The sequence below is a fragment of the Schistocerca cancellata genome, chromosome 2 (genome assembly GCF_023864275.1).
Source record: "Schistocerca cancellata isolate TAMUIC-IGC-003103 chromosome 2, iqSchCanc2.1, whole genome shotgun sequence".
Lineage (NCBI taxonomy): Eukaryota > Metazoa > Arthropoda > Insecta > Orthoptera > Acrididae > Schistocerca > Schistocerca cancellata.
The window spans coordinates 746,521,858-746,593,946 of NC_064627.1; positions in this window are offsets into that span (position 1 = coordinate 746,521,858).

Consider the following 72,089-nt stretch of genomic DNA (forward strand, 5'->3'; position numbering starts at 1 on the left):
GTCTTCGCAGCATATTTCAGTGCCCTGAAACACAACCCATTTCGTCAGTATCATATCATTTTCGGTACGTTACTAGAGGCTGTACTTGACAAGTTAAAACAATGTAGAGATCTGAAACTTAGTTCCAGGCACATTTCGCAGACAGTGAGCTACCAATCGCGCCATCCGAGCACGCGTTTCTTATCCGTTCAGGCTTTTCATTCCGCATTTTAAAGGAGCACCTTCCATTTTGCCGTCTTCTGAGATGGCCACAGTACTCATAATCATCTCTAAACGGCAATACTGACCTCAGACTTTAATTGCCAGGGACAGCAAAATTTGAAAGGAAGGAAAGATATTTTCATTTTAACAGACGTTTGACATCGAGTTCATTAGAGGCGGTGACTCACGTGAACAAGAATGGGGCATAAAATCGACCCTGGTCCTTTTCAAAAATCGGCCTTCGCCTTGCTGCTCAGGAAAGAATGAAAACGATTGGAGGTCAGTTTAACGCGCGCTGACATCGAGATGGATAAGAGACGAAGTAGCTCGCCTTTGTCAATGATGTAAGGACGAAATCGGCCTTGGTCTAGTGAAGGAAACGCTCTAGCGTTTGCCAGAAGTGGTTTTCTTAAGGTTTAAGGAAACCAGGGAAAATTTAAATCATGGTGCTCAGACAGGTCATTATATATTTTCGTTAAATTATCCGCGTTTTTTGTCAGTCTGTCAGTCAGTCTCGGCGCTTCAGTGTGGAACCGCGCTGCTGCTACGGTCGCATGTTCGAATCCTGCCTCGGGAATTGATGTGTGTGATGTCCTTCGGTTAGTTAGGTTTAAGTAGTTTTAAGTCCAGGGGTCTGATGACCTCAGATGTTAAGTCTCACTGTGGTTAGATCCATTTGAACCATTTGCAGTCCATACCTGACGAGCAGAAATCATTTTACAACAGTATCTGCCAGTGAATAGCGAAAGATGGACAAGATAAAGATGAAACATACCCACCATTGAGAATTTGAAGAAAGCCTGGAATAAAATTTTGGACACAGAAGAAAATTTACGAGGTATGATTGAAAATGACGAACAGAACGATACGTCCGAAATTCTCGGTATGCTAAAAGAAATAGATTGCCACGAATGTGATGAAGAAGACGTTCATGAATGGATGAATATCGATGATACAGATCCAGGACACCAAATCATGCAGGACAGCGAGATTGTAAACGTCCTCACTGATAAAGATGACGCCGCCAGCATCTCATCAATCAATGCTCCAGAAAGTGAAGATGAAAGTAGCTTCTGAGGCGTTTACTTGTTTAGATACTGCCTTGCGATGGTTTGAAGCCCAAGATGAAAGTGACCAGTTTCAGATATCTCGTAAGCGTGTAGGCTTGCTTAGACAGACCAAAATAAAGGATTTTTTTAAACATTAATTTTGTATACTGTGTGTATTTTTCATGTAAAATGCGTATGTAATATGAATATATTTTTGTTTAATAAACTGTGCCACATACTATATATTCCTACTGAAGTTTCCTTTGTGTGTTACTTTGTTATACTAAAAGAGATGCCTTCCGAGACCAGTCCGCAACAGCAAACGAGTACAAGGCAGGGGTGTCCAGTATCCTGTTTTCAGCATAACGTAACTTTTATGGCATGTTTCTGAGCGCCAGCGCTGCGTTAGACCACAGACGTTCATACGATACCGATACTCGATTCGTCACACTAATCAGAGATTCATACCCCAATAATGTTTTTGCTGTCTGATGGTGACTATAGCCTCAAGAGTGAACCCTTGGACAAACTTCAGACGTTTGGATACTTCTTTTGGCAAATAAACATGTACAGTTCGATTATCTGAACAAACCAGTTTTCCGAACACCCATTTCCCCATTTACTTCGGATAATCGACGCTCTACTGCATTAATGCTACTTCAATTAAACACAAGTATACAGCACCACTCCTCATGAACGAAAGTAAAACAGCGTCTGCAATGTGCCGCTTTTCCCAGAGTCAAACTCTGAAGTGTGACGTTCTGAAAAACGTACCAATAATTCACCATGGAGGAATTCTACAGTTTATAAGATTCTGACATTAGACCCAGGAATGTCTGACACGAAGTGTTAAAATGTAGTTCCCATGTACGAACAGCACTTCATAAGACAAATAACGAAAAACGTTGGGGAGTCCTGCTTGAAAAGTATGGATTTTTGGAATGCCCATGCAGAGAAATTATGAGGAGAGCTTGTAACAGCGTAGCAGAGGTCGCACGCTTGTTACAGTAGCCAGTGAAAGCGCGGCAGATGTTTACAAGGACGTGCTCACTGTTTGCTTGTTGCCTGCCTTCCGAGACCAGTCCGCAACAGCAAACGAGTACAAGGCAGGGGTGTCCAGTATCCTGTTTTCAGCATAACGTAATTTTTATGGCAAGTTTCTGAGCGCCAGCGCTGTGTTAGACCACAGACGTTCATACGATACCAATACTCGATTCGTCACACTAATCAGAGATTCATACCCCAAGAATGCTTTTGCTGTCTGATGGTGACTATAGCCTCAAGAGTGAACCCTTGGACAAACTTCAGACATTTGGATACTCTTGATGACCAACAGTGAAGCGACAAGTAACACCAAAAGATCTCCAAAGGCACGGTGTCACTGCTCTCGCTCTCCTCTGCCCTCGACAAATATGAGAAGCAAAAATAAAATTCTTGCATTCACATCGTACGTCTCAGAGTAGTCAACAAGACTGTGGTTGGTTGGTTGGTTTGGGGAAGGAGACCAGACAGCGTGGTCGTCGGTCTCATCGGATTAGGGAAGGATTGGGAAGGAAGTCGGCCGTGCCCTTTCAGAGAACAAGGCTGTGAAGAAGTGAGTTAAAATCTCAGTACTTGCTATTCGGACGAAGTGTCGTAAGACCCATTGACCCCATCGAGTGGAGAAGTATCCAACTCAATGCACATACCGACTAATTAAGTATGAAACGCCAGGTGGTTGGGTTCCAGTACGCTTTTTTATAATTTGTTTATGAAAAGTCGTGACGGAAGGAGCTCCAAATCGAATAGATAGAGCGCTACTGAATTTACTGGTGCCTACTGTTGTGGGTAAGGATGTTGTGATCACTTGGAGTCAGCAGCGAGTAAATCAAACTCAACACTTTAAAAAAATCAAACAAATGTATCAATACTCCATATGTGACAGATTTTCTAAATCAGTATCTGCGTTGAGATCTATCAAAGTTTATTTTCTGTCATGTGATCGAGCCGCCTCCCTCACTAATAGGTAACCACATCCGCAGCTCCTATGGGTACACTTTTCTTAGTTGATGCCGTTTCGTCTAGGCTTTCAGATATACAGCATCATTTGATGTCTGATGTGACACTGGCGTTTGAACGTTTACGGACTGTTTGTTTATTCTTAACTTCCAGCACAAGCAAAAATGTGTTTCTGGCGCACTACCAATATGGCTGCCGTCGGTGATGCAACCATACCCCCAGTCAAAACTAAAATATAGTACTATCTGAGATAACACGCAGCAGTAGCTGTCAGACCAACCAGCACCAGTCGCTCCGATCTTCTCACATACTCTGCCCTCAGCTGAGGTTGTTTCTTTTGCAGTTATGGCTTGTGATGTCATTGTTATGGCGTCAATCAAGCACACATGCTAATTAGAAAATATGAAGATGGCATCTGTTCTTTAGGACATGTCCGAAAGAACAGACGCCATCTTCATATCGTTTAAGGCTAACCGGCTGATGACCTTCTTCAGTGCGGATGCACACGATTTGCCCGTTCTCTTACGCGACTCCGTTGATTGTCTGCCGCGAGTAATGGGTATAATGGCAGGGGCACTACGAATGTAGTGTGTGTGTTATAAGTTGAGAAAGTGGGTGTCACGGGGAACGTGCCAGCGATAAATCCCTGCAGTCGCGCTATCTTCTGTGCCCTCGGTGGCTCAGATGTTTCTGCCATGTAAGCAGGAGATCCCCGTTTCGAGTCCCAGTCGGGGCACACACTTTCAACTGTCACCGTTGATGTATATCAACGCCCATCAGTAGCTAATGGTATTGATTTCATTGTAATTTAATTAGAAAATGTCCTTTAGGTCAAACTATCTGTTATACAAATTCAGATTACGCTGAAGATCAATATTAAACACCATTCAGTGGGTCGAAATAAAATTTTGGGAACTTCGCAGATTGCTGGTTCTGTTCCTATGTAAATCATGTTTACAATACACTGATTCACTGGGTTGACATAAAGCTGAAAAGGCTATGTTTCAGAATGGAAATTTAACAGATTGTCGTTTTAATTTTTATCTGATGACTGCGTTTGACTAGGAGGATACAGTTCTGAAATCAGATCTTGTCAAGCAGTTTTGAGGGTTATCGATGTAACACTGTATGTGTTTTCATTGATTGGTACGAGGGCTGTTTCATATTGATTTACACTTTATTTTTTCTCATCATTCATGGTCCGCCACTTGACTCATCACTACAGTTGCAAGGTATAGTAATTTGGTCTAATTGTAGGTGACAGTACAATCAGTAGAAGTGAAACCCTTGTTCAGTACAGCCTGTTTTCCCAACTGCTGTCATTACGTGGACGAACAGCATCGGATGTGATCATCAAGCACAGCACTGGACTACATGGTTGCGTGGAAGAAGGGTACAAACACTGCGGACCTTCAACAGGCGATTGGAGGCAGGGTGTGGAGAATGTGCAGCATCACGAAAAGTGTTCTTGCAACAGCCAACAGCCGCGCGGGGTAGCCGTGTGGTCTAAGGCGCCTCCACGGTTCGCGCGGCTCACCCCGTCGGAGGTTCTGTAAGTAGGCTGTTTATGTTTTCTTATTGGCAACGTTACGTAGCGCTCTATATGAAAATCACTGGCTGTGCTGTATGCAGTCTGTGGCTAGTTTGCATTGTTGTCTGCCATTGTAGTGTTGGGCAGCGGCAGCTGGATGTGAACAGCGCGTAGCGTTGCGCAGTTGGAGGTGAGCCGCCAGCAGTGGTGGATGTGGGGAGAGAGATGGCGGAGTTTTGTAATTTGTCATGAACTGCTATATATATTATGACTATTAAGGTAAATACATTGTTTGTTCTCTATTAATATCTTTCATTTGCTAACTATCCCTATCAGTAGTTAGTGCCTTCCGTAGTTTGAATCTTTTATTTAGCTGGCAGTAGTGGCGCTCGCTGTATTGCAGTAGTTCGAGTAATGAAGATTTTTGTGAGGTAAGTGATTTCTGAAAGGTATAGTTTAATGTTACTCAGGGCCATTCTTTTGCAGGGATCTTTGATAGTCAGATTGCGTTGCGCTAAAAACATTGTGTGTCAGTTTAAGCACAGTCTTGTATAAATTGTTCTAAGGGGACGTTACAGTTCGAGTCCTCCCTCTGGCATAGGTGTGTGTGTTATCCTTAAGTTAAGTTAGTTTAAGTTAGATTAAATAGTGTATAGGCCAAGGAACCGATGATTCCATCAGTTTGGTCCCATAGAAACTTACAACAAATTTAAAAAAAAAAAATTCTTGCAACAGGACAACGCTCGTCCCTTTATGAGTCAGAAAAGCATGGGTGCCATCGCTGAAATGGGGTTCCAGGTACTGCCGCATCCAACGTACTGTCCAGATTTAGCCCCGTTAACTTCTGCAGGCCCTCGTCAAACCACTTTCCTGGAGTCGGTCGCACACATCGCAGTAAAGCTGCTCGCATTTCGTGGAAGTCTGCGAAATGATGTCCGCGCAGAGGTTCCTCCATAGCCCCTAATAGGTGCTAATCAGAAGGGACCCATTTCAGGAGACTGCGGTGGATGTGTCATTAACACGAATCATATTTCATCTACTTCTACATTCATACTCCGCAAGCCACCTGACGGTGTGGCAGAGGGTACTTTGAGTACCTCTATCGGTTCTCCCTCCTATTCCAGTCTCGTACTGTTCGTGGAAAGAAAGATTGTCGGTATGCCTTTGTGTCGGCTCTAATCTCTCTGATTTTATCCTCATGGTCTCTTCGCGAGATATACGTAGGAGGGAGCAATATACTGCTTGACTCCTCGGTGCGCCGGCCTGTGTGGCCGAGCGGTTCTAGGCGCTTCACCGCTAAGGTCGCAAGTTCGAATCCTGTGTCGGGCATGGATGTGTGTGATGTCCTTAGGTTAGTTAGGTTTAAATAGTTCTAAGCTCTAGGGGACTGATGACCTCAGATGTTAAGTCCCATAGTGCTCAGAGCCATTTGAACCTTTTTTTTTTTTTGATTCCTCGGTGAAGGTATGTTCTCCAAACTTCAGCGATGGTAGCCATGGTTTTCCGACTCGTATGGAGACGAGCACTGTCTTGTTGCAAGAGCACTTTTCGTGACGGTGCACGCTATCCACACACTGCCACGAATCACCTGTGAAAATACGCAGTGTTTACGCCGTTGTTCCTTAGAAACAACGTCTTCAGGCGCTGTCCTTGGTGATCGCATCCCGTGTTGTCCGCTCACGTAACGACAGCAGTTGGAAAAACGGGCTGTACCGAACATGGTTTACACTTACAGTGATTATCCTACGACCTACAGTTAGAACAAAGTGCTACACACTTGCAGCTGTAATGATGAGTTAGATGGTGCACATGAATGATGGTAAAAATTGATATGTAAATCAATGTGGAACGCCGCTCGTATTATTTAATAACATCCTCATTTAGATGAAACTAGGTATATGAATCGAGGTGTTTTGACGTCGCACTTAGATTCAACTATCTTATCTGGTTCAAAAGTGTCAAGAAAATAGGTTAAGCTGTGCTCTCTTATATCAGACGCGATGGAACCTAAACCTATAATGTAACTGCGAATAGGAGGTGCTGTCGACCTCCGGTAAATGCTAGTAATGGTGGACATAATTTATAGCAAGGAAACGAAAAACGAATACTTGAATCACATGATATCGGCTTACGTAGCTGGTGTTGGGTAGGGATGCATAATTTAAAGTAATTATTTGATGTAGCCGAAACCTTTTGTTCAGCTACTTCAGAACCATGTTCTGTTACTCCGCCATACACCGTAAGGTGGCTTGAATATTATATTTAGACGTGCGGACTTGGCAAAAAGAAGAGACATCATGCAGATGTTTTTCGTCTTGCAAACATCCCCATCTGTTGACTCAGGGATCGAGACATGGCTGCACGATCCGTTACAGCCATGCGGATAAGATGGCTGTCATCTCGACTGCTAGTGATACGAGGCCGTTGGGATCCAGCACGGCGTTCCGTATTACCCTCCTGAACCCACCGATTCCATATTCTGCTAACAGTCATTGAATCTCGACCAACGCGAGCAGCAATGTCGCGATACGATAAACCGCAATCGTGATAGGCTACAATCCGACCTTTATCAAAGTCGGAAACGTGATGGCAGGCATTTCTCCTGCTTACACGAGGCATCACAACAACGTTTTAATAGGCAACGCCGGTCAACTGCTGTTTGTCTATGAGAAATCGTTTGGAAACTTTCGTCATGTCAGCACGTTGTAGGTGTCGCGACCGGCGCCAACCTTGTGTGATGCTCTGAAAAGCGAATCATTTGCATATCACAGCATCTTCTTCCTGTCGGTTAAATTTTGCGTTTGTAGCACGTCATCTTCGTGGTGTAGCAATTTTAATGGCCAGTAGTGTATATGCGCCTTGACGGCAAATAATGATACCTTCAGTGCGCATGCACTCTTCGCTCGACCTCTTGCGGAAATCAGGTAAGGCTGCAAGCAGGAGACACTACGTTTGTAGTGGGCGACATATGGTAATTTGGTTTGGAGGGGAAGCGCGCAGGGATAGTCGAAGTGGTTAGGACGACAGTTCGCGATAAGCGGGAAATTCAGGTTCGAGTCTCGGACCGCTACTAATTTTCACTTGTACTTCAGTATCCGACTGCAACTGATGTCAGAATTTCGCTTTCGTCTTGCACGTTATAGACGTAGCTGAGCAGATAGTGCGCCGTTGCGAAGCGCAGGCGACGTAGCTCCGAGGCGCAGCAGCGGTCTGCACGTCAGCAGAGGCGGGGGCGGGCTTCGGTCGCGGAGAGGCTGGTCGTGGCAGCGGAGGTGAAGGTCGCGGCGCGCCGCAACGCAACCGTTAGCGGGCCGCCTGCCGGCTCTAAATGCGGAAACAATTGGGCAGCGTGAGTGTGAGTGTGAGCGTGTCTATCTGGGTCACTGACCCGCGTCCGCTGCCGCCGCGTCGGGCAGTCCGGAGCACCGCGCCGCCCCGGGGCAGTCGAGCTGCCCAACACATTTCGCAGCCGCGCTGAGGCGACCCTCTACTCTCAGTTCTGCGCCCTATCCCCACCCCCACCCACAGCTTCTGCCGCGAGAACAAACAAGCGGGGTGGGCTGCCGTTACGTACGGCTACAACGCACCATTTCACGAAGCACGTCTGTAATGCTCCTAAAATGGTTCAAATGACTCTCAGCACTATGGGACTTAACTTCTGAGGTCATCAGTTCTCTAGAACTTAGAACTACTTAAACCTAACTAACCTAAACGCCCATGCCCGAGGCAGGATTCGAACCTGCGACCTTAGCGGTGGAGCGTTTCTAGATTGTAGCGCCTAGAACCGCTCCGCCACTCCGACCGGCTATAATGCTCCTACTGCAGTACACTATGTAGCGCAGGATACATGGTGCATCAATATTATTTCCCACTTCATGTTCCAGGAGGCATTCGGCATGTCTCCCCACCCTCTACCAGCGATTTCCCGAAGTCGTTTAAGACGAATGCCGGGACGGTTCTTTTGAAATGGCACGGGCGATTTTCTAGCCCTCCTCCTTACCCAGTCCCAGGTTGTGTTCCATCTCTGATCACCTCGTTGTCGACGGGATATTAATCACTAATCTTCCTTCCTCCAGTCGCCTCCCTTTCCCCCCTTACAGGCTAAAATTTTCCCAGCTGTACAGTCATAATCACGACACATCTAGTTCGAAATATTTATTGCTTTGACTGAATTTTCCGTCGTTGCTTGGCTCAAAAATGGTTGAAATGGCTCTAAGCACTATGGGACTTAACATGTAGGCGCTACAGTCTGGAACCGTGCTGCTGCTACGGTCGCAGGTTCGAATCCTGCCTCGGGCATGGATGTGAGTGATGTCCTTACGTTAGTTAGGTTTAAGTAGTTCTAAGTTCTAGGGGACTGATGACCTCAGAAGTTGAGTCCCATAGTGCAGAGCCATTTGAACATAACATCTGAGGTCATATGTTCCCTAGACTTAGAACTACTTAAGCCTAACTAACCTAAGGACATCACACACATCCATGCCCGAGGCAGAATTCGAAACTGCGACCGTAGCAGCCACGCAGCGCCGGACTGAAGCGCCTAGAACCGCTCGGCCACACCGGCTGGCCCGGTGCTTGGGAAAACATAATAATATCACAAAGGGAAACACTTCCTTATGTTCTGCAAAATTAGAACTACTTGGTCACGATCCAGCTTTCGGCTTCTTAGCCCATCTTTAGGTGATAACTGAATGTCGCAAACACAGATAAAAATTATGTACTACTTACACATAATACTTATACAGAAGGTAAAAAAATGGCAAAATTTTTAACACGCTTGTTTCAGTAGCCATCCTCCGCAGCAAGCACAGAAATACTTGTTTTGTAAATAAAACTGCCTTTTCTTGCCGAAGCTTGTATCCTCCTCTTTGGTTTGTTTAGGAAACACGTAATGAAGTTACAATATTTGCGTTGTTAAAAGCTGAGTTCGAAAAAATAGCTATACCGAGTGGCAAAAGAATAATAGTACATCACAAAAAGGGAGAAACATTTGAACAGTGTGAAAGAGTTCGAAATACAAGTTTTACTTATGTGTCGGTAATAAAATGGTAGTGCGACCTCCAGACAGATGAGAGGAAACGCAGATCACAGAAAACCATCCCATTGATGATGCTTAGAGCAAGAAAATGGCGAAACGCGCCAGCAGAAAATTAATTAAGCTGCAGCAAGAAACGGCGATTTTATTTACAAAACAAAATTTTCACTTAAGAAAACATTACAATAATTATTAACTCAAAAAGGGATGAATAAAGTTTTTGCGTGGACATTCATTTAACAAATGATGAGAAATAAGATGAATTTACAGTTTTAATCTAGTGTTTCTGACGAAAACTTGATTCAACAAAGAGGAAAATGGAAACTGAGTCTGATCACTTAATACTATGCTCCGTCATGTGTTTGTTGATTTCCAGTATTCCTAGCTGGGTCATCTATCTGCATCTATCAAAACGTTAAACTCTAGCAACTACAGAACTGCATTTTATAATACCAGTAACATATCAAAATTTTATTCCGTAGTAAAGACAAACTGCAACACTTGTCACAGAGTAGTGTACATAAAATCACTTGCAAGCGATATGAAAAAGTGTGTATTGGTCAGTCAGGCAGAGCTGTAGCAACCAGACTATGTAAACACGAGAGAAGCTGGTGATTAAGGAAGAAAGATTTCACTTTTGCTAATCATCTTTTAGCATAAAACCATACATATGATGTAGAATGTGAAGTTTTACATTCTGTCAATAAAAGCAGAAAGATAACCCTACTGTAAATACTGGAAATAAAGAAACAGATGACACAGAATGCCAACATACTACTAAATAATCAACCTCAATTTCCATTTTCCCCTTTGTTAATAAAGTTTTCATTGCAAATACTGGATTCAAACTTTAAATTTATCTTAACTCTCGTCATTAGTTTAACATATCTATACATAAAAATTTTGTTTATCCATTTTAGTTAATGTGATTATTGAAATGTTTTCCTATGTAAACGCTTTGTCATTTTTGTACCTTCTGTACAAATAATATCTCTGTACGTCGCACGTCATGTTTATCTGTTTTTGAGACCTTCAGTTGTCACCTGTAGATAGTCTAAGAAGCGGAAAGCCGGTTCGTTATCAAATAACTATTACTTAGCAGAAGATCAGGAAGTGTTTTCATTTTCAATATTATTTATTTATTGTCTCGTCTAAGTCACTTGCTACCTCGTAATGTTTAGAAGGAACCTCTCCATGATGTTCGCCACATTTCTCGTGATGTATAGCGTTTTTCAGCCATCCAGTTATGCTATAGCCCTGACTCTCTCTGTGGATTTGAAACGAGACGATGATCTCAGAATGATTCTGTTTAAACAGCAACATCTAATCGAAAATGGTTCAAATGGCTCTGAGCACTATGGGACTTAACTTCTGAGGTCATCAGTCCCCTAGAACTTAGAACTACTTAAACCTAACTAACCTAAGGACATCACACACACCCATGCCCGAGGCAGGATTCGAACCTGCGACTGTAGCGGTCGCGCGGTTCCAGACTGTAGCCCCTAGAACCGCTAGGCCACCCCGGCCGGCATCTAATCGAAATATGCTCCCACTTTCCGTCTCCGGTCCTGTCACTGGTACGAGTTAAACAAGTTTTACAATGTTTGACAAACAGAATTTTGATAGTGTATGTCGACAATAGATTGAATGACAGCAAATATATTGTGAGTCCTGTCATTTGACATTTCTTCACTACAGCTCAATAGATGACGTAGACGAAGTATGGGTAGTATGGAGTACCGTTTACTTTTGTGGTTACATCAACAATTTTAATCATTCTTACCTATTAATCGTACTTAATCAATTTCAAATATTTAGCAATAAGTATTTGTATTTCTTTTAGCAAAACTGCAAAAAATTACACCCAGAGAAAAGTTTTAAAAATTATTGTACTTGAAGGCTAATATGGAATAGGGTTGTAAAAATGCAAGTAATCATGAAAAACTGGGGAAAAGTCTTGTATGCACGCTAAATACTGTTCTTAGATTGCTCTTCTTTCAAACTCTTAAAAGAATTGCTTATTAGTAACAGAAAAAATGATTTAATAACTGATCTATTAATATTATTAACTTCAAAACAAACTCTTAGAACAATTATTTGTTAATGTAGTATAGATGATTAGTTTTATATTCAAATATATATGTATAAGTCACAAATCTAATCTTCATTCTCAACAGCTGCATATTCAAGGTGGATTTTATGGAATAACAAGTATTTTGAATTGCCCGACATGCCATCTTGGACTTCACAACATAACAACAGAACCAACTGTTTGTTAAAATTCATGGTGAAAGCTTCGGCCGTCGTTATTTTGCACAATTCGCTACTAATTTCGGTCAAATGACCATTATCAGGCTAAGCCTAAAACGAATAAATCAAATCATAAGAGAGTAAACAGCTTGCAGGGAAATATAAGTTTAAATGGTATATCACTTACTGGCATAAACGGCAGGAAAGTTATAACATACATAATTTGAACAAAAAGAATTTGCTCTTTTGAGCCCACAATAGTTTTCGTAAGACGCAAAGTCCACATCAACAGCTAGTAACACACTGACAGATGTAATTAGGCCAAACATTCAAGAATACAGTCAAAGACAACGCTATGTCAGAGGTAAAAATATAGTACATGCCAGCAATAGTAGCATCACTTTACTAAGGGGTACGTTATAATCTTTGGTTCCGTGAAAACATTGTACATTAGTGAGCTAGATGGTGAAACTACGCATATACAAACGTAATTCATCAAGAAATGCCACACTGTCGACCTCTGTAATCTAAGACACATTGTAATTTCCGAAAATAAATCGGCTTAAACCATAGAAAAACCGTTTATTGACATCAGTGCATCAGGTAAAACCACATTGGCGAAATTTTGTATGTTACAAAACATCGTAATTGCCGAAAAATAAGTCTGCTAGGACGCATTACTGGGCTAGGATGTTGCTATGTTAACAGATAAAAACCAAAATAGCATATACTAGCATGTAAACATCAGCCCACAAAATGATGCATCGTAAAATTTCATGTAGAGTGTGAATAACAAAACGCCAACCTCACACAGCATCCTACACCAAAAATATTGTACAGTAACACACATTCCTGTTGGTCATAGAGATTAAAACTTTATCACACTTTTAATTTCGCATACCCATACATTCCTGCTGTACGGCAGATTCTGTTTTTTTTTTTTTTTTAATGAGTGTGGGTATAAAACATGGTATAGAGAAAGCAGGGGTAAACATTGTTAATATTCCTTAAAATTTTTTTAGATGTATATTTTTTTCTCAAAATTACAGACCACCTCTAGGATCTGCCATCCGAGACCTAACCAAATAAAACCATACAAGTCATACGAAACCAGGGGGTGTGCTGGGTCGGGAATGGATCTGAGGGCTCATGCTTAACCATCAGAAAACTGGATGTGAAATAGAAAACAAAAAATTACCATAGGACCTATGCCACTCAGTCAGAAGCGGGAAAAATGTGTGTCACATATACAATCCTAAAAATATCTAACTTGACACATCTTTTGAAACAACATATATAACCGATATCTGTCATGTCTAAGAAATAAATCATAAAATATTACCGACAGGAATTCATCAAAATGTTGCATTTAATATTTAAATATTTGTTACCAGGAAATATTCTGTTTCCATAGAAGTTTATAAACCTATATTAGAAATCACATTATATATTCAAAAAGTTAAAACATAGTTTTGCTTAAAGAGTGTAAAACAAGGCTAATATGAGCATATATATACTTAAAATTTATGTTCAATATTGGAGTCCAAAAAGAGAAGCCACGATCTCCAAACGTCTCCACAATTACAGTGAAACTATCCAATCTGTCCGTAATTACAAAACCTTCACATAGAATAAACTTCTCATAACTAACATTATCAAACCATATCAGAAGTGGTTTGGTACATTAGAGACCATACTACAATATTACAGAAGAATCTACAGCATGCCCTACATGAACTTTATATTTGCATTGTCACTCTTTTGGAGGTACTAGATGGGGGAGGCATCAACACTAAACAGTAATTCACTTACGATAATGAAAAATAATTGTAAAAGCGTAGAATTTATAAAAACATACATGGTAAAATCTAGAAATGACTGGCAAGTATTTACAAAAACCTATATTCGATAAAGATGCCAACTGTATCGGTATGCAAAAGTCGACTAATACGTAACGATATATTACTATTTTATTTTATAAATTATATACGAGGTTCGTTGAATAACTAATGCCCGACACTTTTTTCTCAGAACATATTTATTGTTAATAGTATTTGGTGACAATATACATCAACATGTTTTTTCCACGTCCTATTTTTCTACGTAGCCTCCATTGCGTTCTATAGCTATACGCCAACGTTGTGGAAGAGCATGTATTCCCTGCTAGTAAAAGCTCATGTCCTGGAGGCGTAGCCAAGTTTTCACTGCGTGACTGACACTCCCGTCATCTTCAGTGGATTCCCCGTAGAGAATCCTTAAGCGGCCCTAAGAGATGGAAGTCCGAAGGTGCCAGGTCTGGACTGTAGGTTGGATGAGGCATTGATGTCCAACCCAATTTGGCGATGCGCTCCCGGGTTCTCAGACTTGTGTGTGGGCGTGCATTATCATGTTGCATTTCTGCTGCCAACTGTCGAGTTGTGATGCGCCGGTCGGCACGAATGATGGCATCCGCACGATTCAGCCATGTCTGGAACAGTGGCTGTGACAGGAGGTCCCGAGCGTTGGTGATCATGGAGCTATGTTTTTGCATTTCCTCGGGCTGTAACTTTCTTAACCCATCGTCCAACTGTACTCCTACGAACTGGAGCACCGCCATACATTGCACACAAACGTTTATGGATGTTCGCCACGGTTTCTTTTTCTGCATAGAGGAATTCAATAACAGCACGCTGCTTGTAACGTGAGTCGTATGTAGACGCCATTTTGACGCTGTACTACGGCTCTGCCATCTGCCAGAACGGTTCGCAACTTCACCGGCGCACAGAAAAAACATCAAATGTGAAGCACCAGTAAGGACATCGGTCTGTATATATTAATGGCTTTTTTAAAAAATATGTGGGGCATTACTTACCAAACGACCCTCGTAGTTTTAATTGTTACTACACATTTTCAATAATTCTTGCGTAGTTTTTAAAACTTATCGTCGAACTGCGGAAACAATTTTTGTGTGCCGTAACTCACACGATGTTTGGAGACGGATGGACTCGCTACAGACCATCACGGGAACATTTTGAAGTAGATAATGCGTCTCCTGCTAAGGAACACAACTCAATGGATGAGAAATCACGGTATTCCTTATCGCCTGACTAATCCATAACAGCGGAAATGCATGTATTTTTTTCTGCACTTATACTGTAGGCCTAAATATCTAAGCTTAGTTTTTTATGTCGTATTATGTACAATATTTATACATACATTTTGTTGTGCATTAACTTCAAATGGTTCAAATGGCTCTGAGCACTATGGGACTTAACATCTGTGGTCATCAGTCCCCTAGAACCTAGAACTACTTAAACCTAACTAACCTAAGGACATCACACACATCCATGCCCGAGGCAGGATTCGAACCTGCGACCGTAGCGGTCACGCAGTTCCAGACTGAAGCGCCTAGAACCGCACGGCCACACTGGTCGGCGTGCATTAACTATGGTAATTTAAGGTATACTTGAAAGTGGCCTGGATGTGAATTCCGAAACCAGTGCACTCAAATAAAATACGTATCAGCAACTGGATCCACATTTCCTGAGCTGAATAGACAGTTGCGGGATAACGGTACTTCCAAATACACTCCTGGAAATTGAAATAAGAACACCGTGAATTCATTGTCCCAGGAAGGGGAAACTTTATTGACACATTCCTGGGGTCAGATATATCACATGATCACACTGACAGAACCACAGGCACATAGACACAGGCAACAAAGCATGCACAATGTCGGCACTAGTACAGTGTATATCCACCTCTCGCAGCAATGCAGGCTGCTATTCTCCCATGGAGACGATCGTAGAGATGCTGGATGTAGTCCTGTGGAACGGCTTGCCATGCCATTTCCACCTGGCGCCTCAGTTGGACCAGCGTTCGTGCTGGACGTGCAGACCGCGTGAGACGACGCTTCATCCAGTCCCAAACATGCTCAATGGGGGACAGATCCGGAGATCTTGCTGGCCAGGGTAGTTGACTTACACCTTCTAGAGCACGTTGGGTGGCACGGGACACATGCGGACGTGCATTGTCCTGTTGGAACAGCAAGTTCCCTTGCCGGTCTAGGAATGGTAGAACGATGGTTTCGATGACGGTTTGGATGTACCGTGCACTATTCAGTGTCCCCTCGACGATCACCAGTGGTGTACGGCCAGTGTAGGAGATCGCTCCCCACACCATGATGCCGGGTGTTGGCCCTGTGTGCCTCGGTCGTATGCAGTCCTGATTGTGGCGCTCACCTGCACGGCGCCAAACACGCATACGACCATCATTGGCACCAAGGCAGAAGCGACTCTCATCGCTGAAGACGACACGTCTCCATTCGTCCCTCCATTCACGCCTGTCGCGACACCACTGGAGGCGGGCTGCACGATGTTGGGGCGTGAGCGGAAGACGGCCTAACGGTGTGCGGGACCGTAGCCCAGCTTCATGGAGACGGTTGCGAATGGTCCTCGCCGATACCCCAGGAGCAACAGTGTCCCTAATTTGCTGGGAAGTGGCGGTGCGGTCCCCTACGGCACTGCGTAGGATCCTACGGTCTTGGCGTGCATCCGTGCGTCGCTGCGGTCCGGTCCCAGGTCGACGGGCACGTGCACCTTCCGCCGACCATTGGCGACAACATCGATGTACTGTGGAGACCTCACGCCCCACGTGTTGAGCAATTCGGCGGTACGTCCACCCGGCCTCCCGCATGCCCACTATACGCCCTCGCTCAAAGTCCGTCAACTGCACATACGGTTCACTTCCACGCTGTCGCGGCATGCTACCAGTGTTAAAGACTGCGATGGAGCTCCGTATGCCACGGCAAACTGGCTGACACTGACGGCGGCGGTGCACAAATGCTGCGCAGCTAGCGCCATTCGACGGCCAACACCGCGGTTCCTGGTGTGTCCGCTGTGCCGTGCGTGTGATCATTGCTTGTACAGCCCTCTCGCAGTGTCCGGAGCAAGTATGGTGGGTCTGCCACACCGGTGTCAATGCGTTCTTTTTTCCATTTCCAGGAGTGTATAACAAACTAGTAACGTTTTTAGTACTGTATATTTAGTGGTGTTGAAAGGCGAATGGAAGGGCTAAAAACACACATTAACCATTATCAGTAGAAAAAGGTCACTAAAACTAATTAAGACACAGGGATTGGACAAAAATATGGAAACACCGCGAGAAATGAATGCATGACCATAAACGCACATGCTAGCCAAGCCTGCAGGCTGCGCCGCTCTATTTGACCACCAACAACACCTGTGCAATATTCTTATTACGTTGCAAGTATCAATCTGGCCAGAACAGTGTTATGTGTAGTTGTGGGTTCATTATGTCGGAGCAGAGGAATTCGAATGTGGCCAAATTGTCGGTGCTCGTATGTTGGCTGCTTTCGTAGCCACAGCAGCGTAAGTTTTTGGTGCTTCGAGAGGCTCAATATCGAAAATTTATACCGCATACAGGAAATCGGGAAAATATCTTCACAAGTGACGAAATTGTGTCTAGCGTGACCGTGACAGACGGTCATTGAAGAGGATTATGACGAAAAATAAGAGGACGGCAGCTGCAAAAGTCGCAAGAAAACTGAATTTCAAACACGCAAACCCTGTTAGCACCAAAACAACACAAAGGGGGCTCCAGAAACAGGGTATTGCCCTGCAAGTTGGAATTCCAAAACCATTCATCAGTGATGCAAATACTCGTGATACGAAAATGTGGTCCCGAAGCCATAAAACCTGCACTATGGAGCAATGGAATAATGTCATTTTTCATCGGATGAGTCACGTTTCACAACGATTCCAACTTCAGGCCGTATTTACGTCCCAAGAGTGAAACATTGCGCGGCTTCGGTTCCAAAATCTTCAAAAGTGTGTGAAATCTTATGGGACTGCTAAGGTCATCAGTACCTAAGCTTACACACTACTTAATCTAAATTATCCTAAGGACAAACACACAAACCCATGCCCGACGGAGGACTCGAACCTCCGCCGGGATCAGCCGCACAGTCCATGACTGCAGCGCTTAAGACCGCTCGGCTAATCCCGCGCGGCCGCGGCTTCGGTGATGATGAGAGTGGCCATTCGTGGTATTCCATGAATCACACGGTTACTCTGCAACGTCGCATTACTGCTAAGGTTATGTGAGCATTTTGGGTAATTGGGTCCATCCCATGGTACATTGTGTGTTCCCCCCTGTTGATGCTACGTTCCAAAACGACAAGCCCCACGTTTACTTACGTTCAGGATTGGTTTTGTGAGCTCGAGGATGAATTGTTGCATCCCTCTTGGCCACCACAGTCACCACATCTCTGTATTGGCGCAAATGGCTCTGAGCACTATGAGACTTCAATTCTAAGGTCATCAGCCCCTAGAACGTAGAACTACTTAAAACTAACTAACCTAAGGACATCACACACATCCATGCCAGAGGCAGGGTCACATATCACTCCAACTGCCCAGCCGCCCTACACCTTTAGAGAGCCTGTACCGGCTTGAACAGTCACCTTCTGATATGCAGAGTCCACGGATTCATGAGGTTGTCCCCATCGCCGTACACGTCCATCCGCTCGATACAGTCTTAAACAAGATTCGTCTCTCCGGCCGAAGTGGCCGTGCGGTTAAAGGCGCTGCAGTCTGGAACCGCAAGACCGCTACGGTCGCAGGTTCGAATTCTGCCTCGGGCATGGATGTTTGTGATGTCCTTAGGTTAGTTAGGTTTAACTAGTTCTAAGTTCTAGGGGACTAATGACCTAGGCAGTTGAGTCCCATAGTGCTCAGTGCCATTTTTTGAAGATTTGTCTGACCCGGTAACATGTTTCCGGTCATCAACAGTCCAATGTTGGTGTTGACGCCTCCAGGCGAGGCGTAAAGCTTTGTATCGTGCAGTCCTCTAGGATAAACGAGTGGGCCTTCGCCTCCGAAAGCACATATCGATGATGTTTCGTTGCATGGTACGCACGCTGATACTTGTTGAGGGCCCAGCATTGAAATCTGCAGTAATTTGCGGAAGGGTTGCACTTTCGTCGCTTTGAACGACTCTCTTCAGTCGTCGTTGGTCCCATTCTTGCAGGATCTTCCTCCCGCCGCAGTGATGTCGGAGATCTGATGTTTCACCGGATTCCTAATATTTAAGCTACACTCGTGAAATGGTCATACTGGAAAATCCACATTTCATCTCTACTTCGGACATGCTGTGTCCCATAGCTTGCGCGCCGACTATAATACCACGTTCAAACTCACTCAGATCTTGATAATCTGCCATTGTAGCACCAGTAACCGATCTAACAGCTGCGCCAGACGTTTGTTGTCTTCATCTACATCTACATCTACATTTATACTCCGCAAGCCACCCAAAGGTGTGTGGTGGAGGGCACTTTACGTGCCACTGTCATTACCTCCCTTTCCTGTTCCAGTCGCGTATGGTTCGCGGGAAGAACGACTGTCTGAAAGCCTCTGTGCGCGCTCTAATCTCTCTAATTTTACATTCGTGATCTCCTCGGGAGGTATAAGTAGGGGGAAGCAATATATTCGATACCTCATCCAGAAACGCACCCTCTCGAAACCTGGCGAGCAAGCTACACCGCGATGCAGAGCGCCTCTCTTGCAGAGTCTGCCACTTGAGTTTGTTAAACATCTCCGTAACGCTATCACGGTTACCAAATAACCCTGTGACGAAACGCGCCGCTCTTCTTTGGATCTTCTCTATCTCCTCCGTCAACCCGATCTGGTACGGATCCCACACAGATGAGCAATACTCAAGTATAGGTCGAACGAGTGTTTTGTAAGCCACCTCCTTTGTTGATGGACTACACTTTCTAAGGACTCTCCCAATGAATCTCAACCTGGTACCCGCCTTACCAACAATTAATTTTATATGATCATTCCACTTCAAATCGTTCCGCACGCATACTCCCAGATACTTTACAGAAGTAACTGCTACCAGTTTTTGTTCCGCTATCATATAATCATACAATAAAGGATCCTTCTTTCTATGTATTCGCAATACATTACATTTGTCTATGTTAAGGGTCAGTTGCCACTCGCTGCACCAAGTGCCTATCCGCTGCAGATCTTCCTGCATTTCGCTACAATTTTCTAATGCTGCAACTTCTCTGTATACTACATCATCATCCGCGAAAAGCCGCATGGAACTTCCGACACTATCTACTAGGTCATTTATATATATTGTGAAAAGCAATGGTCCCATAACACTCCCCTGTGGCACGCCAGAGGTTACTTTACTGTCTGTAGACGTCTCTCCGTTGATAACAACATGCTGTGTTCTGTTTGCTAAAAATTCTTCAATCCAGCCACACAGCTGGTCTGATATTCCGTAGGCTCTTACTTTGTTTATCAGGCGACAGTGCGGAACTGTATCGAACGCCTTCCGGAAGTCAAGAAAAATAGCATCTACCTGGGAGCCTGTATCTAATATTTTCTGGGTCTCATGAACAAATAAAGCGAGTTGGGTCTCACACGATCGCTGTTTCCGGAATCCATGTTGATTCCTACATAGTAGATTCTGAGTTTCCAAAAACGACATGATACTCGAGCAAAAAACATGTTCTAAAATTCTACAACAGATCGACGTCAGAGATATAGGTCTATAGTTTTGCGCATCTGCTCGACGACCCTTCTTGAAGACTGGGACTACCTGTGCTCTTTTCCAATCATTTGGAACCTTCCGTTCCTCTAGAGACTTGCGGTACACGGCTGTTAGAAGGGGGGCAAGTTCTTTCGCGTACTCTGTGTAGAATCGAATTGGTATCCCGTCAGGTCCAGTGGACTTTCCTCTGTTGAGTGATTGCAGTTGCTTTTCTATTCTTTGGACACTTATTTCGATGTCAACCATTTTTTCGTTTGTGCGAGGATTTAGAGAAGGAACTGCAGTGCGGTCTTCCTCTTTGAAACAGCTTTGGAAAAAGGTGTTTAGTATTTCAGCTTTACGCTTGTCATCCTCTGTTTCAATGCTATCATCATCCCGGAGTGTCTGGACATGCTGTTGCAAGCCACTTACTGATTTAACGTAAGACCAGAACTTCCTAGGATTTTCTGTCAAGTCGGTACCTAGTATTTTACTTTCGAATTCACTGAACGCTTCACGCATAGCCCTCCTTACGCTAACTTTGACATCGTTTAGCTTCTGTTTGTCTGAGAGGTTTTGGCTGCGTTTAAACTTGGGGTGAAGCTCTTTGCTTTCGCAGTAGTTTCCTAACTTTGTTGTTGTACCACGGTGGGTTTTTCCCGTCCCTCACAGTTTTACTCGGCACGTACCTTCTAAAACGCATTTTACGATTGCCTTGAACTTTTTCCATAAACACTCAACATTGTCAGTGTCGGAACAGAAATTTTCGTTTTGATCTGTTAGGTAGTCTGAAATCTGCCTTCTATTACTCTTGCTAAACAGATAAACCTTCCTCCCTTTTTTTTATATTCCTATTAACTTCCATATTCAGGTATGCTGCAACGGCCTTATGATCACTGATTCCCTGTTCTGCACTTACAGAGTCGAAAAGTTCGGGTCTGTTTGTTATCAGTAGGTCCAAGATGTTATCTCCACGAGTCGGTTCTCTGTTTAATTGCTCGAGGTAATTTTCGGATAGTGCACTCAGTATTATGTAGGCGTTGCCGACCGCAGCGCTGTTTTCTGTCTCTTTACATATCTCTGTATTTGCATACGCATGCCTATCCCAGTTTCTTTGGGGTTTCAGTGCAATTGGGGTCATTTGTTAATATCCCTGAAATCGCAGAACCAGTCCGTGTTTTCTTCACTGACGAGGCGTGGTTTCAGCTGAGTGGATACGTGAATAGTGAGGAAACGATAATTTGGTGAAAAATCCACTTGTCTTTCAAGAAGACACCTTGCACTGTCAGACAATTGGTGTGCGGAGTGCAGTATCGCGTCGTCGAATAGTGGTTTCTACTTTTATTTGAACAGTGTTGTGAATCGAGATGCCATCACACAGTTATTTCGCATTTTGAAGCGGCTGAACGTTATGCTTGGTTGCAGTAGAACACATCTAGTGAAAAACTTAATTTGTCAAGCGAAAATTTTGGTGATAGAATCATTACTAATGTTCAAATGGTTGAAATGGCTCTGAGCACTATGGGACTAACTTCTGAGGTGATCAGTCCCCTAGAACTTAGAACTACTTAAACCTAACTAACCTAAGGACAACACACACATCCATGCCCGAGGCAGGATTCGAACCTGCGACCGTAGCGGTCGCGCGGTTCCAGACTGTAGCGCCTAGAACCGCTCGGCCACATTTCTAAGGGATTATGGCCTCCATGTTCTCCCGATTTAACGTTTCCACACTTTTTTTCTGTAGAGTTGTCTTTAAGAGGACTATAAAAGCAGGTCGCATACACTGAAGGAACTCGGAAGAATAACATAACAACATCAGTGTTTACGTGCTGAGGATAATACCCTCAAACAATGAAAAACGATTTCGTGCACGCGTTACTGAATGGAAAACATTTTGAACATAATGTTATAAACCGTGTGTGTGTGAGTTTTTTTTATTAATGAAAACATCGTATTTTGGATGAAACAATTTACCTGTATCGAGGTGTATCGACCTCGTGCATCGACTGTGTTACATCAATCCCTATGGAATGTCTTTCAATGAAACTGACGAACACTAAGGTTTTATTTTATTCTTTTTTTCCTTTTTTTTAATTGTCTTTCGGCCGGAAAGTCACACTGCGACCTTTCAGTGTCTTACAGATATTCTATAGTTTTACAGGATAAGGGTAAATTTATTTAAAAATTTCATAATGAGGTTTAAAATGAATATATCAGTTTGATGAAGAGCTGATGTATTAGTTGGAAATGTTGGTGAAATCTTGGAAAAGTAAGTTAAACAGTGCTGCCGTACCAGGTTTTTCGGGATTAGTCCATGGGAGCCATCCCACGAAAACCAATTATGTCACTACGAATATGAGGTGATTCTGACGTGCAATAGCCCGCATCTCGTGGTCGTGCGGTAGCGTTCTCGCTTCCCACGCCCGGGTTACCGGGTTCGATTCTCGGCGGGGTCAGGGATTTTCTCTGCCTCGTGATGGCTGGGTGTTGTGTGCTGTCCTTAGGTTAGTTAGGTTTAAGTAGTTCTAAGTTCTAGGGGACTGATGACCATCGATGTTAAGTCCCATAGTGCTCAGAGCCATTTGAACCATTTTGACGTGCAATAAATGTTAATAATGGCGGGGATAATTTCTTAAAAGCATAAACTTGAACCACACGAGTAAAGCTGATAAAGGAAACATATTATATTTATTATATATTTACTTATTAAGTAAAAATATCGATGTGGAGAGAGACGGATAATTTCAAGCAATTTTATGTAGTAACCGAAATTGTCTGTTATGTTATATGATAGCCAACGTTTATCATGCGAAGATTTAGGTTGTGATGAAAAAAGGGCCCTCCTTGTAAAGCAGTCTACTAGGTGCGCATCATCGAATGTCTACAATCGACCTTCGATTTACCAAAAGAGAGGAAAATTGAATAAAATTATATTTCACCGCTTGACAAATGTTTCCCATGGATTTCCCAAATCACTTAAAGGGAGAATACTTGGATGAATCTTTCGAGCAAAGTACGTCCGGTTTACTCATCCTCTCTTGTCTAGTTGAGCTATTACTTTCGTCTCCGAGTGACTACAGAGTCGATGGGAAATGCAGCAGTAACCTTGCGCTCTTGTTACAGGCGTGTTGTAGCAGACTGTTCGCCAACGACCGCATCGGGTACAGTTGGTTCCCTGACACGGGAGCTGTCTGGTATTGAGAGCAGACAAGACAAACAGCGGCGCGCTCGCAGCCGCAGTCACGTCCGGTGCTGTCTGCGCTGCGCTGGGTTGCGCAAGCGGGGTCTGCAGTGAAACTTGTGCGAAGCTGCTGACACGCCTCGGCGAGGCGGCATTCCTGCCCGTCTGGCGCGAGGTGACCGGCCCGCCGCATCCTCCAAACCCCGATAAGCTGTTCGCCGGTTTCGCACGTACACGCCTGTATACCCGCGCCGGCGAAACATTGCACTTGACAGTTCGCTTTTCGTCAAGTTAGGTTGGCTATACTGTAACAGCGATGTTGCAACAGCAGCCTCTATACACACAGCAGGCGATACACTTTTCCGTCCCGTCTCGTAAATGCAAGCGATTGAGCAATTACAGAGTATTAGACTTGGCCACTGTTTCTATGTTTCGATACAGTGTATCGATACGTGGAACTGTTTCAGTGTTTCGGAACGGCTGTGGTTCACTGTTTCGAAACTGTGGTGTTTCATTCCGCCCCTGTCTCAGGCTGTTTCAGTCCACCTGTGCTTGGAACGGGCTAATTGTATCGAAACAGTGATGTTTCATTCCGCTCTGTGTCGGACGAGATTCGGGCTCGACACAGGTACTGAAACACAACATACCACTTCGTGAAACACTTTCAAGAGTGTCGAAATCTTTTTGACAAGCAGTAGCATGAAGCTTAAGATATCCGAAAATAAAGCTTCGTTTCTAGCTGACTATCCTATTCCGAAATGGCGTAACATCTGCTTTATAAACACTAACCAAACAATAAAACAACACATACTATTCACATTCTAAATAATAAATATGTGAAAATCATTCAGTTAAATTAAACTTTTTTATAACATACGCTTCTCTGTTCATGTACAGTAATCATATTAAGAAACCTAAGTAAGCCTACAACATTTTGAATAAAAAAAGGCGTAGAGTGACAGTTATTAGACAAAGATATAAATTTGATGTAGGTATAATTGCAAGCAATCTGTTTGACATATCACTGATAGTGTAATGGTGAACGGGAAGGGCTGGGAAGCATGGTGAATTTATAGTAACGGTTCGAAACACCTTGAAAAACAAAATTTTTTTCTGTTATATTTTGTTATTTATTCGAATTATTTGGCATAATTTGTAAGTCTATAGTCACTGTGCCTATTATCCACAATGATTCCCTTTATGTGCATGGAAATTATCAGGATGGGTATATTACCCATACTAACGGAATGTGGGAATCCCAGTAGCATATCCGCTGTTTCTGCAGTTTGCTCCCACCTCCAGTTCCGTTCGTGGTGGTTCTTCTGTCTTCAGCTATGGCTGTCCTCAGCCAATTGAAAAGTATGAAAATGGCACGACATGAAAGCAGCGCATTTGCTGCATGAAATACAAAACTGCCAAGACGCCTAAGTGATAGTTTCATACTTTCTGCGATATGATTAGCGCTCTCGAACCTCATTTGTGTTTATATGGACAAACTTATACAGTAGACATTCAAGATGATAAAATGTGTAGGTTTATTAAATTACAAAACACAAACTGTTTCACCGTTTCGAAACAGCGTATCGAAACATTACATTGTACTGTTTCATTTGTTTCGAAACAGTTACGTGTGTCAGTTTGCCCATCTCTACAGAATATATAAAAACTCGTTTTTAGTTATACTTCAATGACAAGAAGTAAACGACCGTATAATAATGCACGTAAAAGCATAACAATGCATACCCTTTCGATAACGGAGTAAAGAAATACAGAAAACTAGCATCTGACGACTGGTACTTTAAATTCAATACTGTTCATAGTTTACAAAATAAATAATAGCCGAGATTGCAATAAATAACCAATATTAGTAATTTTTCACTCACCAATTTACAGCGACAATGGCGCAATTCCATCCAGCTCGCCATCGTCACTGTTGTCCGATTCATCGCCAAAACCGTCTTCATCGTCGTCATCAGCAAGACAAATCATTAACTGTTCATGGCCACTGATAATGCCTTCTATTGTCCTGTGCTGCTCGTATAAGCTTCTCGAAGTGGTCAACTTTTTTTCCTCCATGAGGCTGCATCCACAGTCACAAGAGCTTCACGCAACAGCTTTTCCACCTCTGTTATTGTAAAGGACTTGTTGTTGTTCCTTACGTACATTTTTACATCACTCCATACAAACTCAATAGGGTTGAAATGGCAGTGATATGGTGGCAGCCTTATTGCACTGTGACCCTGCTCTTTGGCAATTTCGTCTACTACATATCTAGGTGTCGTAGGTTTATTTTCTTTAACAAGAGAATATAATAGAACCTTTGTCATACTCATATCCGCTGCAATATCGCGAGCCTGTAACCACTGCACCATAACTTCTTTCCGATCATTTGTGGTTGGGGCTTTGTTCAGTATCACCGAATAATATGGAGCATTGTCCATTACAATTGTTGTAGGGACAGGAAATTGTTTTAAAAGGTTCCTGAACCGCTCAACAAATCGTGTGCGATCCATATCTTCATGGTAATCACCAGTCTTTTTTGATCTAAAAATTAAAAGTGCGTCGGGGACAAAACCACTGGAGGAGCCTGCATGGACCACAATTAATCTAGCTCCTCTTCCCGTCGGCTCATGGCCGCTACTGCTGGGTGTGTTTCCCGGCATTAACCCACGTTTCGTCTAGCCAAATTATGGAATGAATGTCTCTGTCCACAATTTTGTGCAAGAAAATGCTTCGAGCGGTAACAATATGTACCCTTTCTAACAGTACTTTGCGTCCGTCTAGCATTTTGTAACGGAAACCCATATTTTTAGCACATTTTTTTGTGATGTTTTACCACCGCTGAAGAGTTCACTTTCTTTTAAAGAGACTAATAACTTAGCTACAGTTGGATACTCTTTTCTGCAGTAGTAAACATAAACATGCCTGCGAATTGCATCAGTCTGGAAAGAATCTAAATCTGTGATAGGACTAGGCTGCTTTTTCTTCTTTCGCGGGGTCGTTAAAAATGTATTATTTGATCTAGACAGCTCGGAATCATTATGGCTCACTTCAGTATCTTTTAAGTTTTGTAGAAATACTGTTGTGTCTAGACAAGACAGCCTAGACACAATGAGAGGAAGCCGAAAGGCACGCGCTTAAACTCACGCAGGCTGGTGTGAGGTCTGAAACAGGATACGTAATGAATGCTATAAAGAAAAGTACGTAGCTTCTGGAATACTTAACTTTAATCCACATTTGTAGAACATCGCTCTTGATGATACATTAATAGAATCTCAATATAAATTGAATACGGCGCCTTGCTAGGTCGTAACAAATGTAGCTGAAGGCTATGCTAACTATCGTCTCGGCAAATGAGAGCGTAATTCTCAGTGAACCATGGCTAGCAACGTCGGCTGTACAACTGGGGCGAGTGCTAGTACGTCTCTCTAGACCTGCCGTGTGGTGGCGCTCGGTCTGCAATTACTGACAGTGGCGACACGTGGGTCCGTCGTATACTAGCGGACCGCGGCCGATTTAAAAGCTACCACCTAGCAAGTGTGGTGTCTGGCGGTGACACCACAAATACTCCCTGACTTACTACGGTTCTTGCACTAATTCCAAGAGTTTTCGACGTACGTTCCACCACTTTATCGGCAGGAATTGATGGCTGTCCATGAATGCTTACGTAGTTTTTCTCCTGTTCGTATAACTCACAAGTTCTGTGTAGTAACTCCAGTGCCTGGCTGTTTAGCGGCACCCCTCGACGCAAAGGATTGTCTCTAGGTGAACGAAGTCTTTTCGGTGGCATTTTCCACGTATGTAAACTTACAACGATCTAGAACACAGTACAACGAAAACACGAGGTAAACAACATACAATTCACGTTGTTTACACATTCACTAAACAAAGCCGGCAACGCGGGAACTTTGACGTCACAGCGCGTGAGTAACCACAGTGCCCACTGCGCTGTGATTGGCTGGCGCCCCACGCTGAACGCCTAGCGCCTCTCGTTCTTCACTTTTTACACTGTTACGTTGTCAACTTCAAACGCAAACGTCAAGCGCAATGTTTCAGCGGCCCAGGTATAGGCAAAGTTAATGGGACGGAATTTATGTCAGCGTATGACGGCTTGCTGTTTTCGATAAGTATACGAGACAAGATTAACTACAGTAATGTCCTTTTTATACATGCCGCAAAGAAACAGACTGATAATGCTGAAAGGCAAACTTACATTGTAATATACTGAGGCGAGAAAAGTCACGGAATACTACCTAGCCGTGGCGGATAGCCACGCGGCCTTAGGCGCCTTGCCACGGTTCGCGCGGCTACCCCTGTCGGAGATTCGAGTCCTCTATCGGGAATGGGTGTGTGTGCTGTCCTTAGCGTAAGTTAATTTAAGTTAGATTAAGGAGTGTGTAAGCCTGGGGACCGATGACCTCAGCAGTTTGGTCCCATAAGAACTTACCACAAATTTCCAAATTTTTTTCGAATACTTCCTAATATCGTGACGGATTCCTGTCGCCTGGTGCAGTGCGGAAAATCAACGTGGCGAGCCAACAAGTGGTTGGGAGTCTCCTGCACAAACACTGAGGCTTGCTGCCTCTATAGCCGTCCGTAATTTGCGAAAGTGTTGCCAGTACAGCACTTCGTGCACGAACCGACCTCTCTATTATGTTCCGCAAATGTTTCATGAGATTCATGTCGGGCGATCAGGGTAGTAAAATCATTTCGTTCGCTCGAATTGTCAAGGATGTTCTTTAAATCAATAACGAACAATTGCGGCCAGCCGGCCGCGGTGGTCTAGCGGTTCTAGGCGCTCAGTCCGGAACCGCGCGACTACTACGGTCGCAGGTTCGAATCCTGCCCGAGCATGGATGTGTGTGACGCCCTTAGGTTAGTTAGGTATAAGTATTTCTAAGTTCTAGGGGACTGATGACCATAGATGTTAAGTCCCATAGTGCTCAGAGCCATTTGAACCATTTTCTTGAACTGCGGCCAGGTGACACGGCGCATTGTCATCCATACTCCATCATTGTTAGGCTGCAAATGGTCTCCAAGTAGCCGAATACAACCTTTTGGTAAACATTTTTGGAAAGCAGTGATCAATTAATTGTTATATTTTGACTAAAGTTCAGTCTTGATCACTCATGTATGTTTTAATGATATAGGTAACCGGTTTCGGTTCTTTCTACAGAACCATCATCAGACCCTTAGGATGGTAGGCGTAGCAGCGAGGAGAGCTCCGCCGACCATCCTAAGGGAGCCATGGGTCTGATGATGGTTCTGTAGAAAGAACCGAAACCGGTTACCTATATCATTAAAACATACATGAGTGATCAAGACTGAACTTTAGTCAAAATATACCGAATACAACCATTTCCAGTCAATGATCGGTTCAGTTGGATCAGAGGACCAAGTCAACTCCACTTAAACACACCTTACGCTGTTATGAAACCACCACCAGCTTTCACAATGCCTTATTGACAACGTGAGTCCATGGGCTCGTGGGGTCTGCTCCATACTCGAACTCTATCGTCAGCTCTTGCCAGCGGAAGTCGGGACACATCTGACCTGTCCGCGGTTTGCCATCCGTCTAGCGTCCAACCGATACGGGCACGAGCCCAGGAGAGGCGCTGCATGCGATGTCGTGCTGTTAGCGAAAGCACTCGCATTTGCTGCCGTAGCACATTTTCGGCGCGCTGTCCAAACGGACACGTTCGCCATACGGTTGGTTGGTTGGTTGGTTTGGAAGGAGACCAGACAGCGTGGTCATCGGTCTCATCGGATTAGGGAAGGACGGGGAAGGAAGTCGGCCGTGCCCTTTCAGAGGAACCACCCCGGCATTTGACTGGAGTGATTTAGGGAAATCACGGAAAACCTAAATCAGGATGGCCGGACGCGGGATTGAACCGTCGTCCTCCCGAATGCGAGTCCAGTGTCTAACCACTGCGCCACCCCGCTCGGTTTCGCCATACGTCCCACATTGATTTCTGCGGTCATTTCACGCAGTGTTGCTTGTCTATTGGCATTGACAATTCTACGCAAAACATTGCTTCTCTCGGTCGTAAAGTGAGGCCGTCGGCCACTGGGTTGTCAGTAGTGAGAGGTAATGCCTTAAGTTTGGTACTGTCGGCACACTCTTGATTCTGTGGATCTCGCAATACTTAATTACCGAACGATGTCCGAAACTGAATGTTCCATGCGCCTAGCTGCAAGTACCATTCCGTGTTCAGAGTATGTTAATTCTCGTCGTGCGGCCATAATCACGTCGGAAACCTTTTCGTGTGAATCACCCTTAGTAAAAATAATAGCTCTGCCATGCACTGCCATTTAATACCTTATGTACACAATACTATCGCCATCTGTATATGTGCATATCGCTTTACCATGACTTTTGTCACCTCAGTGTATTTCTAGATTTAGAGAAAGGCTTTGACAATGATGACTGGAGAATATATCGTGAAATTTTGAAGGTGGTAGGAACAAAATACAGGCAGCTAAAGGTTACTCACTATTCGTACAGAAATCGCACTGCAGTTCTAAGAGATGTTGAGATAAAGGGAAGGAGGGAATGAGACAAGGTAGAGCCTATCAATTCCGAATTGACTATACCGACCTGTTAAAATTGTAGCAGTGCGTTCTGGATTTGTCTGATAATTTCTGTTATGACTAGCTGACATGGGTTCCTAACAGTGTAGCAGTTCTCTAGAATTGTTCCCACTGCAGTTCGTACGCATATTTCTTTACAGGTGCCCCACAACGTTAAGCCCAGAATGATGCGTTGATTTTCTCTTTTCACTTTACTCTTACTTTAGACTAATAATTTCACAGGAGGACAACACTTTATTGTAAGACTGTGAACCATCTAATTATTACACAGGGGCCAGTGTCTAACATGGGCAAGGACCGACAGCAACCATGTTCGGAGACGAAACACCGAATCATTCCGACGTCTCTTGCATGAGATAAATACAAGTGTATTACAATGAGCGACCTTTAGTCTCAGAGTCTCTGTCTGCTATGAGCAAAGACAAATTAATAACAGAACACATTACGAGTTCGGTCATTATGTCTTTCACAATAATTTGCTGACTTCGCTGGATCCAGTCAGTAACAAATTATACAATAATAAAAAATTATGTAATCATCCTCACTCGGAGTAGGCAGATTTAAAATAATTACAAATATTCCAAACAGATACAGCATTTAATTAAAAAATGGTTCAGATGGCTCTGAGCACTATGGGACTTCACTTCTGATGTCAACAGTCCCCTAGAACTTAGAACTACTTAAACCCAACTAACCTAAGGACATCACACACATCCATGCCCAAGGCAGGATTCGAACCTGCAACTGTAGCGGTCGTGCGGTTCCACAGTGTAGCGCCTAGAACCGCTCGGTCACCCAGGCCGGCAACATTTAATTACTATAAGCTGTCAAATACAGGTGTATCAATAAGAATCATCCGATTTTGCACGTCTATATTTCTGAAACTAAGCCGGCCGGAGTGGCCGAGCGGTTCTAGGCGCTACTGACTGGAACCGTCCGACCGCTACGGTCGCAGGTTCGAATCCTGCCTCGGGCATGGATGTGTGTGATGTCCTTAGGTTAGTTAGGTTTAAGCAGTTCTAAGTTCTAGGGGACTGATGACCTCAGAAGTTAAGTCCTATAGTGCTCAGAGCCATTTGAACCGTCTGAAACTAATAAACATATGCAATGAATTTTGATGAATAGGAAACTCAGAAAGTTTTTTTTCATACATTTTCGTAGGCGTTCAGTACGCCCCCCTTGAGATGCACGGCATATGTCAATGCGGTATTCATATTGTTCCAACACTGCAGCGAGCATGTCTTGAGTTCCAGCTTCCACAGCTGCTGTTGTGCGTTGTCTCAGTTCATTCGTTATTGCTGGTAACGGAAGTACATAAACAGAGTCTTTTTTAAAATCACATACAGTCAGGTCCGAGGACCTTGGAGGCCAGCAATGTAAGGCTCAATCATTTGGTCCAGTGCCACCGATTCGTCGTTCAGTAATCTTTTGATTTAAAAATTACCGCAGTTCCAGACCAGTGTGGCTGTGCCCCATCCTGTTGGTAAATGAAGTTCAAATCAGTCCCCAACTGTGGGGAAAGAAAGTTGCAGGCATATCGAGATACGTGCTTCTTATAACAGTATTCTCGGCAAAGAAAAATGGACCATACATCTTCTGCCGTGAAACTGCACGGAACACATTAAATTTTGGAGAGTCCTTCACATGTTGTACAACTTCATGTGGTTGTTCCGTACCCCATATTCTCACAGTATGACGGTTCTTCTTTCCATTTAAATGGTGTGTTGCCTCGTCACTACAGCCGGCCGGAGTGGCCGAGCGGTTCTAGGCGCTTCAGTCCGGAATCGCGCTGCTGCTACGGTCGCAGGTTCGAATCCTGCCTCGGGCATGGATGTGTGTGAAGTCCTTAGGTTAGTTAGGTTTAAGTAGTTCTAAGTTCGAGGGGACTGATGACCTCAGAAGTTAAGTCCCATAGTGCTCAGAGCCATTTGAACCATTTTGAACCTCGTCACTACACACTAAGAATGGAATGAAACTGTCATCCTCCATCTTGCCAAGAACGAAATTACAGAACTCCACACATTGATGTTTGTCACCTTCACTAAGAACTTGCAGTAGCTGTATTTTGTACGGTTTCATGTGTAAGCGTCGACGCCAGACCGACATCGGGGGCATGTTGAGCTGTCGAGCTGCACGGCGAACCGATTTCTGCGGACTCCTTGTGAGACTATGGAGGATGCGTTCGACGTCTGTATCAGACACTCGGGGACAGCCGGGCGATTTGCCATCACACAAACAACCTGTTTCTCGGAATTGTTCATGCCATCGTCCAATGCTCTGTGCAGTAGGAGGGTCCACACCATACCTAATACGAAAGTAATCCACACCATACCTAGTACGAAAGTAACGCTGAACAGTTGTTACTGACCCGCACTGCGCAAAACGTAGAACACAAAACGTTTTGTGTTGTCCCGACACCATTTTTACTAGAAGTGAATCGTGCGCACAATGCTGCTACCTATCGGGAACCATGTAAAACTCGATAGTCAGCTCTTTCCAACAGTACGTTGTTCATGCACGTATCTCAAACACCATAATAGTTGTGTTTTTTTTTAATCGGATGGTTTATTTTTGATACACCCTGTATTATAGTTTAAACTCACACTGAATATCTGCTCACTACGACAGCCTTTCAGAGAAAAGTTACTGCAAGAGTGACTCAGCTCACATTCTTGTACAAAAACAAGAGAAAATTTTTTCCTAGGCTGTTGTTTCAACAACGGACCATGTCAGTATCGCTGACAGTCGATTACTTCCCACTGCAATGTCACAGAATTCAATTACTGTTATATAAAAAGACTGGTTAAGGGAAAAAAACATACATGCAGGACATTGGCTCTTTACAAACAATGGAGAAAATGTATTGTACCTCCAAAAACTAAAGCTTTTAGCTGGCGGCGCTTGGCCGTCTCATCGTCTAGCGTAGCTCCGGACTCGTGGTAGTAGTGCTGGGATCCGAATGAATGTATCTCAAAATTCACAGTTGTTTCTAATGCTGTGAGGAACCTTCTTCGCACTATTACCTGGCTCCCGGTCACGTGGCTGATGGCGTAGTTCTAGCTCTGTCTGGTGACACCGCTCCGCCCCCTCCGCTGTGCGGTGCATGTTTACCAGATCACGGCTAGTCCGTATCCCAGTCCTTTTGCGTATGTGTTGCTATAACGTACCTGTCACCACAGAGCGCTTACCGGCCAGCGGTATCTGGTGCAACGATCTGTGGCAGCTTCTTACAAATTTCAGCTTAGACTAGACAGCGAAACTGCAAAAGCATCTCTGGGAGTTACGCTTCGAATGGCTCCCTCACCTGGGCCCGTTGTCCTCATGCTGAGGTATTAAGCACGTTTGTAACATGTATCGTGAAGGTTTTCCGATTCATATAATAACATGATTAGTATTTCAGATTGAACTAATTCCTTTCCTTTTCGACTTTTTTAATGTTGACATGCATTGTTCATCGCGGTACTCAAGTTCCCCTTTTTCGTTGCGATTGGGTTCCAAGACAAGAGTAGTACGGAAACCCTCATACACTTCTGGCCACTAAAATTGCTACACCAAGAAGAAATGCAGATGATAAAGGTGTATTCATTGGACAAATATATTATACTAGAACTGACATGTGATTACATTTTCACACAATTTGGGTGAAATCAGTACCCAGAACAATCACCTCTGGCCGTAATAACGGCGTTGATACTCCTGGGCATTGAGTCAAACAGAGCTTGGATGGCGTGTACAGGTACAGCTGCCCATGCAGCTTCAACACGATACCACAGTTCATCAAGAGTAGTTACTGGCGAATTGTGACGAGCCACTTACTTGGCCACCATTGACCAGACGTTTCCAGTTGGTGAGAGATCTGGAGAATGTGCTGGCCAGGGCAGCAGTCGAACATTTTCTGTATCGAGAAAGGCCCGTACAGGACCTGCACCATGCGGTCGTGCATTATCCTGCTGAAATGTAGGGTGTCGCAGGGATCGAATGAAGGGTAGAGCCACGGGTCGTAACACGTCTGAAATGTAACGTTCACTGTTCAAAGTGCCGTCAATGCGAACAAGAGGTGACCGAGACGTGTAACCAATGGCACCCCATACCATCACGCCAGTGATACGCCAGTATGGCGATGACGAATACAAGCTTCCAATGTGCGTTCACCGCTATGTCGACAAACACGAATGCGACCATCATGATGCTGTAAACGGAACCTGGATTCATCCGAAAAAATGACGTTTTGCCATTCGTGCACCCAGGTTCGTCGTTGAGTACACCATCGGTGGCGCTCCTGTCTGTGGTGCAGCGTCAAGGGTAACCGCAGTCACGGTCTCCGAGCTGATAGTCCATGCTGCTCCAAATGTCGTCGAACTGTTCGTGCAGATGTTTGTTGTGTTGCAAACGTCCCCACGTGTCGACTCAGGGATCGAGACGTGGCTGCACGATCCGTTACAGCCATGCGAATAAGATGCCTGTCATCTCGACTACTAGTGATACGAGGCCGTTGGGATCCAGCACGACTTTCCGTATTACCCTCCTGAACCCAGTGATTCCATATTCTGCTAACAGTCATTGGATCTCGACCAACGCGAGCAGCAATATCGCGATACGATAAACCGCAATCGCGATAGGCTACAATCCGACCTTTATCAAAGTCGGAAACGTGATGGTACGCATTTCTCCTCCTTACACGAGGCATCACAACAACGTTTCACCAGGCAACGCCGGTCAACTGCTGTTTGTGTATGAGAAATCGGTTAGAAACTTTCCTCGTGTCAGCACGTTGTAGGTGTCGTCACCGGTGCCAACCTTGTGTGAATGCTGTGAAAAGCTAATCATTTGCATATCACAGCATCATCTTCCTGTCGGTTAAATTTCGCGTCTGTAGCACGTCATCTTAATGGTGTAGCAATTTCAGTGGCCAGTAGTGTAAATCCTTTCCTTTTCGATTTTTTTAATGTTGACATGCATTGTTGATCGCAGTACTAAAGTTCCCCTATTTGGTTGCGATTGGGTTCCAAGTCAAGAGTGATACGGGAAGCCACGGACGCACTGTACATAATAAGCACAAATGACGTCACGGTTTTCGCTAATGGCACGTGCCAACTACGTAACCACAGGAAGTCCCCGACGTGTCAGTGGCGTACGGAGGCACGCCACAGCCGTGGTTTGGAGCACCAGAGGCGCCTCCCGCCCCGCTGTAGTATGATTAGAGCGCCACCGCGAGCGCCCGGCCGGCGTGCCCCGCTAACTGTACACGGCCGGGACGGGACGCCCACGCCGTGGCGCGGCGCGGCGTGCCCGGGTCAGCGGGCGCGAAGCATTTAGCGGCACCGCCACCGCCAACGGGGTCACCCCGGACACGGCGCGCGCCCCGAGCCGCGAGCCCGGTCCCGCCTGCAGCGACCACCCAGCAGCCTACGTGCCTACTCTCGCGTACCATTACCAGGGACTCGACGAAAAGAGTAGTCCCTTCTCCAGCAGGCCACGTCGTGGAATCCGACAGTGGTTTTCTCTTATAGCTTTGCCTGAGGTCGTGCAGCTACTCACAAAGATCTAGTGTGGAATGTAATGATCGTATGCCAGGGAAACTTGGCAGATATTCTCATGCGTTAATGCTGAACAGATTTCGTTCCAACTCTAGCCACCAGCTACTAATCTGGCGCTGTAAATGGAAGAAAGACGTGTAGAAATGTTTCCACATCTAATGGATTAGGAAAAAGACGTGGGCAGAAATGGTGAAACAAGAGAGAAAGGGATAATGTTGATTTTACCATTAACCTTCGCCAACACAGTTTCTTCAATATGAGCATCGGAGACACCGACGAGATGCTGTACAGCGCCATATTTGCACCTGGTGGTCGAAATTGGAACTAATTTTTTCAAGTGTAATTCGGTACAGCATTAACAGTTTAGACTATCTACCAAATTTCCCTGACACGATAATTACAGCCCACACCGGTCTTCTATGAGTAGCTGCACTTTAATGATAACTACTTAGTCCAACTCGACAAAGCAGACTGTACATCCGGCCGAAATGGGGACTAGCTTGACCAAGTGACGAGTTACGGCTACCTTCCAAATCAAATTATTGCACATAATAATCTCGCAGTTGCAAGCGTGGGAAATGATCACTGAAATTGTCTTTGTGAGCAGCCGCGATAACTCGAAGTTAATGTCACTAAATTTGTTCCCGATGAGAAGCCGAAAAGACTGGTAGCACTAACGTAGAAGGCGACAGAATGTGCAAGCAAAATGTTGATGTGTGAATTGCGAAAGGAATGAAACGATGCTAAGTGTCTATTCCAAAGAAGGAGGAGAAGAATAAAAAGAAGAAGCAGCAGAAAAGTGTACGAAATAAATATCCCATCGACGATATGGATATAATGTTTTATTAAGCAGCAGTTACGGTGATAGAATGAGCAATACAAACAAATATTAACTACACGGAAAGATTACAGTTTTTGTTGCACAACTCCAAAGCTACGAAGGGAACTCCGGTATTTAGTTTTAAAAGGCGACAGAATAAAAGAGTCGTCACGTGCGCGAACGAGACAATTTCAAATTATTTTTGTTTTTTTTCTTTTTTTACGAAAAAATAAGTGGTTCATTCAGACGAAACGTGCATTCACACTTTTATCACTGTGAATACGTCTTATCATAATAGTAATGTTCGAGGAGTGGTGTCAGACAAATATCCTGTCGGTTTTTAATTGTTCTCCTATGCAGGGCATTGCTGTACAGACGTATAACACGTCACAGCACTCCAGTTGTAAGAATGCTGGAGTGTACGCCCTTACTACCTCATCGCCTTCTTTCTCGGGCATAAAGATGAAAGTACTACGTCCCTGACCATAGTGATCTTCTCACTTCACTGTGTGGGACGGATGCCAAGACTGGAAGCAAAGCACACTGTGTAGGCCTAAGTGCTTCTGAAATTACTGCCATTACCTCCCTTAGTAGGACGTACACTCTACATGGGCGCCGTTATACTAAACAGGCGCCCAATATTCTCTCAGGATATACACAAGTGCTACAGGCCCGGTGCCCATGTAGTAAATGCCGGATTAGTAAAAACACAATTGCAACTCTTAATTTTCTGCGTCATCCCTTGTAGACGGGATCTACGAGAGCATGCTGAAAAGTAATGCCTCCGTATTCTTCGCGTGAAAACTCTTAGTGCTCTTTCAATAAAACAAACGTTATTAACATTCTACACTTTATTCTTCATGTCTACATATTTATTTCTTAACATAGTCACCCCGGCGGCAGATACATTTCTCCCGGCGAGTTTGCTGATACCGTCACTGCAGAATGCTTGGCTTTGTTGACAGAGCCACGACTTCATCTCTCCCTCTGCGCCGCGTCGATACTGTCGAAGTGAAGTCCTGGAAGGTGTCCCTTAAGTTTTGGAAACAGATTAAAATCGGATGGGCCAAGTCAGGATGGACAATGACAGTGAACCCAAAGCGTCGGCTTGTTGCAGATGTCGCAGTGCTCGTGTGTTGTCTGGTATTGTCTGCTGGAGGAGGCTCCATATGTGGACGTACTCTTCGAATTCGAAACTCTTATTACAGCACGCTGTTTCTCACGCACCGTCCTAGTTACGTTACACACCGCCACGTTCCACGCTACAATTCGGAGCCCTCTAGTGACAGAGGGCGGAAAATATGTAAATATGAAGAACAAAGATTTAGTATGATAATAATGTTTGTATTATTTAAAAATCTGTAAGTGTTTTCAAATAAAAAATTAGGAGGCACTACTTTTCATCACTTTCTCGTATAAGATACTTTTCGGTCCAGCGTTACTCCCAGATATTTGGGTCTGTCTTCGTACCTTTTGCACTGCGCATTCACGGATAGTTGACACTGTGTATTTGTGTCCCTGTTATTGAGGTGCATTACCGTACTCTTTCATTTGGATTAGGATGCAAATGCCGCTTGGTGTAGTACTGATTTGGTACTTGTAGGTCCTTATTTAGTTTGGCTTTAATATCTTAAACGTTTGGCCCTAGTATGCTACGACCAGGTCATAGGCTTATGCAAATATCCAAGTGCACAGTTCCGCCATGTCATAAGTATAAATTAAAGAGAGAATATAACGCTGACCCCTGTGGTAAGCCATTGTTGCCGGCCGCAGTGACCGAGCGGTTCTAGTCTGGAACCGCGCGACCGCTACGGTCGTAGGTTCGAATCCTGCCTCGGGCATGGATGTGTGTAATGTCTTTAGGTTGGTTAGGTTTAAGTAGTTCTAAGTTCTAGGGGACTGATGACTTCAGAAGTTAAGTCCCATAGTGCTCAGAGCAATTTGAACCAAGCCATTGTTCAGTGCTATTTGCTACGATATTTTCAAACAGTTTTAATGGAGTGTAGCTTAAGGAGACTGATCTGAAATTCTCTAGGCTGTCTCTTGTTTTATCTTTTTCCGTACCGACTATTAATTTGGATTCATTCCAGATCTTTGGAATGTTGCCTGTTTTAATACATTTCGTATAGAATCTTGCTCCATACGATTGCCTAGATTCCTCAGAAACTCTGTTGTATCATGCACCACTCATCGTTCCTTCTACAAAAACTAGAGGGGTTACGATTATTGCAAACTATTGTAAGCTACCCACATCATGCTGCCCGCAAGTTAATCCAATATTTAACTGCTTGAAATGACGTGATTCGGTACCTCATTGTAGCACTCTCTGGGGACGTCGCACTTGCAAAAGATCATCAGTAATGTTGAGGCATACTGTGCTCTCACTATTAAACTCAGCTCATTCCATTTGCCTGTAGTGTCCCATAACATCCTCATTCATATATGGTGTTTTTACATCGCGGGTATGGAGGTGCTTAACTAGTGAAAATAAACGTTACAAAAACAGGAATACTGCAAAGCAGCACCCCATGGAAATGTAGTGTTTCTACGTTACGTCACAAGCGGCGTTCATGTTTCACCTTTCACTGGAGTATAAGCTGCTTTATGCATACACTTCGACATGCTATTAATGAGGAATGTGGTCGAAAGCGAATTTGAAGCGAAATACGATCCTTATAGATGCCATCAACTTTGAAAGTGAATAACTGCACTGTTTCCATGAAGCCACGAAAAATAACAAAAAAATAGCCAAAACACCTAACACTGTCTATAGCATGGGGCAACGTATGAGTAAAGAAATGAAAGAAAGTTCTTCTAAAAGATCTGATGTCCGATGTTAGTACTTGTTTAAGGGTCCATTCTCAATCAATGTATAATATAACTGATATCTAGGTTTTTTGTATTGGAAAAACTAATGAAGCAATCAACTTATATCTTTTTGCGCATTATTTATTGATTCTTGAGCAACAATTTCTAATATTTTAAGAAATTCAGTCGTCATTAAGCCCCCCGTTCGAGGAGTTAAACTTGCCCTGTCCAAAATAAAGATGTGTCCATGACGAAAGTACTGCAGCCTGCAAATCTTATCTGAAATCAGAAACCAAACAATTTTCTTAATCTATAGGATATAGTACAGGGAATAATAGAACAGTTTTTTGAAATTTCAAAAAATAACAAAATGGCGGACTTTTGAAAGAACAAGTAGCTTTGTCGTGGGTTTGGGCACGTTCTTTGTAGTAACTAATGAATACATTAAAATTTACCTATTACTCCTTGCGGACATGCCAGGGAATAATTCTGCCAAACTTCAGAAAAATGTCTTTATTAGAGAGCCGACAATCATTTCGTCGGCTTGAAATACAGTGTTATTGCAAGCTGAGTGAATACACTTTATGTCAAGCTGCGGGAATGAATTGCCGGCCTTCTAATAAAGGTGTCTTTCTGAAATTCGGCTGAATTGTTCCTTGGGCATGTTCGCAAGGATTAATAGGCTATTTTCTTTAATTTCAATTTCTTCGTTAGTTTCTGCAGAAACGTGCCCAAACCCACGACGAAACTACATTTTAGTTTCAAAAGCCGCCATTTTATTAATTTGTCAAATTTTTAAAAAAAGCTGTGCTTACTCTGTGTGCAATATCTTAAAGATTAAGAAACTTTTTTGGTTTTTGATTTTAAATAAGATTTGCAGACTGCGTCATAGAAACGCCTCATTTAGGACAGACCAACTTTAATTCCTCGAATGGGGGGGGAGGGGGCTTAATGATGACTGAATTTGCTTAAAAAATCTGAAAGTGTCGCTCACGAATTACGAGATAATGTGCAAAAAGAATAGCGTTGATTACTTCATTAGTTTTCCAAGCAAAAAATCGTAAAAATCCCTTGTTTTATAGGCTGACTGAGGAGAATGGACACTTAACCGTACAAAATGAATGAGCCATGGATAAGGCAGACTATTAAAGCCCAGGGAAAGACAGTACGAAATGAGACTACACCGAGCTGCAGTACAGCATATACAGCAATGAATTACTTGTTACTGTCAATGACTGTGCCTAAGAGGTCTATAGAAACTGTGTGCTATTCCTTTTGTTCAAAAATGTTCAAATGTGTGTGAAATCTTATGGGACTTAACTGCTAAGGTCATCAATCCCTAAGCTTACACACTACTTAAGCTAAATCATCTTAAGGACAAACATACACACCCATGCCCGAGGGAGGACTCGAACCTCCGCTGGGACCGCGCGGCTAATCCCGCGCGACTATTCCTTTTGTGATGCTGTTCTCAGCACGACAAGGTTCTGGCGAAGCAGATTTGTAAACAGCAACATCCTACCGCAGAACGCGAAATAGTTTTTCAGAGGAAAATACACAGAGAAATGAGTCACGGAAATATCGTGCAGCATTTAAAAAACTAGCTCGAAACGCGCTTGCAACCAAAAAATGGTATATCTACATCTACATCTACATGCATACTCAGCAAGCCAACTGACGGTGTGTGGCGAAGGGTATTTTCGATGTTGCGTATAAACAGCAGCTGACGGTCTCCAACGGAGCTCACTAGTTTTCTTACACACCAATAGAGACGTTTCTAGTAAGACTTCGCTGCCCAACCCGCTTACTCTCCACTGCTGTGAAACCAGTTTGACACGGCGCTTGACCGCAGCCAATGCGATTATGTGAAGCCGGGCCGCGTCGCCCAAGCAGCGAGCCTTCCTGTTTCGACTGGCGAGTACAATATCCACGAAAAAAAGACATCCTTGCTGCCAACCAGACAGATAGTATCACCTGCTGTAATAGACTCCCAAACCGGTATCTGTTACGTGTATTACAAAACAACCGTCGTGTTTCTTCACGTTCCAGTAACATTAATGTGACCGTCTGTCAAACGCCTGAATGACCACCTTTTGCGGCGCGGACAGTTGCGAGACGCGCTGGAAGAGAGTCAGTGATGTTCTGGAAGGTATCTACAGGGGTGTGGAGCCTCCAGTGCCGTGGGGATCCATGACGCGATCAGGCCGCTCGAGGTTGTCCTACAGATTCTCAATTAGGTTTAAACCCCGAGAATCTGGTGGCCAGAGGAATACCTTAAACCCCTCCTGGTGCTCTTCGAACCACGCACTAACACTACGACCGGTGTGAGAGGCTGCATTGTCCTGCTGGCAGATGCCACCGTGCCAAGGAGAAACAAACTGCATGCAGTATCATAGGTACATACCAGTGTTGAACCATTGTTCCTTCCAGAATGACGAGCTCACCCACGGAATGCCGGACCTTCCGACGACTGCTGAAAGGTGTTTTCTTTCGGACGTTTCATGCCATACAGGTTGGGGTTGGGTTGTTTGGGGAAGGAGTCCAGACAGCGAGGTCATCGGTCTCATCGGATTAGGGAAGGACGGAGAAGGAAGTCGGTCGTGCCCTTTGAAAGGAACCATCCCGGCATCTGCCTGGAGCGATTTAGGGAAATCACGGAAAACCTAAATCAGGATGGCTGGACGCGGGATTGAACCGTGGTCCTCCCGAATGCCATACAGGCCAACGGTCATTCCTACGATGGAGCGTAAAAGGTGATTCATCTGAAAAGCCCACATATCGCCACTCAGTGAACGTCCACTTGCAGTATTGGCACATAAATTCGAGCCTCGTCGCCGATGGACAGCACTCAGCCTGTGTGCATGAACCAGGCGCCTGCTGTGTAGGCCCATATGCAGCAATATTCGCTGAACAGTCGCTGAGAAGAGACTGTTGGTTCATCTGGACGGTCAGCTGCTCAACAGTTGCACGTCCATTCGCCTGTACACATCTCTGCAGCCGTTGTTCACCCCTGTCATCTATGACCCGTGGTGCCGGTTTTCGACAGCGCCATTTTGCCTTCCACGCTATACCTTAACCACGGCGACACGGGAACAGTTGCCAAACTTATCAGTTTCGGAAATGCTTCCAAAAGCTAGTGATCATGCACACTTGAACGTCAAATTCGTCGCTCCGTTTCCGCATTACGCCAACGACAGCACTATTTTCCGCGTTCCGTCGACTCAGTTTATATAGCCTCCATTACTAGTGCTGGCATCTACCGTCTGTGAGCAGTTATTGCAGGCTGACGTCGAACGTAGACGGTGGTCACATTAATGTGACTGAAGCTTGTATTTGAAGCGTCTTATGTGTTCAACATGTTATCAGATGGAAATTAATTCCTCAAATTTCTCACCGAAAGTAACTGTGATAGGTACCAAAAGTTCCCGCTAAATGTCCTTAAAGCGCCAATATCAAGCACCGATCGACTATTAAAGTTTGCTGCATATAGGTGGAGTATTAAGCCTATGTTACACGACGGCACTAGGTTGCACGCAACTGCACTACCGGCCACAGCATATAGGTGGAGTATTAAGCCTCGGTTACACGACGACGCTAGGTTACACGCAACTGCACTACCGGTCACTGCATATAGGTGGAGTATTAAGCCTAGGTTACGGAACGACACTAGGTTTCACGCAACTGCACTACCGGCCACTGCATATAGGTGGAGTATTGAGCCTAGTTTACACGACGACACTAGGTTGCACGCAACTGAACTACCGGCCACTGCATATAGGTGGAGTATTAGGCCTAAGCCTTGGCTACACGACGACGCTAGGTTGCACGCAACTGTGCTACCGGCCACTGCGCATGCGTGCAACTCATTGGAGAAACTAAACAGTTTCAGCTCGTTCCAACTTCGACAACACTAGTAGCATGAGTCTTGAGATGTCGGTACAGTGTGAACATACTGAAATACGAAGTGAGGGACGAAGGATAATGTTCGCTTTTTGGATATCAATGCTTTGTATAGGTGTTTGTGGGACTTAATTGATGTTGATTATAAAAACAAGCAGCGACATGTTGCTGCGCTTGAGACCGTCGTATGTAATCTGAACACAAATAGGTTGACAATATCTGGCTATAGGGCAAAATTCATTAAATTAGGGGCACATATAGAAATGAATTTAAAAAAATACAGGCCATAAAAACATCTCGCTGTGGAACTGCTCACGTGTGCAACACGAAAATCCTGTGCTTCGAGATGACCGATTATTTTTTAAGGAAAACTGTTGAGAGGAGGAAAACCTACATACAAATCAGGGAAGTTGAATTCTTTATTCAATATTCATTTATTTAAAACGTCACAGCAGTGCTTCCCATTCACAAATGGCCATTTGGGAGCACAGGATTTTCGTCTTGCACACGTGAGCAGTTCCACAGCCATATGTTTTTATGGCCTGTATTTTTTTAAATTCATTTCTATATGTGCCCTTAATTTAATAAATTTTGCCCTACAGCCAGGTGTTGTCATCCTATTTGTGTTCAGATTACGTATGACGGTCCCAAGCGCAGCAACATGTCGCAGCTTGTTTTTATAATCAACAACACTGAAGTGAAACGTTACCACGGTACAGATCCATCTTCATAGTAGTAGCTTGCAAACCATTATTTTCTTAAAGCAGCCTAAGTCGAAATATTATTGCTATTAATGTTAATAATTATTGCTTTTAATGGGAAGCTGTCGTCACTAACTAAAACTATATCTTGTAACAGACCGAGAGTTCTGGACTGTTCTGCACGCAATGTGATTTGTAATTTCAGTTCTGGCGACAATGTTTCATGCATTACAGTACCTTTATTCCTTGTTGTATTATTAACTATATTTAGAAGAAATATTAACCGTTCCGGTGACATTCTAAGATGATTTAAATAACTTCTTGGGTCTTTCAGTAAAATTTCTTCCAGCAACGTCGTTGAGCAACCGAGCTGAAGTCTTTTCTTTATCCAGTCACGAACCCAAACACGTTTCTCATTTCTTTTCTTATGCAGCGATTCCACGCAAACGAGCGTTACCTCCGCCACAATTCGTGCAGCTGCCAAAACTTTGATTTCAGACACGACTCAGGCGTCCAAGAAATGTCAAAAGTAAAATATGTCTTCAGTAGGCATGCATTAAATAATTTGCTGCAACTCCTTCCAGGCAGTGAGAGGCGCAAACGAGTGTCGTCGTGTAAATTTCTTTTTTTGGTCATCAGTCTTCCGCCTGGTTTGATGCGGCCCGTCACGGATACCTCTCCTGTACTCACACCTATTCATCTCAGAGTAGCACTTGCAACCTACGTCCTCAGTTGATACTTTCACTCTGCAGCGGAGTGTGCGCTGATATGAAACTTCCTGGCAGATTAAAACTGCGTGCCGGACCCAGACTCGAACTCGGGACCTTTGCCTTTTTACTTCCTCAATTATTTGCTGGATGTATTCCAGTCTCTGTCTCCCTCTACAGTTTTTGCCCTCTACAGCACATTCTCAGCAATTTCTTCCTCAAATTAAGGGCGATATTTGATTATAGTAGACTTCTCTTGGCCAGGAATGCCATTTTTGCCATTGCTAGTCTGCTTTTGATGTCCTCCTTGCTCCGTTCGTCATTGGTTCTTTTACACATCCATGCCCGAGGCAGGATTCGAATCTGCGACCGTAGCGGTCACGCGGTTCCAGACTGTAGCGCCTAGAACCGCTCGGCCACTGCGGCCGGCACACACCAACGTGAATAGTCGCTTTGTTGCTACTTCCCCCAATGATTTTAGAAATTCTAATGGAATGTTATCCCTTCCGCCTTATTTGATCTTAACTCCTCCAGGCTCTTTTAAATTCTGATTCTAATGCTGGATCCCCTATCTCTTCTAAATCGACTCCTGTTTCCTCTTCTATCACATAAGATAAATTTTCCCCTCATAGAGGCTTTCAATGTATTCTTTCCACCTACCGGTTCTCTCCTCTGCATTTAACAGTGGGATTCCCGTTGCACTGTTAATGTTATCACCCTAGCTTTTAATGTCACGGAAGGTTGTTTTAACATTCCTGTTTGCTGAGTCTGTCCTTCCGACAATCATTTCATTTTCGATGCTTGACATTTTTCCTGCAGCCATTTAGTCTTAGCTTCCCTGCACTTCCTATTTATTTCATTCCTCAGCGACTTGTATTTCAGTATTCCTGAATTTCCCGGAACATTTTTGTACCTCCTCCTTTCATCGATCAATTGAAGTATTTCTTCTGTTAATCATGGTTTCTTCGCAGCTACCTTCTTTGTACCTATGTTTTTCTTTCGAGCTTCTGTGACTAATGTCTTAAACTTCAGCCTACTCTTAATCACTACTATATTGTGATCTGGATCTATATCTAGTCCTGGGTGCACCTTACAATTCAGTATCTGATTTTGGAATCCCTGTCTGACCACGATGTAACCTAACTGAAATCTTCCCGTATCACCCGGCCTTTTCCAAGTATACCTCCTCCTCTTGTGATTCTTGAACAGAGTATTCGCTTTTACTAGCCGAAACTTGTTACAGACCTCAATTAGTCTTTCTCCTCTCTCATTCCTTGTCCCTATCCCATATTCTCCTGTAACGTTTTCTTCTACTCCTTCCCCTACAACTGCATTCCATGCCCCCATCACTATTAGATTTTCATCCCCCTTTACGTACTGTATTACCCTTTCAATATCCTCATACACTCTCTCTATCTCTTAATCTTCAGCTTGCGACCTCAGCATGTATACCCGAACTATCGTTGTCGGTGTTGGTTTTCTGTCGATTCTGATAAGAACAACCCTGTCACTGAACTGTTCACAGTAACACACACTCTGCCCTATCTTCCTTTTCATAACGAATACTACTCCCGTTATACCATTTTCTGCTGCTGTTGATATTACCCTTTACTCATCTGACCAGAAATCCTTGTCTTCTTACCACTGCACTTCACTGACCACTACTATATCTAGGTTGAGCCTTCGCATTTTCTCTTTTACGATTTTCTAGTTTTCCTGTCACGTCCAAGCTTCTGACATTCCACGCCCCGACTCGTAGAACGTTATCCTTTCATTGATTATTCAATCTTTTTCTCATGATAACCTCTCCCTTGGCAGTCCCCTCCCGGAGATCCGAATGGGGGACTATTCCGGAATCTTTTGTCAATGGAGACATCATCATGAAATTTCTTCAATTACAGCCCACATGTCCTGTAGATACACGTTACGCGTCTTCAATGCTGTGGTTTCCGTTGCCTTCTGCATCCTCATGCAGTTGATCATTGCTGATTCTTCCAACTTCAGTGGCAGTTTCCCACCCCTAGGACAAGAGAGTGCCCTGAACCTCTGTCCGCTCCTCCGCCCTCTTTGACAAGGCCATTGGTAGAATGAGGGTGACTTCTTATGCCGTAAGACTTCTGCCACCAATGCTGGTTATTAATCACAATTTAAGCAGCGATGGGATTCGAACCCGGGGCTGAAGACGTTTTGATTATGAATCAAAGACGGTACCCCTAGACCACGGGTGTAAACTAGGCTGTAGACTAAAATTGCGCAACATAATCAAATTACCTAACTAGTTCAGTTGGCTCACGTCAAAAGCTACCAATATTACAACAACGTGAGCTATACAGCTGCCTGTTTCGTAACTCACTGGTAAACTATAATATGAACCATAATACTTAACATTACGTTTATGTCAGATGAAAACGAGTAGCTCAGGCCTTTTTCCACCAAGACCTGTGCGTTTAGAATTCTGATGATCGATCAGCTCTTAATTTATAGCCATGACACCTAGCAGAATAGTTTTGCTGCCGCACACATTCACCGGCGAGGATCTTTTACGAAGGAAAGTCTCCACAGTCATCACTCGCTACTTTTCCTTCAAACTTTTCAATTCACGTTTCAAGTTGGTTGGTTGGTTGATTTGTTTCAAGTGGTTCAAACATGGTTCAAATGGCTCTGAGCACTATGGGACTTAACATCTGAGATCATCAGTCCCTTAGAACTTAGAACTACTGAAACCTAACTAACGTAAGGACAGCACACACATCCATGTCCGAGGCAGTCGCGCGGTTCCAGACTGAAGCGCCTAGAACCGCTCAGCCACAGCGGCCGGCGGTTGATTTGGGGGAGGGGATCAAACAGCGAGGTTATATGTCCCATGAGTTTACGGAAGGATGGGGAAGGAAGTCGACCGTGCCCTTTCAAAGGATCCGCCCGGAATTTAACGGAAGCGGTTTAGGGAAATCACGGAGAGCCTAAATCACAATGGCCGGACGCGGGCACATTACAAATGTTGGCAGTGAATGGAAGAAGTATTCGCGCTCCTAAGCAAATCCCACTTGTTTGCCTGGCGAATTTCTTATTTTCTATTTGTTCAAATGACTGTCACATAATATCGACTCATCAGTCTTCCCTACATGTTGACTTCCTCCCGACCCAAAATATATGCATGCTAATTTCCGTTCATGTTAAAGCAGTAATTTGTACCCAGGGACTACCAAAAGAAAGAAAGAAAACAGAAAATTGCCCAATTCTTCTGGTTAGGCACCCGAGTGCTAATGAATACTCTTTTTCGTTTTTTAGAGAAAAATACTGCTGCATTTCTTCTCGTTATGGAAATGGAAGAGGATGTAGATGAAGACGAAATGGGAGATAAGATACTGCGTGAAGAGTTTGATAGAGCACTGAAAGACCTGAGTCGAAACAAGGCCCCGGGAGTAGACAACATTCCATTTGAACTACTGATGGCCTCGGGAGAGCCAGTCATGAAAAAACTCTACCATCTGGTGAGCACGATGTATGAGACAGGCGAAATACCCTCAGACTTCAAGAAGAATATAATAATTCCAATCCCAAAGAAAGCAGGTGTTGACAGATGTGAAAATTACCGAACTATCAGTTTAATAAGTCACAGCTGCAAAATACTAACGCGAATTCTTTACAGACGAATGGAAAAACTGGTAGAAGCCGACATCGAGGAAGATCAGTTTGGATTCCGTAGAAATGTTGGAACACGTGAGGCAATACTGACCTTACGACTTATCTTAGAAGAAAGATTAAGAAAAGGCAAACCTACGTTTCTAGCATTTGTAGACGTAGAGAAAGCTTTTGACAATGTTAACTGGAATACTCTCTTTCAAATTCTGAAGGTGGCAGGGGTAAAATACAGGGAGCGAAAGGCTATTTACAGTTTGTACAGAAACCAGATGGCAGTTATAAGAGTCGAGGGGCATGAAAGGGAAGCAGAGGTTGGGAAAGGAGTAAGACAGGGTTGTAGCCTCTCCCCGATGTTATTCAATCTGTATATTGAGCAAGCAGTAAAGGAAACAAAAGAAAAATTCGGAGTAGGTATTAAAATTCATGGAGAAGAAGTAAAAACTTTGAGGTTCGCCGATGACATTGTAATTCTGTCAGAGACAGCAAAGGACTTGGAAGAGCAGTTGAACGGAATGGACAGTGTCTTGAAAGGAGGATATACGATGAACATCAACAAAAGCAAAACGAGGATAATGGAATGTAGTCAAATTAAGTCGGGTGATGCTGAGGGAATTAGATTAGGAAATGAGACACTTAAAGTAGTAAAGGAGTTTTGCTATTTAGGGAGTAAAATAACCGATGATGGTCGAAGTAGAGAGGATATAAAATGTAGACTGGCAGTGGCAAGGAAAGCGTTTCTCAAGAAGAGGAATTTGTTAACATCGAGTATAGATTTAAGTGTCAGAAAGTCGTTTCTGAAAGTATTTGTATGGAGTGTAGCCATGTATGGAAGTGAAACATGGACAGTAAATAGTTTGGACAAGAAGAGAATAGAAGCTTTCGAAATGTGGTGCTACAGAAGAATGCTGAAGATAAGGTGGGTAGATCACGTAACTAATGAGGAGGTATTGAATAGGATTGGGGAGAAGAGAAGTTTGTGGCACAACTTGACTAGAAGAAGGGATCGGTTGGTAGGACATGTTTTGAGGCATCAAGGGATCACAAATTTAGCATTGGAGGGCAGTGTGGAGGGTAAAAATCGTAGAGGGAGACCAAGAGATGAATACACTAAGCAGATTCAGAAGGATGTAGGTTGCAGTAGATACTGGGAGATGAAGAAGCTTGCACAGGATAGAGTAGCATGGAGAGCTGCATCAAACCAGTCTCAGGACTGAAGACCACAACAACAACAATCACAATAATTCGGTTCCTAAAAAAGTGACTGTGTATAAATATTTAGACGACCGAATACTTTTTACAATCAGTACACAACGACATTGTCTTGCACTCACTTCCAATGCGTAATCTTTATTTACCGTTTATAGAGACAGTTGACAGATGAAAAGCCATTACGTAATTTCGTCTAAAACGACTTCCTACAAAGTTTTTAGAACGGTACTCCGTGACACCCAAGTTCAGTTGCTTTCTTGGACAAATCCTGTATGTCGAAAGGTGTTTGCATTATTGTAGCTGCAGTTAACTGACGCTGTTAATTGAGACGCTCCTCTAATACATGGTTCCTAAGTCTGATTGCGTAGTACGCTCGTACGCTCAAGCGATCTACCGTCCGTATCCTTGAAATATCAAAAAACGTGAGGTCTCTTAAAGCTTTCGTATTCCACAGTCAACAAATGCATAACGCAAATCTGCGTGCGTTCGTTTATATCGGCTACGAGTTCTTGGTGGTATCTGTGTCTAAGTGGGTTTTTAATACAGAATTTCGGAAAAGTGAGGAAAAAAAGCGAAATAGTTATATAACCCATTTGCATGGATGTTAAACAACTGGAAATTATCTAGAGATACAAGTAAGTCATATGGAACTAAACATTTCACAATGATTCTAAGGATCTGATCATGTAAGCGTAGAAAAAACGTGGAATGATTTCAAAGAGATAGTATCGACGGCAGTTGAGAGATGTATACCATGTAAATTAATAAGTGATGGTACTGATCCCCCATGGCACAAAAAAAACAGGTCAGATCGCCGTTGCAGAAGCAACGAAAAAGGCACACCAAACTTAAAATAACGCAAAATCCTCAAGATCGGCGAAGTTTTACAGAAGTTCAAAAGATGGCACGTACTTGAATGCGAGATGCTTATAATAATTTCCACAGCAAAACTCTCTCTCTGAATCTGGCAGAAAACCAAAAGAGATTCTGGTCATACATAAAGCACAACAGCGGCAAGACGCAATCAACACCTTCACTGCGCGATAACGACGGTGAAGTCACTGATGACAGTGCCGCTACAGCAGAGGAGTTATTAAACACTGTTTTCCGAAACTCCTTCACCAAATAAGACGAAGTAAATATTCCTTACTTCCAATCAAGAACGACTGCCAAGATGAGAAACATAGAAGTAAATAGCCTCGGTGTAGCAAAGCAGTTTAAATCACTTAATAAAGGCAAGGCCTCCAGTCCAGATTGTATACCAGTTAGGTTCTTTTCAGGGTATGCTGACACAATGGCTCCATATTTACTAATTATATACAACCGCTCGCTCACAGAAAGATCGCACCGAAAGACTGGAAAATTGCTCAAGCCACACCAGTACCCTGAAAGGGAAATAATTCGCTGAATTACAGGCCCATATCACTAACGTCTATTTGCAGTAGGGTTGGGGAATATATACTGTATACTGTGTTCGTACATTATGAGTTACCTCCAAGAAAACAATTTATTGACACATAGCACGGATTCAGAAAATATCGTTCTTGTGAAACATAACTAGCTCTTTATACTCAGCCGGCCGCTGTGACCGAGCGGTTCTAGGCACTTCAGTCAGGAACCGCGCTGCTGCTACGGTCGCACGTTCGAATCATGCCTGGGGCATGGGTGTGTGTAATGTCCTTAGGTTAGTTAGGTTTAAGTAGTTCTAAGTTCTAGGGGATTGATGACCTCCGATGTTAAGTCCCATAGTGTTTGGAGCCATTGGAACCTTACACTCAGGAAGTAATGAGTACTATAGGCAGGGGATGTAAAATAGATGCCGTATTTTTAGATTTCTAGAAGGCTTTCGACACCGTTCCTCACAAACGTCTTCTAACTAGCTGCGTGCCTGTGGAATATCGTCTGAGTTGCGCGACTTGATTCGTGATTTCCTGTCAGAAAGGTCACAGTTCGTAGTAATAGACGCAAAGTCATCGAGTAAAACGGAAGTAATATCCGGGGTTCCCCAAGGAAGTGTCATAGGCCCTCTATTGTTCCTGATCTATATTAACGACATAGGAGACAATCTGAGTAGCCCTCTTAGATTTTTTGCAGGTGATGCTGTCATTTACCGGCTTGTAAAGTCATCAGTTGACCAAAACGAAATGCAAAATGATTTGGATAAGACATTGTATGGTGCGAAAAGTGGAACCGACCCTGAATAAAGGAAAGTGTGAAGTTATTCACATGAGTACTGAAAGAATCCGCTAAATTTCGATTAGGCGATGAAATGAACCTGAAGGCTGTAAATTCAACTAAATGCTTAGAGATTACAATTACAAATAACCTGAATTGGAACGATCGCATAGGTAACGTTGCGGGCAGAGCAAACCAAAGACTGCGATTCATTGGCAGAACACTTAAAAGCTGCAACAGGTCTACTAAAGAGACTGCTTACAACATACTTGTCCGCTCTATTCTGGCGTATTGCTGTGGGGTGTGGGACGGAATCAGGTGGAACTGACGGATGACATCAAAAAAGTGTAGCGAAGGGTGGCTCGTTTTGTATTATCGCGAAATAAGGGAGATAGTGCCACAGACATGATACGTGAATTGGAGTGGCAATTATTACAACAAAGGCGTTTTTCGTTGGGACGGGATCTTCTCATGAAATTTTAATCACCAGTTTTCTCCTCCGGTTGCGAAAACATTCTGTTGGCACTCACCTGCATAGGGAGATATGATCATCACGATAAAATAAGAGAAATCAGAACTAGCACAGAAATATTTACGTGCTCGTTTTTCCCGCGCGCCGTTCAAGAGTGGAACAGACAGCTTGAAGGTGGTTCATTGAACCCTCTGCCAGGCACCTTATTGTGAATAGCAGAGTAATCACGTAGATTAGATGAAGAACCATCAGAGAAGTACTGTAACTTTCCTAATTCTAGAGGTCCTTTATTTGCTTTAGCAAGTTTAATAGAGAAAATGTATCGTTGTTATTTCACTCGGTATATTTTCCCTTTGTAAACTGTATACAACGACATACAATAATAACCACAATTCTTCAAGAATTTCAAAAGACGCTAAAAATGAAGTCACAATGTCAACAACTTCCCGATTTTTTTTAAAGAAAGAAAAGGAATGATTAATGTTATTTTGCTGAAAATAAACTGTAGTTGAGATCTTCCATTATTATTCTAAGCAGACGAGTCATAATCTTGCGTACTTGTTTGTTTTATTTGGGTCATGCATTTTGCAGGTAGAAGGATAGAATTGGCTACTGCCTTTGTTCGAACTCACTTTTCTTTAGTTGACTAAAAATCAGAGGAACTCAATAAAACAGGAAAAGCATATAAAGAAAAATTTGCTAAGTTTTGGCAATAATATCATGCCGTTATCGCTTAAGTGTACGAAAATTAATAGGAACTATTTTTCAGGAATGGAAGAAATTATTCTCAGGAAGATTATGTTTTTTACTGACAGCCTGCAGTTTTGTGAGTGGGTCATGTTTATCTACAGGACATCTAACTGCAAGTTAACATTTTTTCCCACTTTTAGCCACTAATAAATCGATTTCAATAAAGACGAGCAACAACTTTGAAACAGCTGCAGTACTACCTCTCAGAGTAAAATGTAACTACCGACACAGTAGTGGTTTACATTAAATAAATGTCCCTTCGTCTTGGTGTGTATTTCTGTCAAAACCGCATCCCGCCGCTATTACTTCTCTCTGAATTATAGCATTTTCACTTTTTCTGTTACGTCTCTGTCGCTCGGTAATCGTACGACGCAGCACATTCTTTAAGAATGATGACGACTGTGCCGCAGTACACTTACTCTTCTCGGCGCATCGGTATCTGTATTTGTGATCTGTTTTTGTGCTATATGTGTAGGTTTTTGATCATTTAGATCTTCTGGAAGCAATCTGTCTGTTTAATTACTTGGCTAATTAGCCACAAATCAGGCAGATAGTATCGCTGCACTGAGTTTATCTCCTGCTGTTGAGGTACTGCGTGCTGCGCTCGCCGCGCTACCTTTGTTCTCCAGTTGTTAAACATTCGACGAAACGCCTCGCGTAGCGGCCCACGTCATGTTCTTCGATCCATATCGCCGCTCCGTATCTAGAAGAATGCGTGCAAGGCGCTGCGCGCAGCGCCAGAGTCTGAATCGCACTGCTCTGCGCCAAGGCTGAACTTTGTAAACTGCTGAAATGGGCATTCTTCACATATCCTGATTAACTGGGCAACCAAAGCAAAAAAGAGCTTGTATTATACGAGGTGGTTATAATTAAACTTTCCCCATTTAACATGTTATAACACGGAAACTAGTTACCGTACGAGTACCAAACTTGGTAGCATTAATGTCCAGAGTATGAGTTGCATGATTTCCATGCGTCACAGAGCCTCTGTCCAGTTCTAACTATGGCCACCAGGTGACGTGGTCAGCCATCGTGGTTCATAGCCTCACACACCTGACCAGCCGCAGTGCACTTGTTGACATGTCAATATGAGCTCGGACAAAAGGTGCAGGGCATTATTGACGAAGCTCTATTATCAAAACAACAGTAACGCTGCAGCTGCACTTCGAGAATGTCGCCGGCTGAAACGATTACGGAAGGATCCTCTTGCTCCACCTGCTGCGCAGAGCATGATGAAGAAGTTCGTATCAACTGCATAACTAGGACTCGCTTCAGGAAGAGGTCGACGACCGGTTGCAGCACAGGTGATTGATGAGATCGCTATTGCTATGGCAGACAACGCTGGGAGCTATTCCCGATCATCAGGCAGCGCGCGTGCTGAGTCACGACAGTTGAACATCCCGTGGTCCACTGTACGGTCGGTGCTTCGAACCATTCTCAAATGGGATCCGCACAAGATCCATATCGTACAGGAACTTGCACCACAAGGCGCACAACGACGAGTTTACTTTACTCTCCAATTTCTCGCAAGGATTCAAACTGACGAGGGCTGCCCTTGGACCATCCTGTGGACAGACGAAGCTCATTTTTTTCTGACGGGTGTGGTGCACACAGGATTGTCGAGTGTAGGGATCTTCACCTCCAGTCACTGTGCATAAAGTTCCTCTGTATAGTGAACGTGTCACCGTATGGTATGGCTTCACGGCTACGTTCATCATTAGCCCATTCTTTTTGAACAGGTTGGCGCTAAAGGGCCAAAGACGTGCAGTGTGGCCAGCCATCGTTACTGCGATATGCTTCACTAACACGTCATACCCGCCCTACAGGAGAGAGACATCTTGAACCCAACAGTTTGCACGCAAGATGGGTTTCCACGGCACATCGCTCGTGAAGATTACCAGCTTCTCCGAAATTATCAGCCGATCGTTTTCCAAACGCTTGGCCGGCACGACCGCGTGATCTCACTCCTTGTGAGTTCTGGTTGTGGGGCTACCTGAAGGACAGTGTTTACCAGGCGAACATTCACAAATGTGCTGGTTTGAAGCGCAGCACGTCAACAGAGGTAGGCAGCATACCTACGGACATGCTTCGTCCTGCTGTGCAGAATGCAATCCTGCGCTTTTAGACTCTTCTGGGCACTGGGGCGCAATATTGAGCCCCTTTAGTAGCAGTAATGGTACCGGTATGTAATGGTATGATGTGCCGTAGCAGCACATTAAAAGTGTTTCCATTGAATTGATTCTGCGTTATTTTACTTCCCCATGTCTTTGACATTAATGCTACCAAGTTTGCTACTCACATGGTAATTACTTTCCGTTTTATAACATGTTAAATAGGTAAAGTTTAATTATAACCACCCCGTACATTACGGTCATGGACTGTAGCAGCGGCAAAATTCATCACTTCCTCGCGTGAGAGGCATAAAATAGTGTACAGAAAAATACATATTGCTCAATTAACCAATGGATTAAAGGTAAAAGTTAAAACACTTTCCGCAAAATTAACGTATCATGTGTCTTCAGTCAAAATGTTTGGATATACACAAAGCCTATATGCTTTATAAGTTAGTACAGTATCCTTTTTATATTGGAATACTCCCGATATTTATATTTCGATGAAACGAATGTAAGCTTGGAGGGATAAAGTCAGGTTGTGTGGATTAAAGCAACGTGAAGGGATTAAAAAATATATTTCTGAATACTGAACTACATAGCGAAAGTTTCACTTACGGCACTACTAGAAAAATACATCCTGAACATTTAACTATAAATGCGAACAATTTAGGTTAGGCTTTACCGTGACTGTTATTGACACTAAATGAAACAAGTTCACTGTTACCAAACACCGTTGGTGGAAGTGAAGTAATCACCTTAGCACTGACAGAAGGCAGTAAATGATACACAGCACCATGCTGTGGGTGGAGAAGAAAACACTGCGTTTTTCTTCTCCCTGTGTATACTGAACTCTTTATATCAGAACAGTATTTACGCCCAGAATCCTGAATTATGAGTTGTATTTATTCCAGTACCAGTTTTCCCTTACTGTTTATGCCCCCTATAGATCTTCCTTTAGTAACACGAAAGTTATTTCCTGGTGTCTTAACACATCTCCTGTCACCTTGTCCGTTCTTGTAGCCAGGGATTTTGACATGAACCTTTCCTCTCCGATTCTACGGAGAATGTCGAAAAAGTTCAAAGATGGCCAATTCGTTTTATATTATAGCGGGACAGGGGATAGTGTGTCTCGGATATGATAACCGATTTCGAGGGATATCAATGAAACAAGGGTGTTTTCCTTTGCGGCGATGTAGTTTCAAGAAATTTTAATCACCAACTTTCTTCACTCTAACCTACATACGTGGAAATGACTATCACGATAAAATCAGAGAAACCAAAAGTCGCACGGACCAGAATGGAACGGTCGAAAAATAATCTGAAATACACTTGGCACCATATCTACATTATCTGAAAGAATTACTGTGCGCCCTCTGCCAAACACTTCAGTGTGAATTACAAAGTACTCACGTAGATGAACCTCGTTTCTTACTTTATCACCTACTTCTGTAATGCAACGCCTCAAACGCTTCGAAGATAAACCAGATACTAAACATCAGCAGAGTTATTATAAAAGAGTGCTTTGTTGTTTCGAGCATCTAATAGGGTTGATATACGCTGCCAACATCATAAGGTGGCGTTGGCGAGGAGAGATGAATTTCGGCGACTTCGTTTTGTGAGCTTGCAGGAAGCTGGCCGATCCTGAAGACTTTCCCAGCACGCTGGACATGAGAAGTCAGCTGTGTGTCAGTGTTAGTACTTGTGGTCCAAAGAAGGTTCATTCTCGGGCCTCCGCACAACACGAATAAGCATTGCTGTCTTACAATGGCCGCAGTAAAAATTATTGCGAAGTTTGCACCCACTGCGTCAGCTAGATTTCTGGGCTGCCTGCCGTTCGTAAGGCTTTTTCTTACATCTTACGTATCTGTGCAACCCTTCCATTTAGTGTAGGTTACATCAATGTGTGTCGGATTGAGATTCCAACACTGAATATCGCCTGTAGTCCTACCATCTAAACAAACCGAACACGTCTTCGGGCAATCGTTCACATTAAATGTGGCAATCCTTGTCTCCTGCAGTTGTAGCTTTCTCATAATTATGTGGCACAAAGAAACAATTGCCCATCACTGGAAGCTTTCGCGGCCACTGTTTACATTTTTGGCAATAACTTTTGCCGTGGAGGGGTGGGGGGGGGGGGTGGGGGGGAGCAGCGCTAGTTTGGTCGCGCTCCAAGCGTATCTTTCTACCTTCGTTGCCGGAGACACTCTCAAAGGTTACAGAGATAGTTGACCCGTTCTCCAAAGTTATGCTTTTTTAAAATGTAATTCTCCGGTGTTGAATGTGCTACAGAGAATCATACAGTTATCTGTATAGCCTTTAAGAATGTCTGCAACAGGAGGAAACGAAATGTCAATCTGAAAAATGTAATGCTGCCCCGCGTTCCAAATCCTGAAAAAAGTTGACCCAAGAATGTATAGTATTGCACACAGTGCCTTTGCTGACACAGATTGTAATCTGCCTATTATGAGTACTTGCATAATAAACCTGGCTGCTAGATGGCTCAGTCGGTAAAAGTGCTCTCGTTTATTCAGCGAGTACACTTTTACCGTCTGGTTCGGATTCGAAACTAGTTCGAGCTGGCGTTCATCTGGTTCACGTTGTAAATAGTCTGCATTTAATCATCCACTGCCTAATGAATCACATTGCCCTATCGCGTGGCGTTTAAATACTTAACACAATAAAGATCTAAAAAAGTTATGCGAAAGTAACGGTATCCACACACTTGCATAAACTGAAAAGAATGTGACTGCTAAAATTTTGCACCACTATCGTGCACTGTAACAATGACAGTGAAATTTTAGAACAGGACTAAGTTTTACTCAGATACAAAGTTTGTCGTTCACTTTTTGAAATTTTAAGTAACAGAAAAGGATGACTACAGAATTTCATATTGAGACTTTAAGATTACAGTCTTCTAGGAGAGTGTATCCGATTCTAGAACGAATATGTCACTTTACAACGAAAGTCCGTTTCGTTCTTGCAAAGACTGGTTAAAAAGCGGCGCTGGACATGACTTCAGTCATGAGCTTCGTCTTTCATGCGCCAGTTTACTTACTCACTGAACCATCTAAACATGCACTGCGGTACCAAAGAACCGTAAAATCTGCCGTTACTTCTCTTCTATCAAAATTCATACAAATTGTCCTGCATATTTTGCTAAACGAGCACCGCTGCAAGAAATGATACGAGAAGAAACTGCCTAATGCTTGTTTCCAGAATGAATATCTCACTCCGTAGCTCGAACCTGTAAGTTGCCATATCTCAGGAAACGTGCAGGCGAAGTAACGCGTTCGAATTCCAATCCAGCTCACTCTTTTAATCTACCACGTCCCTGCAAGTCACAGTCACTCTTTTCCACATTTATTTAAGGAATTTCACTGTAGTGGAGCGGCGCGCCTCCAAAAGTGTTGTTATCGATCATAACAGGAAAAAGAAATGGCCGTACACGCCACAGTATCGGTCCGATTGCCGTTGAAGGATTGGCTGCACCTCCGACCCTTTCTTTTCTTGTTTTGTTTTATTTGGTTTCAGGCGGAGTCCACTTAATGAGACACAATTATTGCACATAGTGACACAACCAGGACATTGGTCTCATTTCGTTACAAAATATAAAACATAATTAAACGAGATGAGGAGTCAAAAAAGTACATTAGTCTAACTGCAACATTACATTAAAAGCCATAAAATTTCATCGTAAAATCCATCTATACACATACAAAATCAAACATAAAGATACCCTTAAGTTTTAAAGTTCCCCTTTATAAAGGCGAATGAAAACGCAAATACATTTGGTTACAGACTATTCATGGAACTAAGAGCTACCCCAAGAGAATTAAGTCCTTAATTTCAAAAATATGATAGTGTTACTATTCTTAGATGATGGTATTCATCGCATTTTATGAATATGTGTACAATGTCTTCTTCAATCAGGCAGCAATTACAGTTTGAAGAAGGAATGAATTTTGACAATTGTCTCGTTTAATGGTACTCGCGTGACCTACTCGTAGTTAAGGGTAACGTTTTCTCTGAAACTTCGTGGCAGATAAAAACTGTGTGCCCGACCGAGACTCGAACTCGGGACCTTTGCCTTTCGCGGGCAAGTGCTCTACCATCTGAGCTACCGAAGCACGACTCACGCCCGGTACTCACAGCTCCTGCGAGCAGGAGAGCTTCTGTAAAGTTTGGAAGGTAGGAGACGAGGTACTGGCAGAAGTAAAGCTGTGAGTACCGGCCGTGAGTCGTGCTTCGGTAGCTCAGATGGTAGAGCACTTGCCCGCGAAAGGCAAAGGTCCCGAGTTCGAGTCTCAGTCGGGCACACAGTTTTAATCTGCCAGGAAGTTTCATATCAGCGCACACTCCGCTGCAGAGTGAAAATCTCATTCTGGAAACGTTTTCTCTTTTCGTGAGCCCCAAGGTGAGAAACCGCAGGTGATGTGGAATCTGTTGCTGAATCGCTGAATATCATTTGCCTTTGATGTTACGGTCAATGTCACTAACTTTGTCCGTTCCGTTTCTGCTAGTCTGGCGAGTCCACTACGAAAATCACTTTGTGATAGGTGCTGCACCATTTGCGCCAGTTAATCTGCATGTTCGTTGCCCCAATTTCAACATGCTCCGTTATCCATTGAAGATGACTCTTTTGACACAGCTCCTTTACTCGACTGAAACTTCGTAGTATATCATGTGCCAAAGAGTTAACAGTTTTGCCTTCGACTGTCCTCGTAAGAGACTGTAAGTACTACCGATAAAATACGTACTAGGACCTTGTCGACTTCTAAGTCGACTGTGTAAAGTATAGCTTGATGAAGGCATACAATACCACGATTACTGACGCTTCAGCAGGCAACAGCGAAGACAGCCCACGCCCTGTCTGGTCATCAAAAGATGCAGCTCGAGCAGAGACATACATTTTGAAGCATCCGTGTACTATTTGTACCAGTCATACCAGTTAAGATCCAATTTTGACAGCGTAGAAGTTCAGTTCACTCGGGGTTACGGATGTTTTAGATATATGACCACCATATACGGCGTAGTGAATTTCTGAAATCTGCGACACTTCAGTCGTCTGCTAGCCGAGTGCCTAGCGAATACGTACTCTCTTATTTAGGTGGAAAAAAGAGCTCTTACTAGTAAGAACCAAAGAAACTGGTACACCTGCCTGATATCATGTAGGGCCCCCGCGAACACGCAAAAGTGTCGCAACACGCAACTCGACTAATGTCTGAAGTAGTGCTAGAGGGAATTGACACCATGAATCGTGCAGGGTCGTCCATAAATCTGTAAGAGTACGAGGAGGTGGAAATCTCTTCTGAACACCATACTGCAAGGCATTCCATATATGCTCAATAATGTTCACGTCTGGGGAGTTTGGTGGCCAGCAGAAGCGTTTAAACTCAGAAGAGTGTTTCTGGAGCCACTCTGTAGCAACTCTGAGCGTGTGGCGTGTCGCATTGTCCTGCTGGAATTGCCCAAGTCTGTCGGAATGCACAATAGACATGAACGGATGCAGGTGATCAGGCAGGATGCTTACGTACGTGTCACCTGTCAGAGTCGTATCTAGACGTATCAGGGATCCCATATCACTCCAACTGCACACGCCCCACAACATTACAGTGAGTCCACCGGCTTGAACAGTCCCCTGCTGACATTCAGGGTCCATGGATTCATGAGGTTGTCTCCATATCTGTACACGCCCATCTGTTAGACACAATTTGAAACGAGACTCGTCTGACCAGGCAACATGTGTCCAATCATCAACTGTCCATTGTCGTTGTTGATGATCCCAGGCGAGACGTAAAGCTTTGTGTCGTGCAGTCGTTAAGGGTACACGAGTGTGCCTTCGGCTCCAATAGCCCATATCGATGATGTTTCGTTGAATGGTTCGCACTTGTTGATGACCCAGCATTGAAATCTGCACTTCTGTCTCGATGAACGATTCTCTTCAGTCGTCGTTGGTCCCGTTTTTGCAGGATCTTTTTCCGGCCGCAGCGATGTCGGAGATTTGATATTTTACCGGATTCCTGATATTCACGGTACACTCGTGAAATGGTCGTACGGGATAATCACCACTTCATCACTATCTCGAAGATGTGCCGACTTTGACACCACGTTCAAACTCACTTAAAACTTAACCTGCCTTTGTAGCAGCAGTAACCATTCTAACAACTGCGCCAGACACTTGTTGTCTTGTATAGGCGTTGCCGACCGCAACACCGTATTCTGCCTGTTTACATATCTCTGTGCTTGAAAACGCATGCCTAGGTCAGATTCTTTGGAGCTTCAGTGAACTTCTTCTTACTTTCTCAACTCGCACTCCTCCTCTAATGGCCTCTACGATGGAACGCTAAACGGTAATCTTCCTTCCTTCTTTACAATGTTTGAACCGTAGTAGCTGCTTCAGCCGTAAAAATTGCAGCTCTTGGGTGACGCGAGTAGGGTTGTGCGTGTGTGTGTGTGTGTGTGTGTGTGTGTGTGTGTGTGTGTGTGTGTCTCACTTTAAGGGCACAAGACAAATACTGTGCAGCTGCTAGAACGTAGAACGGTTTCCCGGCTGTGCTGCGACTCGCGACAGTGTAGAAAGCGGTTTTCACGGAAACGGGATGGCCGCCAGGATGTCGTTTCTCTCCAAGGAAGGGCCAGGCGAGCTTGCGGGGTGTGGGCCTCGTCTGGGAACAGGATGATCACGGTTTAACTTCTCGTCGACGACGAGGTCATTAGAGATGGATAACAACACAAGCACTGCAGTATCTTGATGTAGGGAATTCCTAAATCACGATGGGCCGTCGGGGACTTGAAACCTGCTTGTATGGAGTGCAAGTGCATTGCGCTGTGCCAACTCGCTCGATAGTCTCACTTCGAATCTCCCTGCAGCTGACAGCCTTTCCTTTCCTCACTCAGAAGTTGGGCTGAATGACAATATTTTAAAAGGATCTGTCACATTTGATTTTACTTGCTGGACACATCGATAACATTATAGCTGGCCTGTCTGCTAGAATTTCTGTGCTGGATCGATTGAGAAACCATGTTGGTTTTCATCTTTCTCAGATTATACATTAAGGTTCTCTTCCACTGGTCACAAGTGGAGCATGGAGATTGCTTATATACCTCTATTCGAGATTTTATTTGCCTAATCTTATCTCCCTACAGGAGAGATAACGGCTTAAGAATATACACTCCTGGAAATGGAAAAAAGAACACATTGACACCGGTGTGTCAGACCCACCATACTTGCTCCGGACACTGCGAGAGGGCTGTACAAGCAATGATCACACGCACGGCACAGCGGACACACCAGGAACCGCGGTGTTGGCCGTCGAATGGCGCTAGCTGCGCAGCATTTGTGCACCGCCGCCGTCAGTGTCAGCCAGTTTGCCGTGGCATACGGAGCTCCATCGCAGTCTTTAACACTGGTAGCATGCCGCGACAGCGTGGACGTGAACCGTATGTGCAGTTGACGGACTTTGAGCGAGGGCGTATAGTGGGCATGCGGGAGGCCGGGTGGACGTACCGCCGAATTGCTCATCACGTGGGGCGTGAGGTCTCCACAGTACATCGATGTTGTCGCCAGTGGTCGACTGAACGTGCACGTGCGCGTCGACCTGGGACCGGACCGCAGCGACGCACGGATGCACGCCAAGACCGTAGGATCCTACGCAGTGCCGTAGGGGACCGCACCGCCACTTCCCAGCAAATTAGGGACACTGTTGCTCCTGGGGTATCGGCGAGGACCATTCGCAACCGTCTCCATGAAGCTGGGCTACGGTCCCGCACACCGTTAGGCCGTCTTCCGCTCACGCCCCAACATCGTGCAGCCCGCCTCCAGTGGTGTCGCGACAGGCTTAAATTGAGGGACGAATGGAGACGTGTCGTCTTGAGCGATGAGAGTCGCTTCTGCCTTGGTGCCAATGATGGTCGTATGCATGTTTGGCGCCGTGCAGGTGAGCGCCACAATCAGGACTGCGTACGACCGAGGCACACAGGGCCAACACCCGGCATCATGGTGTGGGGAGCGATCTCCTACACTGGCCGTACACCACTGGTGATCGTCGAGGGGACACTGAATAGTGCACGGTACATCCAAACCGTCATCGAACCCATCGTTCTACCATTCCTAGACCGGCAAGGGAACTTGCTGTTCCAACAGGACAATGCACGTCCGCATGTATCCCGTGCCACCCAACGTGCTCTAGAAGGTGTAAGTCAACTACCCTGGCCAGCAAGATCTCCGGATCTGTCCCCCATTGAGCATGTTTGGGACTGGATGAAGCGTTGTCTCACGCGGTCTGCACGTCCAGCACGAACGCTGGTCCAACTGAGGCGCCAGGTGGAAATGGCATGGCAAGCCGTTCCACAGGACTACATCCAGCATCTCTACGATCGTCTCCATGGGAGAATAGCAGCCTGCATTGCTGCGAAAGGTGGATATACACTGTACTAGTGCCGACATTGTGCATGATCTGTTGCCTGTGTCTATGTGCCTGTGGTTCTGTCAGTGTGATCATGTGATGTATCTGACCCCAGGAATGTGTCAATAAAGTTTCCCCTTCCTGGGACAATGAATTCACGGTGTTCTTATTTCAATTTCCAGGAGTGTATGTAGTTTTTGAAAGCATATTTAACTCAGGATATGAGGAGTCTTATTTTTCAGCACTTCTGTTGTATTCTCCCTGTCATTAGACGACTTTGTGACGATTTGCGTTCCCTTTACTTACATATATTCGTTTTTCTCTAATCGTACCCTGAAATGTATCTGACACTCTAGAGCAGTCATCTAGCCTGTTTTGTAGGCGACTCGCAGTTTCCGAGTATTCTACCGTTGTATCGAAGGCCACCATTTGCTGGAATTGCAATTGAGCCAGTGCAATCGTCATCGTTGCGCTTCATGTTTCCTTACTGATAATCTCATGTATTTGTGTGATATGACTGCTCTACTTATGACACATTATAACACTATTACACTTCCACGTTAAATGAAGTGCACAGCATTCCGTTCGTCTACACCAAGACCTAGTTGGTAACCTCTGCACCAGCAGGATAAGTTTTTGTCAAAATGTGGAGAATGTTACTACACTCTTTATGGTGTAGCACTTCCTTGTAAATAACTATATCACCTGTTTAACATTATCCGCTATGCGATTTTAAAATAATATGGACACATCTCTGGTGCTTATCTGAACTTCTCACTACATCTGTACCCAGGATAAAGAGCTGCGTTATGCCTGTCAAATGTCATCCCTTCCCTACATTGACCTGGTTGTTGCACATGTCGTTCATACCATGCGCATCAACTGGAATGTTTGTGAGAAATTGAAAGCATCGCGAATAAATATGAAAAAAGATCACTATTTCTTTATTTTTCATCATCATCATCATCATTTAAGACTGATTATGCCTTTCAGCGTTCAGTCTGGAGCATAGCCCCCCTTATAAAATTCCTCATTGATCCCCTATTCAGTGCTAACATTGGTGCCTCTTCTGATGTTAAACCTTTTACTTCAAAATCATTCTTAACCGAATCCAGGTACCTTCTCCTTGGTCTGCCCCGACTCCTCCTACCCTCTGCTGCTGAACCCATGAGTCTCTTAGCCGGCCGCGGTGGTCTCGCGGTTCTAGGCGCGCAGTCCGGAACCGCGCGACTGCTACGGTCGCAGGTTCGAATCCTGCCTCGGGCATGGATGTGTGTGATGTCCTTAGGTTAGTTAGATTTAAGTAGTTCTAAGTTCTAGGGGACTGATGACCACAGCTGTTAAGTCCCATACTGCTCAGAGCCATTTGAGCCATGAGTCTCTTGGGTAACCTTGCTTCTCCCATGCGTGTAACATGACCCCACCATCTAAGCCTGTTCGCCCTGACTGCTACATCTATAGAGTTCATTCCCAGTTTTTCTTTGATTTCCTCATTGTGGACACCCTTCTGCCATTGTTCCCATCTACTAGTACCTGCAATCATCCTAGCTACTTTCATATCCGTAACCTCAACCTTGTTGATAAGGTAACCTGAATCCACCCTGCTTTCGCTCCCATACAACAAAGTTGGCCAAAAGATTGAACGGTGCACAGATAACTTAGTCTCGGTACTGACTTCCTTCTTGCAGAAGAGCGTAGATCGTAGCTAAGCGCTCACTGCATTAGCTTTGCTACACCTCGCTTCCAGTTCTTTCACTATGTTGCCATCCTGTGAGAATATGCATCCTAAGTACTTGAAACCGTCCACCTGTTCTGACTTTGTTCCTCTTATTTGGCACTCAATCCGTTTATATTTCTTTCCCACTGACTTTACTTTCGTTTTGGAGATGCTAATCTTTATACCATAGTCCTTACATTTCTGATCTAGCTCTGAAATATTAGTTTGCAAACCTTCAATCGAATCTGCCATCACAACTAAGTCATCCGCATATGCAAGACTGCTTATTTTGTGTTCACATATCTTAATCTCACCCAGCCAGTCTATTGTTTTCAACATATGATCCATAAATGATATGAACAACAATGGAGACAGGTTGCCGCCTTGTCTTACCCCTGAAACTACTCTGAACTATGAACTCAATTTACCGTCAACTCTAACTGCTGCCTGACTATCCATGTAAAGACCTTTAATTGCTTGCAAAAGTTTGCCTCCTATTCCATAATCTCGTAGAACAGAATAACTTCCTGCTAGGAACCCGGTCATATGCCTTTTCTAGATCTATAAAGCATAGATACAATTCCCTGTTCCACTCATAACACTTCTCCATTATTTGCCGTAAGCTAAAGATCTGGTCCTGTCAACCTCTAAGAGGCCTAAACCCACACTGATTTTCATCCAATTGGTCCTCAACTAATACTCGCACTTTCCTTTCAACAATACCTGAGGAGATTTTACCCACAACGCTGATTAAAGAGATACTTCTGTAGTTGTTACAATCTTTTCTGTTTCCATGTTTAAAGATTGGTGTGATTACTTCTTTTGTCCAGTCTGATGGAACCTGTCCCGACTCCCATGCCATTTCAATTATCGGTGTAGCCATTTAAGACCTGACATTCCACTGTATTTGATGATGTATCTATCCATCCTATCTTGATCTGTCCCTTCACAATGCGAATATACTGACACAATCCTAATTTTCTTGCTAGACACTGTCAAATCTATCCACATCAGTCGTTCGTTTACATACCGTATTGCAACTACGCTGGGTTCCATTTCTTTCCTGAAGTAAAGCCCTACACCCCACTGTGCTATTCCTGCTTTGACTCCTGACAGGTAGACCTTGTATTCTCCCACTTCCTCTTCTTTCTCACCCCTTACCCGAATGTCACTAACAGCTAAAACGTCCAGCCCCATCTTACTTGCAGCCTCTGCCAGCTCTACCTTCTTCCCAGAGTAGCCCCCATTGATATTAATAGCTCCCCATCTTATTACCATTTGTTTGCCAAGTCGTATCTTAGGAGTCCCTGGTTTGTCAGTTAGAGATGGGACTCCGTCACCTCCAAAGGTCTGAGGCATTTTGCTCTGATTGTTGCCAGCATCATATTTAACGTACCAGGGAAGCAGGTTGCTAGCCTTACTTGCCCCGAGTCCCATTGGGTTTTACCCCTAACGGCTGATAGACTAACCGGTGGATTTGGTAGTCTTTACCGTATGAGCAAAAAGGTAACCACGACTCAGAATATGTCCGAGATGCCCAGCCTTATTCCAAAGTAACTGGTATCCCGACTGTCGGGACCACTTACTTGGCCACTCATACGTTGCCCGTGGTTCATGAACTGGGACATGACTACAGGAACCCACACCATGAACCATGAACCATGAACCACAATCAAAATAAAATAAAAATATTACCTGTCCAATGAAATAACTTTCTGCGCTGTTAAAGGACTATGGAGCTCTTCCTCTATGAAACAAACAATTAATTTTTTTCAATCGTAGCACCATGTCAGATGTGGCACGCTGTACCGTGCAACTGATTTGCCCGCTGTGTTGTTTGCGTTTGTATCAGTTGCTGATATCACGATTAAAAATGTGCTCTTTTCGATTCAAAATAAAGAGTAGCAGGCCAAGGCTAGAAGTGGTAATGAACTAAAAAGATTTATGAATGTAAACCTGCTACTCAAACGGAAATGTGCCCCCCCTTTAAACAATCATCGCAAAAACTGTCAAACCTTACGCTATTGTTCTGACGATGAATGTCTATCAAGATGAAGCTGCCGATGGAATGGCACACATATTTGACCGTAAACTAAGAATTTTTTTCCAGGACAATACGACACGAATTTCCAATGCTGCAACACAAAGCGCGGAGGCCTAACGAATGCCGGGGTGGCCGAGCGGTTCTAGGCGCTCCAGTCTGGAACCGCGCGACCGCTACGGTCGCAGGTTCGAATCTTCCCTCGGGGATGGATGTGTGTGATATCCTTAGGTTAGTTAGGTTTAAGTAGTTCTAAGTTCTAGGGGACTGATAACCTCAGATGTTAAGTCCCATAGTGCTCAGAGCCATTTGAACCTAACGAATGAAATCTCTCAAAGCGCCATAACCATTGACAGATTACGGAAGACGAGGCCGTGAGAGGTGGGGTAATGTTGATGGCAGTGAGTGGGAAGGAGTCGTCTTGTAATCGCAGTTCAGGTTTAAGTATTCCTTGGATTTCCTACACTGTACCAGAAGGCTGCCCAGACAGATCACTTGAAAATTACATGACCAACATCCTCGGCCGGTTAAGCACGTGCTTTGTCTGGTATGACCACGTCGTCAACGGGACGTTAAACTCTAACCTTCTTATTTTTTTCGCGTCATCAATCTTCTGATTGGTCCGATTCAGTGCACCAAAACTTCCTCTCATGTGACCTCTTCACCTCAGGGCAGAGTTGCACCCGACGTCCTTAATTGTTTATTGAATATATTTCAGTCTGTTGCCCTACATCATTTGCACTACACAGTCCCTCTAGCACCACGGCAGTTATTCCCTGATGTCCCAACAGACGTCCTATCATCCTGTCTCTTCTTCTTGTCAACGTTTTTCACATGATCCTCTCCTCGCAGATTCTGGGGAGGACTTCCACATATTTTATCTCATCTGTCCATCTAATTTTCATTCTATAGCACCGCATCTGGAACACTTCAGTTGTCTTGCGTTCCGGTTTTCCAATAGTTAACGATTCCCTACCATACAGTGGTGTGCTCCAAACGTATATTTTCTCATAAATTTCTTCCTCAAATTAAGGCCGATATTTGACCTTAGCAGATTTCTTTTCACCAGAAATGCCGCCTTTGCCTGTACTAGTCTGCGTCTTATGTCCTTATTTCGTCGGACATGTGTTATTGGGCTTCCGAAGCTACAGAATTCCTTCACCTCGTCTGCTTCATGGTCACGAATTCTGATATTAACTTTGTCGTCAGTCTCATTTCTGCTACTCATCATTACTCACGACCTATGGTGTGTGCTCATAAGACTGCTCACTCGGTAGGACAGGTTTTGCAGTTCTTCCTCCCTTTCGCTGAGAACAGCAAGGTCATCTGCGAATCTTATCACTGATATCCTTAAATCCAGAATTTTAACCACACTCCTGAACCTATCTTTCACTGGTGTCATTGCTTCTTCGATGTATAGGTTCACATGCAGGGGCAAAATACTGTATCTCTGTCTTACACCCTTTCTAATCCTAGCATTTCTCCGTCTTCCATTTTAATTTTTGCCTCCTCGTTCTTTTACGTATTATGTATTAACCATCTTAGCTTACACCTATTTTTGTGAGAATTTCGAACGTCTTGCCCCATTCTTCACTGTCTAACACTTTTTCTAGATCGAAGAATCCCATAAACGTGTCTTGATTTTTCTTCTGTCTTGCTTACATTACCGAACACAACATCATAACCGCCTCTTTGCTGCCTTTATCTTTTCACATCATGCCTAACTGATCGTTATGTAACAGATCCTCAAACGCCAATTCATTAGGCTACATCGACCTCGACACTGTTTCTGAAGAAACCAGCTGCCTACCCAGTGTGTTGACCACACGCAGGTGCTCTCGACAGAAATAGGTTAGTTTCCGGAACTAGGTTTCACACACTCTCTCTCTTACATCCGTGTTATTTCCCTTCCACAGTAACACGCTATACGCTCATGAATTCACAGATCATACAGTTTTAAAACAATATTTTAGATCAGACACAGGCCATTACCATTAGGACTGTCAAGGATGATAACACGACTTTATTTATTTATTTTTTGGCATCCCATGTTAGAGAAGGACGAACTGTTTTAAGGGTCACGCTGGTTGCCATATTGCAACCACGAGTTTTACTAGTTTTTATTTAGTGTTATTAAAGCAATAACTATTGAACTTTACCTAATTTACATTTCTCTTTCAATTACAGCCAATTTGAAGTGCGAATGTTATAGGTCAAGCGTAACCGTACACCTTATGGAGATCAGTTAAAATACACACTACGTGTTTCGGCAGATTAGACCTCCATCATCAGATATTTATTTAAACTAACGGAATATGAGCAATTTGTACTTCCGAGCGCTGTGTCCAACGCGTACTCACAGGCTGTTTTTTTTCCACTCATATTTACATTACACACAATTTCTGTACAGTGAAATAAGCAAATAATGTTACCATTGATGTATTGAAAATTTAAATAAAACCGCCTGTTGATGGAGATATAATCCTGCGAAACGTATAGTACAGCTATTAATAAAAGTGATTGGCTACAGTTACAGAATTTCAGGTGCTATCGGTTACAGTTTCGCGAATTTCCAGCATGCTGGAATAAGCGCAGGTCAGCAACTTCTGTTAATCAGTACAAGCAAAAACCACCCAAACTTTCACATTTCACTATTTTTATTCATTCGATGGCTGGCTTTGCCCTCGGACCCATTTTCAAACCATCGTAAGAGGTAGTTAAAATGGCATTTCCGAAGAAGCGAAAACCAAGTAAAAAATTTATATGTATTATGAAGTGGAAACGGCGAGTCACAGTGCATACAGGTAACTGTGTTGTTATCTGTATGCACTGTGACTGTCCGTTTGCACTTCATACTACCTACACATTTTGCCATGGTTTTCGCATTTTCGGAAATCATTTATTGTTCGCGGAGTTTTAATGGATACAGTTCATGATTTCCACAGATACTACTCATAATCTATACAGATACCTTTCATATGGTGGCCCTATACCTGTCATAATCTATACAGGTATCTTATAACGTTGACATCTACCAAAAGTCCCTTAGTATGGCTACAATCAGTAGTCGTCCATATCTATCAATGTACTTGTGAATATATTTTCTACCATCCAGGTAATCGCTGGCAGACGAGAGTTCGTCCACCTTGTGATTGCCCTGTACGTCGCAAAGCGTTTAAATCATGTTTGTGTGTTTGCACGGGGACGGGCTGAACGTTTTAGAGCTAACGCTGGACTATTTTTGTTGCAGTGGAGAGACGCACCAGCGCGAGCGACGGCAGCAGCGCCGAAGGTGAGTCCATCCGAAAGCAATTAACGCGGCAGCGGGAGCTCGCACTGGCGATGATGAAGAAATCTCGTTCTGTCCTCTGGTATCCCCAGTCGGGTTGGAGCAAAGAGTTCACTGCACACATGTGACTACCTTTCATTTCGTTATGTATTCAACTGATACGCAAGTACATCATCTTAGCTACGAATTTCGCTATTGTCAAGGACGGCGGTTGGGTCCTCACTTTGATAAAATTCTTCTGGCATCTTTAAATTGATGTCAATAAGAACTACCGCAACTGTGTTAAGGGGGTTCTTACTAACGTCAGTATGGAAGAGCGGTGGAGAACAAAGATGATCGAGATTATTTTTAAATTAACTGAAGCGTTTGCATCTGTAAATTCCTCGCTGCGTAATTGGAAAAGAACATGACTCTCCGTGCTAAATATCAATGATACTCCCCTTTTCAGTTTCTTTTGAGGTAGGAATAATATTAGTGATCAGGTGGAGATTGGACGTACGTAGTCGCATCAGAATAATAAACTGCACTGAAAGAAACAGTAATGCCAGAACAACATACTCAACTACACCAATCGTCACATTCCAGCTGATAAATAACGAGCGAACATCATATAGTGCCAGAAACCAGATTAATATGCAACAGCGTACTGAAAAAGATGAACTCTATCGTTATTAATATTTAAATATTTTCACTTAACGCATGACGAGAAAAAATGCTTTGTCTATATCTGGATACCAACTGCATAAAAACAACCTCCGATATTCTACTGGCACAGGGTTGCTACAGTAAAGTGAAAAAAAGTCCACTAGTTGATTCGGAAGGTACATAAAGATTGGTGGACGACGTACTTTACTTGAATATCAAGAAAATGGTTCAAATGGCTCTGAGCACTATGGGACTTAACATCTGTGGTCATCAGTCCCCTAGAACTTAGAACTACTTAAACCTAACTAACCTAAGGACATCACACACATCCATGCCCGAGGCAGGATTCGAACCTGCGACCTAGCAGTCGCGCGGTTCCCGACTGAGCGCCTAGAACCGCTAGACCACCGCGGCCGGCGAAGTCAATCGCGATTGTACAACATACAGATGACCAGTAAAAAATTTCAGGTATGTATGCAGTTCACGAAAAACTGACAACAAAGCGCTTGAGGCCCACATAATCACTCGGTATCAGGCACTTATGAGAAATCTTTTGTTCAGTTTGAAAAATATTTAGAAGATCAAGACTAACTAGGTGTTTAATGTTCCTTCAGGTATCAATGATTCTGAACCATAGTGAATGAAGAAAAATGGCAGATCCAGTTGATCTTCGATGTTGGCAACGTCTGCTCGTAATATCATCAGAACCGTTATTAGCAATACGCATCTTAGAATAAACCAAAAACGTCCCACGAAAGGAGTATAGTGAAACTA